Genomic DNA, 55660 nt, shown 5'->3' on the forward strand with positions numbered 1-55660 from the left:
TAAGGGAGTTATGCTTTAATATAAAAGGTTAAGTATGAGAAGAAGTTAAAGTACAGTGTATAGTGTGTCACAGATTTATCCCAAAACAGGCAGCGGCTCTCATCAGACCTTTTATCAATACAGGTGAGAGACTGACCAGCGATGTGACGCACACACATTCTAACTTCAAGATTAACACAAAGCAGCAAAAGTTATAAAAAATCATTTGTGTGAAGGCCTTATATCTGGCTCAAACTGCTCCTGCCCCCACCCTCCTGCTTCATTGTTTAGACTTTCAGTTCTAATGCCATCTTCACAGACACACACACACAGACAAGCTAACATTTAAAATCCCAACACTTCCTGTCGACCAATGAGAGAGGAGACGCTGAAGTGACAGATCATCTACTGAAGGACGGAATATACGACATCATCCTCACCAGGGGGGGGGGGGGCTGTTGGCAGAGCCTGTGGCCCTGTTGGTATAATCCCCCCCGATCGCAGGTGAGTCAACCTGAGCTGTCGTCAGCCTGGAAAAAGAAAACAGACAAAGTGTATTTGTGTGACTTTACTTTACTATTGTGTTATTACACTTAAAAACCACCTCCTCTGAAGCTTTGACTCTAAATGATCAGAATTGACTAAATGAACATCAGCTGTTTGACAGAAGACTTCTTAGTAAAATGTTCACTGACGCAGGCTTAGAAACTTCTATTGACTTCCATTCTATTTACGGCCAGTGGAGTCGCCCTCTGCTGGTCAATCGAGAGAACACAGGATTTGTACTTAGTCACTGTCCGTCCTTATTCACAGTCTACGTTTCCTTCACGCTGTTTCTGGATCACCTTCATGTTTAAGTGACCTGGTAGAGATTTTAATGTCTTAATGCTTTTCCTTACATTGTGCTGAGAAGTAGCAGCAGTGACAAAGTTGTCGTCATCACCGGCTGTGACTGGTTGTGTTGTGCTGTACTTGACGTTAGAGTAATCTGGAGAGATTTCCACAGCAGCAGGAGGTCGGCCCTCGTGTCCGATATCGTCGTACTCGGGGTCGGACTGCAGGAGACCAGGAGCAATTTGAGTTTCATTAATTGACAAAACTAAACCATTTAAATATCAACATATTATAATCTGCTCATCTTTGGAGGAATCTGAATCTGTTTCTTTAAGATCTCTCTTCTTTTTAACTTTTAATAACTCTCTTTTCTGTTCAAATCTTTTCTGGATGTTGGTGGACAAAGTTTTGTCACCTCAGGGACGTTTGTGTTACTAACGACTGAAACTCACCTCAGGGACAGAAACAGGATCCGTCTCCACCGGAGGTTCTGAAAACACAAGAGTAAATCAAACTGGGTCCTGAGTTCACATCTGGAGCTTCAGCAGCAGAAGGTGACAACAAAGGTTCTTTGAGTCCAATCACAACCTTCTGTTCTATTATATCTATCTATCTATGTATCTTCTAGTATTTGTTACACTATTTTTCCTAGTATTTGTCCTAGTATTTGTCTTAGTATTTCCTTGTGTCTGACCTGAACGTGTTTTGGACTTAACAAGTGTCTTCCTCGGTGTTTTGATTCTTAGTTAGTTTTCCTTCTTCTCCTTATTTCTGCACGTAAACGTTGGAACTTGTGTTTCGTGTTTGCTGCTGAATCAGATTCTGGGTTTTGATCTCAATGTTTTTCATATTCACTGAAAACTGAAGATCCAGTTGTTGTGTGTGTTATCAGCATGTGTGTACTTGTGTGTGTGTATTTCCTGTTGCCTCACCTCTGGGTCTGTTAGTCCTGTTTCTGCAGAACATCAGTGCGGACCCTGATAACAGGATCACCATGACGACCAGCGTCAGTCTCACAGTCAGAATCAAGTTCTTGGTCGAGAAGGACGTATCAGCTCCTGAGCATTAATACAGGACACATATTAAAATCTGTGTTTCAGCTTCAACAGGCACTGAGAGGACGCAGGTACATGTGTTTACCTGTGGTCTCAGGTGTCTGGTCCTCAGACTGGTCGGTGGTTTCAGGTGAAGCTGATGAACGTGTGAAACTGGAGCTGGAACTGGGAGATGTTGTTGTGGAGTCTGAGGGAAAAATACACAGATTCACAGAAATCCTGACGACAGACGACAGATGATCCTCAGAGAAACTACAAGTCACTTATTCACAAACTGGAAAACCTTTGTATTTAGATCTGGACATAATCTGTGAATTATTATCTGAAAAATCTAAAAACATAAAAACGTCCTATTTCACAATTTTAAAGAAAGATAAAGCAAATATCTTTGAACTGTCTAAGAATTTAATAAATTAAATGTGAATGTTAACGATGTGTTAGAGTATTAGAGCTTTAACTTTAGGAAGCTTTGACTTTAGGAAGCTTTGATGTTCGCTCTAGTGGAAACTTACCATCTGTGACAATGACTTTGAAGTCTCTGTGTGATTCTTCACCCACAGAACATCTGTAGCGTCCTGAGTCGGAGCTGATGAGCTGTGTGATGGTCACATGCAGATATCCTCCTTCTCCTTCATGTTGCCTTAAATACAAGATGCTGTATCTGCCGCTTCGTTCTTCGCCACCACTTGTTTTGACGAGAACGTTCTTTGTCTCTCCACATTCTTCTCTGCAGAAGTATTGACTTCCTTTGGGGTTAGTGAAGAAACATCGAACATTGACGTCTCCTCCACTTCTCTTATAGAGCTGTTTTACTTCAGAGCTTCCGTCCAGCCGAGCTGTTGAGAAGACAAACATCTGTAGTTAAAGGATCAACATGTAGGACTGACAGCAAGTGTTTCAAACAGGTACTGCAGCCCATATTCAGTTACCAGTCGTCCCCTGTCTCTGCAGTTTGTCCAAACGGCTGCAGCACGAGACAAGAAGCAAGAAAAGAGACTCACCTCGGGGCCTCCAGGTCATTTCAACGTCCCTGCTTCAGAAAGAAGGACGACACAGTTTTATGTATTTCAGTTGAAACTCACCATCAGTGACGAGGATCTTAAACTCCTGATACGAAGAAGAATCATTGCCGAGGCCAAACTGGTACGTTCCAGAGTCAGACTTGCTGACCTGTATGATGGTCACTGTCAGATCTCCTTCAGCTTCACCTGTTTTCTCATATTTGATGCTGTATCGGCCGCTGCTCGCTTCATTTCCTTCTGTTTCAATGAGAACATCTCCTGCTTCACATGGTCCCCGACAGAACTTCCTGCTTCCAGATGAACGGAAGGAATATTTGATGGTGATGTTTCCTCCTTCATTAGCTGTGTAGTAGTCGATCCCTTCGCTGACATCATCTGAACAGTCACACAAGAACAGTCAGAAGATTATTATCATTAGTGTGATAATAACTGAACATCTACACAGAGTCTGAGGTTAAACACAGAGACTGAATGTTCCTGTTTTCATTCACATCTTTCTTTTCTCCATCCTCTTTTATTCTCACTGCAGTTTCTCTGTGTTAGTAAAGATTTCATTTAAACTGTAAAAGTGAAAGTTCATTTAATTGAAACTGATTATTTGTGGGACGTCAGAGCTCAACACACTGACCGACTGAAGAAGATGTAAATATGGTGGATATCTGTAGAACGCTTACTGAACACAGTCATTGGGACAAAATGGAATTATGTATTTATGTATTAATATTAATGCATTTAATTGTATTTTATTAATCATTATGATCATAATTATTATTTTAGATTTTAGATTATTTTAGAAGAAGTAGAAGAAGAAGAAGAGTTATCTGTAATTTAGTATCATTCGTTAGCATGATGAATTTAACATGAGGACTTTAGCGTGATGACTTTAGCATGATGACTTCAGCATGATGATATTAGCATGAGGACTTAAGTGGGACTTTAGCATGAGGATTTTTTCATGACCTGTGGCATTTATCTCAGCAAATCAGTGTCTCTGATTTAGTTGGAACAGAAGACGTCTCATCTGTCTGCTGCACGCTGGCTTCGTTATCATGCTGTTCTGTTGGAAATGTCTAACATCACTGTGAAAAGTCCTGAGTTGTTGTGGATCAGCGTCTCTAGCAACTCCAGTGTGTTTCTCTGTGGTAACAGCTCCTGATGCATTGATCACACAACCTCTCCCTGCTTCTGTCTGCACAGGCAGCAGAGCTCTCTGCTCTCAGTGAAGCTGAAGGGAGAACAGTGAATATCTACACTGACAGTAGATCATTCCTAACATCACCAGGCAAACCAACTCCTTACATCAAGCTGTAGTGTCCCAGATGCTTGATGCTCCCTCCTCTCCAAACAGGCCTCAGTATGTAAATGTGATGCTTTACATTACATTTCATTTAGCTGACGCTTTTATCCAACGCGACTGACAATAAGTGCATTCAACCCCGAGGGTACAAACCCAGAACAACAAGAATCAAGAAAGTATGTTGTTGTGTGTTTAGCAGTGAGGGAGCAACGAGCTGATTGGCCGAGGCAGAGCGGAGTGAACGGACTGGGGTGTAACGTGTGACCAGGTCCTGGATGTAGACTGGACCGGATCCGTTCACAGCACGGTACCAGGTACTAATGTTTTGAAACGGATGGGGGCAGCCACTGGGAACCAGTGAAGGGAGCGGAGTGAACTCAGGTTAAAAACCAGTGGAGCTGCTGTTCCTATGATGCTCACACTTCTATTAATGACCTGGTGTCACAGGGGAGGCCGGAGCGGGTGCAGCAGTGAAACCAGCGGCTCACCAACCACTTCCTGCCTCACACATTCTCTTACAGGTAGCACCCAACCCCCCCCCCCCACCCCACCCCCTCACAGCTCACTTACAGGAACTCCAACTCAGACCCACAGCGGTTGAGCGTGTACTGTGGAGGAAATGTGGCTGCACATACACAGATGGTTGTTAGAGACGCACTCCCTACCCCGGCCACCGGACCACTCCGTGACCTGAAGCCCGGTCACTGGGTGGTAGTGAAAGACCTTAGGAGGAGGAGACGACAGAGACGCTGGACAGGACCGCACCAGATCCTGCTAACAACACACAGCAGTAGAGGGCGCTGACAGGACGACGTGGATTCATACCAGTCACTGCAAGAGAGTTCCAGAACCAGAGACTCCACCCGCTGTACACACAGTGAATACAGCCAGGCCTGTGTGGCCTCAGGACAGTGGTTCCCAAACTTTTTACAGTCCCGTAACCCCGTACCATTATCAAATAATCTCCCCGCTTACCCCCTGAACCACTTCGCGTCCCCCTGGGGGTCCGCATACCCCAGTTTTGGAACCGATGCCTTAGGGGAACTGTACTTTTCCTCCTGTCCATAACTGTAATAGTTGTTTTCCTAATCATCTGGATATTGGGCCGGCTCCTCAGTCAGGTCCTTGTGACTCCTTACTTCCTGCTACAACCTTCTAGGATCCATTCAACATGAGGGGGACACAGGATTGTAAATCTACATCTTTTAATTTAATTATCTGAGACAAAAGCAGATTATAGTGGAGGGAGACATTTTGAGATCTGAAATAATGATCGGGCTGAATCTCATCAATCAGACAGAGAAGAGATTTTCCTCTGAGTGAGTTTGATAAATGATGAAGATACTCACACAGGAAGAAGCAGCAGATCAAAGTGTAGCAGACCTTCATGTCGAGGCTCTGATGGTTGAAGCTAATTCTGCTCTTTCTTCACTGATAAATAAGGAATTTGTCACTTCTCTAATAGACAGAGTCCCTCCCCCCCGACACAGTATCAGCTCCATCACCATTCATTCACTTCCTGTTAACCTTCACCTCTTTTGACTTCAATCTGTTTTAATTTTCTTTCGTCTTTCTTTTTTTTTGAGACCATTGAACATACATGACATCGTTTCCTGTCTTATTTCTGTTTCTACTTCCTGTTAATGTTTAGTCACCTGTTTCCAAACATCCTGCATTCGACCACTTCAACAGCTGCCTGTCAATTTTTGTATCTTCTAGCTTGTGTCCTACTATTTTTCATCGTATTTTTTCTAGTATTTGTCCTAGTATCAGTTCTAGTATTCTAGCACGTAAACGTTGGAACTTGTGTTTCGTTTTTGCTGCTGAGTCAGACTCTGGGTTTTGATCTCGATGATTTTCATATTCACTGAAAACTGAAGATCCAGTTGTTATGTGTGTGATCGACATGTGTGTACTTTTCAGTGGTGGAAAGTAACAAAGTAGAAATACTTTGTTACTGTACTTAAGTAGATTTTTCACATATCTGTACTTTACTTGAGTATTTATTTTCCTGACGACTTTTAACTTTTACTTGTTACATTTGAGCACAAATATCTGTACTTTCTACTTCTTACATTCTCAAAACTGGCTCATTACATGCAGGAGCTAGGTTCAGCTCAGTCTTTAGTATTCTGTCTGAAATTTGGCAGCAAAACAAGACTGTGTCCAGTGATTTTTTTCTTCTCTGTACTAGCCCTGTGCAAGCTGTTAACAAAAGAGAAAGTATCTTATTTTGTGTGCCTAGTTTCCCTTTGCTGAGTTATCATAAGGGGCATTGTGTATCACTCTTGCTACTGCTTAGAGGTCCATGTTTAATGATATTTACAGAATGTTTTAGTGGTTATACTGTGGTTTATTAATGTTCTTGGGCAGACACAAGAGGCACTTGTTTATAGTTGATTCTTTGTTGTCTCTAGAATTCAGATGCACTGGTCCATTACTATTTGAACCTCAGCATCTAGAGTTCAAAATTGGTAAAATTATACATTATATACATTATATGCATATTGTTGTTATAATTTTTCAGTCAGTTGAGATAAATCTTTTGGAGAAGCATTTTGGGTTGTTTTGTGTCTGTATAGGCCTACTATAAAAAGCACTTAGCATTTTAAATTTTGGTACTTGTCCTTTTACTTTTGATACTTAAGTACATTTCAACACCAGATACTTTTGATACTTAAATTACTTTTAATATGAGCTACATTAAAACTTTTACTCAAGTCATTTTCTGAAGGGTGACTTTTACTTTTACCGAAGTCACGTTCAGGTAAGATATCTGTACTTTTACTCAAGTATGGCTTTCAAGTACTTTGTACACCACTGGTACTTGTGTGTGTGTGTGTGTAATTCCTGTTGCCTCACCTCTGGGTCTGTTAGTCCTGTTTCTGCAGAACCTCAGTGCGGCCCCTGATAACAGGACGACCATGACGACCAGCAGTCAGAATCAAGTTCTTGGTCGAGAAGGACGTATCAGCTCCTGAGCATTAATACAGGACACATATTAAATCTGTGTTTCAGCTTCAACCGGCACTGAGAGGACGCAGGTACATGTGTTTACCTGTGGTCTCAGGTGTCTGGTCCTCAGACTGGTTGGTGGTTTCAGGTGAAGCTGATGATGTGTGAAACTGGAGCTGGAACTGGGAGATGTTGTTGTGGAGTCTGAGGGAAAAATACACAGATTCACAGAAATCCTGACGACAGTCGACAGAAGATCCTCAGAGAAACTGCAAGTCACTTCTTCACAAACTGGAAAAAGTGGTCATATCCGTGAATTATTATCTGAAAAATCAATAATGAAGATCGTCCTATTTCACAATGTTAAAGAAAGATAAAGTAAATATCTTGGATCTGCCCCAAAATTCAATTCAATTAAATGTAAATGTAAATCTTCCCTGATAGTCCAGGCACCGTGTTCTGTCTCTTATGGCAAAGAAGAAAAATAAAACACTGGGTTCTTATGTAAAGTGTATCAAAACAGAAAGCAAAAGATAAACATTGTTCTAATAAGTGTTCATTTGAATTAAAATATATAATGAATATAGAAATTTACTCTATTATCCACAACACTTAGCAATGACTCTAAACAGTTGCAGGCCGTCTTTAGTTAATGGAGGAAAACACAAAGTGTTGTGCAGATGAAGCTGGTGCATGTCGCCTCATGTTGATAATTATAAATTAATAAATTATGCAAGTTATATGAGCTATGTAAAATCTTTTTACTTTGTTGCAATCATTTTACTTTATTGCTATATTATAGGCAACATCTTTGTGTAGCGCTGAGCGCTAAAACATGTGAACTATATTTGAAATAGGATTTCTGCCCCCTGCTGGCACTCAAAATGCAGCCCATGGTATATCTTAATAGTCTATATAGTCCTAATGCTTATAATAATCAGCTACGATCTATTTTTGTGACGGTGACATGATGTCATACAAAATTGGCCCACCAGAAATATCATGCTAAAATCGCCACTGCCTTCAAGTACCCCCAGGGGTACGCGTACCCCATTTGAGAACCACTGTGTTAGAGTGTTGGAGCTCTGACTTTAGGAAGCTTTAACTTTAGGAAGCTTTAACTTTAGGAAGCTTTTACTTTAGGAAGCTTTTACTTTAGGAAGCTTTAACTTTAGGAAGCTTTGACGTTCGCTCCAGTGGAAACTTACCATCTGTGACAATGACTTCGAAGTCTCTGTGTGATTCTTCACCCACAGAACATCTGTAGCTTCCTGAGTTGGAGCTGATGAGCTGTGTGATGGTAACATGCAGATATCCTCCTTCTCCTTCAGCTCTTCGTAAATACAAGATGCTGTATCTGCCGCTTCGTTCTTCGTAACCACTTGTTTTGACGAGAACGTTCTTTGTCTCTCCACATTCTTCTCTGCAGAAGTATTTACTTCCTCCAGGGTTAGTGAAGAAACATTCAACAGTGACGTCTCCTCCACTTCTCTTATAGAGTTGTTTTACTTCAGAGCTTCCTATCAGCAGAGCTGTTGAGAAGACAAACATCTGTAGTTAAAGGATCAACACGTAGGACTGACAGCAAGTGTTTCAAACAGGTACTGCAGCCCATATTCAGTTATCAGTCATCCCGTCTCTGCAGTTTGTCCAAACGGCTGCAGCACGAGACAAGAAGCAAGAAAAGAGACTCACCTCGGGGCCTCCAGGTCATTTCAACGTCCCTGCTTCAGAAAGAAGGACGACACAGTTTTATGTATTTCAGTTGAAACTCACCATCAGTGACGAGGATCTTAAACTCCTGATACAAAGAATAATCACTGCCGAGGCCAAACTGGTACGTTCCAGAGTCAGACTTGATCAGATGTGTGAAGGTCACTGACAGTTCTCTCTTTAGGATAGCTGGTTCGAATTCGATGCTGTATCGGCCGCTACTCGCTTCATTTCCTTCTGTTTCAATGAGAACATCTCCTGCTTCACATCGTCCCCGACAGAACTTCCTGCTTCCGTAAACCCAAAAGAAGGAATATTGGACGGTGATGTTTCCTCCTTCATTAGCTGAGTACATGTCCATCCCTGTGCTGACGTCATCTGAACAGTTACACACGAACAGTCAGTAGATTATTATCATTAGTGTGATAATAACTGAACATCTACACAGAGTCTGAGGTTAAACACAGAGACTGAATGTTCCTGTTTTCATTCACATCTTTCTTTTCTCCTTCCTCTTTTATTCTCACTGCAGTTTCTCTGTGTTAGTAAAGATTTCATTTAACGTGTAAAAGTGAAAGTTAATTTAATTGAAACTGATTATTTGTGGGACGTCAGAGTTCAACACAGTGACCGACTGAAGAAGATGTAAATATGGTGGATATCTGTAGAACGCTTACTGAACACAGTCATTGGGACAAAATGGAATTATGTATTTCTGTATTGGAGCCAGTGGACAATGACTGTGGACTATAGTGGATCCGATCTTGATGGTGGATCAGGATCTTGCTGGCTGCTGACCAGAGACTATAATTGCAGCAGGACTGCTTGACATATAGTATTTCTCCTCAGATACTTGACCTTCAAGTGTCTGTCTTCAGTTATCCTTCAAAATATTTACCCTCATCATTGCTGCTAAAACCTTTATCCGGATGATGTTCTCCTCATGTGCTTCTCATGTTCTCCTCTGTTCTCCTCTGTTCCCCTCTGTTCTCCTCCTGTTCTCCTCCTGTTCTCCTCTGTTGCACTTGTTTCCGTCCTGGGAAACGAATCCTCACATGTGTCTCTCTGAGGTTTCTACGTATTTTTACCTGTTAAAAGGGTTTTTTAGTAGTTTTTCCTGACTTTTTCTGAGAGTTAAGCACAGAGGATGTCTCACTGAATATCTACACTGACAGTAGATCATCCCTTACATCATCAGGCAAACCAACTCCTTACATCATGCTGTAGTGTCCCAGATGCTTGATGCTCCCTCCTCCCCAAACAGGCCTCAGTTTGTAAATGTGATGCTCTCACTTCTAATAATGACCCTGTGTCACAAGGGGAGAGCGGAGCGGGTACAGCAGTGAAAGCAGCTGCTCACCAACCACTTCCTGCCTCACACATTCTCTTACAGGTTACACCCAACTGAATACAGCCAGGCCTGTGTGGCCTTAGGGGAACTGTACTTTTCCTCCTGTCAATAACTGTAATAGTTGTTTTCCTAATCATCTGGATATTGGGCCGGCTCCTCAGTCAGGTCCTTGTGACTCCTTACTTCCTGCTACAACCTTCTAGGATCCATTCAACATGAGGCGGACACAGGATTGTGAATCTACATCTTTTTAATTTAATTATCTGAGACAAAAGCAGATTAAAGTGGAGGGAGACATTTTGAGATCTGAAATAAGGATCGGGCTGAATCTCATCGATCAGACAGAGAAGAGATTTTCCTCTGAGAGAGTTTGATAAATGATGAAGATACTCACACAGGAAGAAGCAGCAGATCAAAGTGTAGCAGACCTTCATGTCGAGGCTCTGATGGTTGAAGCTAATTCTGCTCTTTCTTCACTGATAAATAAGGAACTTGTCACTTCTCTAATTAACAGAGTCCCTCCCCCCCGACGCCACACACAGCATCAGCTCCATCACGATTCATCTACTTCCTGTTTACCTTCACCTCCATTAAACAGTTCTTGTTTACACCCAGTGAATTTAATTTACACTCGGCCAATGAGTTATCAGATATATTGTTGAACCTTGAAACATGTTCCCACGTCTCCACATGTGAGAGTTCAGGAGTTTTAAAGGATCCTGATGAGCTGTTGGACTAAGACACATGTTTTAAAGGTAAAGTCTCAGTAGGATTTCTTTCTATGAGGAGGATCTCACTGATTGGAGGATCCCACAGAGTTTCTAGGACATTGTACATTTTGAGTTGGTGAAGTTTAGAATCTGATTGTGCTGTATAGATGCATTTTGGAGTTATAGGGTCAGGTGTCGTCTTTTCAGTTTAAGATCTGTTGGAGGCAGTGAAATGAAAAGTTTGTCAGATTCTCTGTGTTTAACCTGGATCACAACTTTATTCTGTTCGAAGCAGCTTTCTGCTCCTCTTCAGTGAGTCTGCAGGAGCTCAGCACGTCACTGACACCAACTGGTGCAAACACAGGAAACTCAAACCACTGGATCGGCTGCTGGTTTCTCAGGGTCAGAAAACAAACTGAGCACAGTAACAAGCTCCTGGTCTGGATTCACACAACCGCATGCCTTGTGTGAACAGAAGAAACTAAAGTTTTCATCTGTTACACACTGCCACCTACTGGGACAGTTACCACATTTCAATAACCTGGCACTTACGTACTACATATCGTTTCAAAAACGATTTGTGTATACACGATTTGTGTACACGATTTGTGTATTTGTTACATGTTATATTTTATACATATTTAAGTAATATCTCTCTATAAATACATGTTTTGATTTTATTTCATGTACCCATGCAGACGGTTCTGGTGATTTTCTATTTCTAGTTTCAGAGAGAAACAATAATCCACACTCACAATCACACCTTCATTCCATCAAGCTACATGTGTTGGACTGTGGGAGGAGACTAGAGAACACACACACACACACACACACACACACACAAACACACGCACACACACGACAGTGTTTGATGAAAGTCCTTGATTGTATTTCCACTGACCTGCAGTACCAGACATGACCAGACTAACAGGAAATGCATATTTATTAGTTTACCTTTTTGTATTTTAAATTTGTATAATTGAATAAAGCAGAGAAACACGATTTAACCAAAAATTTTATGTTAATCCTGATGCTCCCAAAAATAACCATCAGGACAATAAACTTAAACATGAATTATTTGTGTTCAACCTGTTTGTGATAATAAAACATGACTTTTGTCTTCAGATTATCCTCGGCAGCTTCTGTCAACGTGTTTGTTTATCCCAAATATGAGAAGAGCCGGTTTAATTCAACAGGTATTTATTAAGAAGCAATGAAAAGTTAACAGCATAGCTATGGGCGCTCATGCACAGCCTCGGCTAAATCAGTAGCACGGGGAAGTCAATAGTGGCGCCGAAAAGACGATGATTGTAATATTCGTAACAGAAGTTATAATATGATTGGTCAAAATAATGAAGGGGTGTCACCGTAAATCAATGTGGTTCTCCCTTGTTGGTGCACAGGCGTAGAGCCACGCCTCCTGGCACTGGAACCAGGAAGTGACAAGGAGCCGCTCCCACACTGCATGAAAAGAAGCATTTGTGTCAATCTGTGTCGCAGAGAAGTGTTGGCACATCCTTCGGTTAACGACTTTCACACGTATCTGCAGGCAGCAAAGGAAACGCTCAGGGTTCCTGCAGTATCCAAGCCTGTGAGCTGTTGAGATTTGACCCCCCCTGCTCCAACTCCTAGAGGACGCTTTCACATGCAAATGACAATGCTCTGAGCTTCACAAATGCAAATCAGTTTCTCTGAGAGCAGATAACACCAATATGTAAGAGGCACCAACAAACTATCTGGCTGAGTAAACCAGGCTTAAAATAAATATTAAACCTGAAATTTTAAATTGTTCTTAAGTAAGTAAGTGTGCTATAATGAATTATATTGTATAACACGAACAAAGGTCAATGCAGTCAAAAGAAATGAAACAATGCACTTTATTTCAAATTTTTATTGTCATCCAATCCTAAATCTCAACCACTGTACAGAGTGGCATGATTACAGTCACTTTTTCAATTGTGCTGGTTAAATGCACAGAGGAAGTGTAAACCACACCTCTTCCAGCAAATAAATGATGCTGGGTATGATCATCTGTGTCCTGTAAGCTCCAAACTTCTACTGGCTTTCCATAAAAATATCTGTCCTCCCAAAATACTGGCATCAAATTCACATGTCAATGGCAAACTAAGCTGTTCCATGAATTATAAATGGTACCTTTTCACCACTACTTTCAAAATTGCTTTGAAACATTCATTGATTTAATGATTTATTTTTTCAGTGTAATATTTAATCCCCCATGGACTGCACAGTGACAAAACACAGCAGCCGGCTGTTTGGATACAACATACATCTCCACTCAGTTTGATTATTATTTTAAATATAAAGGAGACACAATATAGAGCTTAAATTCCTTCATAATTTGAACTTCAATTGTCTAATTGTTGTTATTAAACTTTCTCAGTATTCCATTAAAACAGTCAACACTTTTATCCAAAGCGACTTACGATAAGTGCATTCAACTATAAGGTTACGAACACAGAACAGCGTGAATCATGTGTGTAAATGTACTAAACACCAGAAAAAATAAACCTGGCCTCAGTCAAATACTCATCCCATATGAAGTAACCGCTGCTCACGTCACCCGCTCGCGTCATCAGCTGATGGACTCGTCCAATCAGAGCCTCGTAAACGCCGTGCAGCAGCGTCGAGTGTCCCGCAGACAGGAAGCGGGTCGTGTTTAGCTTGTCCCGTACGAGTGACTCTGTCTTCGGGGTAAATAACTTGCTGAAGTCGACACGACGCTGTTCCCTGGAGGAGAAGATGAGTGCGTGTGGAGGCAGAGCCGCGGGCCCGGTGTGGACGAGTCGAGGCGGAGAAGACGGAAGCACAGTCCCTGAGTTACGGTGAGCTAGAGACGCCATGCTAACCACTAAGCTAACTGGTACATCTGAAAGCATGTCCGCCACTCTTTGGGATAGCGAGAAAGTTGCTAAAATACGAATACAGCATCGAGTGCTGGAGCAGATCTAGTGCATGTGTAAATATGTATGAATTACTTAGATGTAACAGTTTGTTCTCGTTAAGTTTTTTCACCAACGTGACTTTTTTCTGTATGTTTTCACAGCCTCAGCCCCCCCCCCCCTCCACACACACACACACACACACACAAACAAAGAGGCGTTAGGCTGAGACGCTGAAAGTCCGGATTTAAAGTGCAGAAAATTAAGCCATTGAATGTAAGTAACTGTTTTTGAATTGTTTTGGTGTTTTTTTGCTGTGGATCTTCCAACGGTGATGCAGCGCGGCTATTTCCGTTTATTAATAATAAAGTCATGTTACATGTGTTGTTTTCCAGCTGCCTGTCCATGACGTACAAAGACACACTATGAGCCAGTATGATCCGACCAGACCTTACATCAGCATTGAGGAGTTGTCGGAGAAGTAAGAGGGTAAGGTTATATTCATTAAATAATTTTCCAGTTACATGTAAAGGTGTATGTTGTAATTGAACTGTGCTAATTTTACTGAATGTGTCTACAGCTGATTGAAGCGGGACAGATGACATGGATCCATCCTTCCACAGCCAGGAGCGCACCGACCTGTGTCCCACACTTCATATAAGACTGGAAGCTACACTGATCTCACAGCTACACACCACAGACGTCTACACACTGGAGAAGAGTCCCACAAAGAAGTCATGACCCAGAGGCTGCAGAGAAACATTTCAAGCCTCATCTGAGTTTTTGTACAATATTTTTGCTGTATGTAAATAAAGCTTTCACTCCACATATACCTTGTTCACATTTGTTCCCTGTACAATATGTTCACCTATAACATCAAGCATCACATGAATGTTTAGTTTTAATTAACTGCAGTGCTTTTGGTAAAGGCTTACTTATAAATAATAATAAATATTAATATATACATTTTTATTATAAATATTGTGTGGGAGGGGCTTACCCCACGTGCGGAATGCTGTGACCCCACGTGTGCACTGCAATGACCCATAAGGTGACCAATAGCAACACTTCTACCAACCAATCACGAGTGACATTAGTTTCAAGGGTCTGTGGTTTCCTCCAATGGTGAGTAGAGAGAGGTTCTAGCCAGCGGCTGGACTCCGATTCATATGCTAATTAGATCACACGTCGCGATCGGTCCGCGAGGCTCAGCGAGCCCCCCCGCGGCTCTCTCCTTTGTTCTCCAAATCCCCCTTAAGGTCCGCAAACGCCGATAGACCCACCTTGTCTTCACTGGCGAACGCCGAGGTAACATCATGGAAACAGTTGGTTACAGCAGGGGATTAGGCCTGTCCGTAGAGGTTCACTGTGACAATAATACTGCTTTTCGTCTAGTGCCAGTCACGCTCCTCCTCTGATAGTTGCTGGACAAATCTCTTTTGTGTTTCATAAACAATCCTTGACTCGGCTGACGCCTTGTGGGTCAGTGTTGTTGTTCATTGGAGTAAAGAATATTGTGTTCCTGCTCTATCGGCTGTATGTTCTGTTTGTGTAAACATTCGGATCCTCCAATCAAAACAACTTTCTATCTTCCCTCCAGAACCTGGAGCAGCTGCTTGAACTCTGTGTGATGTTGAATGAATCTAAGGGAGTTATGCTTTAATATAAAAGTTAAGTATGAGAAGAAGTTAAAGTACAGTGTATAGTGTGTCACAGATTTATCCCACAACAGGCAGCGGCTCTCATCAGACCTTTTATCAAGACAGGTGTGAGACTGACCAGGGATGTGACGCACACACATTCTAACTTCAAGATTAACACAAAGCAGCAATGGTTATTATAAATCATTTGTGTGAAGGCCATATATCTGGCTCAAACTGCTCCTGCCCCCACCCTCCTGCTTCATTGTTTAGACTTTCAGTTCTAATGCCATCTTCACACACACACACACAGACAAGCTAAAGTTTAAAATCCCAACACTTCCTGTCGACCAATGAGAGAGGAGACGCTGAAGTGACAGATCATCTACTGAAGGACGGAATAGACGACATCATCCTCATCGGGGGGGGGGGGGGGGGGGGGGCTGTTGGCAGAGCCTGTGGCCCTGTTGGTATAATCCCCCCCGATCACAAGAGAGTCAACCTGAGCTGTCGTCAGCCTGGAAAAAGAAAACAGACAAAGTATATTTGTGTGACTTTACTTTACTATTGTGTTATTACACTTAAAAACCACCTCCTCTGAAGCTTTGACTCTAAATGATCAGAATTGACTAAATGAACAACAGCTGTTTGACAGAAGACTTCTTAGTAAAATGTTCACTGACGCAGGCTTAGAAACTTCTATTGACTTCCATTCTATTTACGGCCAGTGGAGTCGCCCTCTGCTGGTCAATCGAGAGAACACAGGATTTGTACGAAGTCTCTGTCCGTCCTTATTCACAGTCTACGTTTCCTTCACGCTGTTTCTGGATCACCTTCATGTTTAAATGACCTGGTAGAGATTTTAATGTCGTAACACTTTTCCTTACATTGTGCTGAGAAGTAGCAGCAGTGACAAAGTTGTCGTCATCACCGGCTGTGACTGGTTGTGTTGTGCTGTACTTGACGTTAGAGTAATCTGGAGAGATTTCCACAGCAGCAGGAGGTCGGCCCTCGTGTCCGATATCATTGTTCTCGGGGTCGGGCTGCAGGAGACCAAGAGTGATTTAAATAAAATCAACAAAACTAAACCATTTAAATATCAACATGTTATAATCTGCTCCTCTTTGAGGGAATCTGAATCTGTTTCTTTAAGATCTCTCTTCTTTTTAACTTTTAATAACTCTCTCTTCTGTTCAAATCTTTTCTGGATGTTGGTGGACAAAGTTTTGTCACCTCAGGGACGTTTGTGTTACTAACGACTGAAACTCACCTCAGGGACAGAAGCAGGATCCGTCTCCACCGGAGGTTCTGAAAACACAAGAGTAAATCAAACTGGGTCCTGAGTTCACATCTGGAGCTTCAGCAGCAGAAGGTGACAACACAGGTTCTTTGAGTCCAATCACAACCTTCTGTTCTATTATATCTATCTATCTATCTATCTATCTATCTATCTATCTATCTATCTATGTATCTTCTAGTATTTGTTATACTATTTGTCCTAGTATTTGTCCTAGTATTTGTTCTAGTATTTCCTTGTGTCTGACCTGAACGTGTTTTGGACTTAACAAGTGTTTTCCTCTGTGTTTGATTCTGAGTAAGTTTTCCTTCTTCTCCTTATTTCTGCACGTAAACGTTGGAACTTGTGTTTCGTGTTTGCTGCTGAATCAGATTCTGGGTTTTTCATATTCACTGAAAACTGAAGATCCAGTTGTTGTGTGTGTGATCAACATGTGTGTACTTGTGTGTGTGTCTATTTCCTGTTGCCTCACCTCTGGGTCTGTTAGTCCTGTTTCTGCAGAACATCAGTGCGGCCCCTGATAACAGGATCACGATGACGACCAGCGTCAGTCCCACAGTCAGAATCAAGTTCTTGGTCGAGAAGGACGTATCAGCTCCTGAGCATTAATACAGGACACATATTAAATCTGTGTTTCAGCTTCAACAGGCGCTGAGAAGACGCAGGTACATGTGTTTACCTGTGGTCTCAGGTGTCTGGTCCTCAGACTGGTCGGTGGTATCAGGTGAAGCTGATGAACGTGTGAAACTGGAGCTGGAACTGGGAGATGTTGTTGTGGAGTCTGAGGGAAAAATACACAGATTCACAGAAATCCTGACGACAGATGATCCTCAGAGAAACTACAAGTCACTTATTCACAAACTGGAAAACCTTTCTATAAGATTTAGATCTGGATCAAATCCATGAATTATTACCTGAAAAATCAAAAAACATAAAAACGTCCTATTTCACAGTGTTAAAGAAAGATAAAGAAAATATCTTGGATCTGTCTAAGAATTTCATTAAATTAAATGTAAATGTTAATCTTCCCTGAGCCAACATCCTTCCACCAGGTTTACTGGAAATCTGTCATCGTTCTAACAGACGGACGAAAACCAACAGAACAATGTGTTAGAGTGTTAGAGCTTTAACTTTAGGAAGCTTTAACTTTAGAGCTTTAACTTTAGGAAGCTTTAACTTTAGAGCTTTAACTTTAGGAAGCTTTAACTTTAGGAAGCTTTAACTTTAGAGCTTTAACTTTAGGAAGCTTTAACTTTAGAGCTTTAACTTTAGGAAGCTTTGACTTTAGAGCTTTAACTTTAGGAAGCTTTAACTTTAGGAAGCTTTAACTTTAGGAAGCTTTAACTTTAGAGCTTTAACTTTAGGAAGCTTTGACTTTAGAGCTTTAACTTTAGGAAGCTTTAACTTTAGAGCTTTAACTTTAGGAAGCTTTAACTTTAGGAAGCTTTAACTTTAGGAAGCTTTAACTTTAGAGCTTTAACTTTAGGAAGCTTTAACTTTAGAGCTTTAACTTTAGGAAGCTTTGACTTTAGAGCTTTAACTTTAGGAAGCTTTAACTTTAGGAAGCTTTAACTTTAGAAAGCTTTAACTTTAGAGCTTTAACTTTAGGAAGCTTTGACTTTAGAGCTTTAACTTTAGGAAGCTTTAACTTTAGAGCTTTAACTTTAGGAAGCTTTAACTTTAGGAAGCTTTAACTTTAGGAAGCTTTAACTTTAGAGCTTTAACTTTAGGAAGCTTTAACTTTATGAAGCTTTGACTTTAGGAAGCTTTGACTTTAGGAAGCTTTGACTTTAGGAAGCTTTAACTTTAGGAAGGTTTAACTTTAGGAAGCTTTGACGTTAGGAAGCTTTAACTTTAGGAAGCTTTAACTTTAGGAAGCTTTAACTTTAGGAAGCTTTAACTTTAGGAAGCTTTAACTTTAGGAAGCTTTAACTTTAGGAAGCCTTAACTTTAGGAAGCTTTAACTTTAGGAAGCTTTGACGTTCGCTCCAGTGGAAACTTACCATCTGCGACAATGACTTTGAAGTCTCTGTGTGATTCTTCACCCATAGAACATCTGTAGCTTCCTGAGTCGGAGCTGATGAGCTGTGTGATGGTCACAAACAGAGATCCTCCATCTCCTTTATTTTGTGGTAAATACTTGATGCTGTATCTGCCGCTTCGTGCTTCGCCACCACTTGTTTTGAAGAGAACGTTCTTTGTCTCTCCACATTCTTCTCTGCAGAAGTATTTACTTCCTTTGGGGTTAGGGAAGAAACATTCAACAGTGACGTCTCCTCCACTTCTCTTATAGAGCTGGTTTCCTTCAGATCTTCCGTCCAGCCGAGCTGTTGAGAAGACAAACACCTGTAGTTAAAGAATCAACACGTAGGAAGCTTTAACTTTAGGAAGCTTTGACTTTAGGAAGCTTGAACTTTAGGAAGCTTTAACTTTAGGAAGCTTTGACTTTAGGAAGCTTTAACTTTAGGAAGCTTTGACGTTCGCTCCAGTGGAAACTTACCATCTGCGACAATGACTTTGAAGTCTCTGTGTGATTCTTCACCCATAGAACATCTGTAGCTTCCTGAGTCGGAGCTGATGAGCTGTGTGATGGTCACAAACAGAGATCCTCCTTCTCCTTTATTTTGTGGTAAATACTTGATGCTGTATCTGCCGCTTCGTGCTTCGCCACCACTTGTTTTGAAGAGAACGTTCTTTGTCTCTCCACATTCTTCTCTGCAGAAGTATTTACTTCCTTTGGGGTTAGGGAAGAAACATTCAACAGTGACGTCTCCTCCACTTCTCGTATAGAGCTGGTTTCCTTCAGATCTTCCGTCCAGCTGAGCTGTTGAGAAGACAAACAACTGTAGTTAAGAATCCACACGTAGGAAGCTTAAACTTTAGGAAGCTTGAACTTTAGGAAGCTTTAACTTTAGGAAGCTTTGACTTTAGGAAGCTTAAACTTTAGGAAGCTTGAACTTTAGGAAGCTTTAACTTTAGGAAGCTTTAACTTTAGGAAGCTTTAACTTTAGAGCTTTAACTTTAGGAAGCTTTAACTTTAGAGCTTTAACTTTAGGAAGCTTTGACTTTAGAGCTTTAACTTTAGGAAGCTTTAACTTTAGGAAGCTTTAACTTTAGGAAGCTTTAACTTTAGAGCTTTAACTTTAGGAAGCTTTGACTTTAGAGCTTTAACTTTAGGAAGCTTTAACTTTAGAGCTTTAACTTTAGGAAGCTTTAACTTTAGGAAGCTTTAACTTTAGGAAGCTTTAACTTTAGAGCTTTAACTTTAGGAAGCTTTAACTTTAGAGCTTTAACTTTAGGAAGCTTTGACTTTAGAGCTTTAACTTTAGGAAGCTTTAACTTTAGGAAGCTTTAACTTTAGGAAGCTTTAACTTTAGAGCTTTAACTTTAGGAAGCTTTGACTTTAGAGCTTTAACTTTAGGAAGCTTTAACTTTAGAGCTTTAACTTTAGGAAGCTTTAACTTTAGGAAGCTTTAACTTTAGGAAGCTTTAACTTTAGAGCTTTAACTTTAGGAAGCTTTAACTTTATGAAGCTTTGACTTTAGGAAGCTTTGACTTTAGGAAGCTTTGACTTTAGGAAGCTTTAACTTTAGGAAGGTTTAACTTTAGGAAGCTTTGACGTTAGGAAGCTTTAACTTTAGGAAGCTTTAACTTTAGGAAGCTTTAACTTTAGGAAGCTTTAACTTTAGGAAGCTTTAACTTTAGGAAGCTTTAACTTTAGGAAGCCTTAACTTTAGGAAGCTTTAACTTTAGGAAGCTTTGACGTTCGCTCCAGTGGAAACTTACCATCTGCGACAATGACTTTGAAGTCTCTGTGTGATTCTTCACCCATAGAACATCTGTAGCTTCCTGAGTCGGAGCTGATGAGCTGTGTGATGGTCACAAACAGAGATCCTCCATCTCCTTTATTTTGTGGTAAATACTTGATGCTGTATCTGCCGCTTCGTGCTTCGCCACCACTTGTTTTGAAGAGAACGTTCTTTGTCTCTCCACATTCTTCTCTGCAGAAGTATTTACTTCCTTTGGGGTTAGGGAAGAAACATTCAACAGTGACGTCTCCTCCACTTCTCTTATAGAGCTGGTTTCCTTCAGATCTTCCGTCCAGCCGAGCTGTTGAGAAGACAAACACCTGTAGTTAAAGAATCAACACGTAGGAAGCTTTAACTTTAGGAAGCTTTGACTTTAGGAAGCTTGAACTTTAGGAAGCTTTAACTTTAGGAAGCTTTGACTTTAGGAAGCTTTAACTTTAGGAAGCTTTGACGTTCGCTCCAGTGGAAACTTACCATCTGCGACAATGACTTTGAAGTCTCTGTGTGATTCTTCACCCATAGAACATCTGTAGCTTCCTGAGTCGGAGCTGATGAGCTGTGTGATGGTCACAAACAGAGATCCTCCTTCTCCTTTATTTTGTGGTAAATACTTGATGCTGTATCTGCCGCTTCGTGCTTCGCCACCACTTGTTTTGAAGAGAACGTTCTTTGTCTCTCCACATTCTTCTCTGCAGAAGTATTTACTTCCTTTGGGGTTAGGGAAGAAACATTCAACAGTGACGTCTCCTCCACTTCTCGTATAGAGCTGGTTTCCTTCAGATCTTCCGTCCAGCTGAGCTGTTGAGAAGACAAACAACTGTAGTTAAGAATCCACACGTAGGAAGCTTAAACTTTAGGAAGCTTGAACTTTAGGAAGCTTTAACTTTAGGAAGCTTTGACTTTAGGAAGCTTAAACTTTAGGAAGCTTGAACTTTAGGAAGCTTTAACTTTAGGAAGCTTTGACTTTAGGAAGCTTTAACTTTAGGAAGCTTTAACTTTAGGAAGCTTTAACTTTAGGAAGCTTGAACTTTAGGAAGCTTTAACTTTAGGAAGCTTTGACTTTAGGAAGCTTTAACTTTAGGAAGCTTTAACTTTAGGAAGCTTTAACTTTAGGAAGCTTGAACTTTAGGAAGCTTTGACTTTAGGAAGCTTGAACTTTAAGAAGCTTTGACTTTAGGAAGCTTGAGCTTTAGGAAGCTTTAACTTTAGGAAGCTTTATCTTTAGGAACCTTTAACTTTAGGAAGCTTTGACGTCTGCTCCAGTGGAAACTTACCATCTGTGACAATGACTTTGAAGTCTATGTGTGATTCTTCACCCATAGAACATCTGTAGCTTCCTGAGTCGGAGCTGATGAGCTGTGTGATGGTCACATGCAGATATCCTCCTTCTCCTTCATGTTGCCTTAAATACAAGATGCTGTATCTGCCGCTTCGTTCTTCGCCACCACTTGTTTTGACGAGAACGTTCTTTGTCTCTCCACATTCTTCTCTGCAGAAGTATTGACTTCCTTTGGGGTTAGTGAAGAAACATTGAACATTGACGTCTCCTCCACTTCTCTTATACAGCTGTTTTACTTCAGAGCTTCCGTCCAGCCGAGCTGTTGAGAAGACAAACATCTGTAGTTAAAGGATCAACACGTAGGACTGACAGCAAGTGTTTCAAACAGGTACTGCAGCCCATATTCAGTTATCAGTCGTCTCCCGTCTCTGCAGTTTGTCCAAACGGCTGCAGCACGAGACAAGAAGCAAGAAAAGAGACTCACCTCGGGGCCTCCAGGTCATTTCAACGTCTCTGCTTCAGAAAGAAGGACGACACAGTTTTATGTATTTCAGTTGAAACTCACCATCAATGACGATGATCCCAAACTCCCGATACGAAGAAGAATCACTGCCGAGGCCAAACTGGTACGTTCCAGAGTCAGACTTGCTGACCTGTGTGAAGGTCACTGTCAGATCTCCTTCAGCGTCACCTGTTTTCTCATATTTGATGCTGTATCGGCCGCTCTCCGCTTCATGTCCTTCTGTTTCAATGAGAACATCTCCTGCTTCACATGGTCCCCGACATAACTTCCTGCTTCCAGATGAACGGAAGGGATATTTGACGGTGATGTTTCCTCCTTCATTAGCTGAGTAGTAGGTGATCCCTTCGCTGACGTCATCTGAACAGTCACACAAGAACAGTCACACAAGAACAGTCAGTAGATTATTATCATTAGTGTGATAATAACTGAACATCTACACAGAGTCTGAGGTAAAACACAGAGACTGAATGATCCTGTTTTCATTCACATCTTTCTTTTTACTCCATCCTCTTTTATTCTTACTGCAGTTTCTCTGTGTTAGTAAAGATTTCATTTAAACTGTAAAAGTGAAAGTTAATTCCATTGAAACTGATTATTTATGGGACGTCAGAGTTCAACACACTGACCGACTGAAGAATATGTAAATATGGTGGATATCTGTAGAACGCTTACTGAACACAGTCATTGGGACAAAATGGAATTATGTATTAATATTGATGCATGTAATTATTTTTACAATTAATATTTAATTATTTTATTTTCTTAATCATTATGATCAAACTTATTATTTAATTTATTGTCATCTTTCTAATTGTTACTATTTTAGATCTAAGTTGTGTTTCCAGCATTAGTCCTGTCTCATTATCGTTATAAGAAGAAGAAGAAGAAGAAGAAGAAGAAGAAGAAGAAGAAGAGGAAGGAAGCGTTATCACTGACTAAGCAGTGTTTTAAAATGTGGTTCTATTTGTGTTGTGTTAACACACAAACTGAACGCTTTGTGGTTTGAATCAGTGTTTTACTGCCATAGAACACTTGATGTTAGCATGATGACTCTTCACTGGCCGTCACACGGGCGAGGTCGACCAGCTTATAGTACTCAAGTGTGTTTCTCTGTGGTAACAGCTCACAGTTTTGGAACCGATGCCTCAGGGGAACTGTACTTTTCCTCCTGTCCATAACTGTAATAGTTGTTTTCCTAATCATCTGGATATTGGGCCGGCTCCTCAGTCAGGTCCTTGTGACTCCTTACTTCCTGCTACAACCTTCTAGGACCCATTCAACATGAGGGGGACACAGGATTGTAAATCTACATCTTTTTAATTTAATTATCTGAGACAAAAGCAGATTATAGTGGAAGGAGACATTTTGAGATCTGAAATAAGGATCGGGCTGAATCTCATCGATCAGACAGAGAAGAGATTTTCCTCTGAGTGAGTTTGATAAATGATGAAGATACTCACACAGGAAGAAGCAGCAGATCAAAGTGTAGCAGACCTTCATGTCGAGGCTCTGATGGTTGAAGCTAATTCTGCTCTTTCTTCACTGATAAATATGGAACTTGACACTTCTCTAATTAACAGAGTCCCTCCCCCCCGACACCACACACAGCATCATCTTCATCACCATTCATCCACTTTCTGTTTACCTTCACCTCCATGACACACATCTTGATTACACCCAGTGAATTTTATTTACACTCTTACAGAAATGTGTCCAGGATGTGCCTTCATATTTCAATATAAAAACAGTTGTGATGGCCAATGAGTTATCAGATATATTGTTGAACCTTGAAACATGTTCCCACGTCTCCACATGTGAGAGTTCAGGAGTTTTAAAGGATCCTGATGAGCTGTTGGACTCAGACACATGTTTTAAAGGTAAAGTCTCAGTAGGATTTCTTTCTATAAGGAGGATCTCACTGATTGGAGGATCCCACAGAGTTTTTAGGACATTGTACATTTTGAGTTGGTGAGGTTTAGAATCTGATTGTGCTGTAGATACATTTTGGAGTTATAGGGTCAGGTGTCGTCCTTTCAGTTTAAGATCTGTTGGAGGCAGTGAAATGAAAAGTTTGTCAGATTCTCTGTGTTCAACCTGGATCACAACTTTATTCTGTTCGGAGCAGCATCTGGGTCCTAGAAGGTTGTAGCAGGAAGCAAGGAGTCAACGGATCCGGTCCTGTCTACATCCAGGACCTGGTCAAACGTTATACCCCAGCCCGTTCACTCCGCTCTGCTTCGGCCAATCAGCTCGTTGCTCCTTCACTGCTAAACACTCATCACACTCACGACTGTTTGCTGTCCTGGCTCCTAAATGGTGGAATGAGCTCCACATCGACATCCGGACATCAGAAAGTTTACACATCTACCGCCTCAAACTAAAAACATTCCTCTTCCGACTATACCTTGAATAAGAAAAAGAAATTTAAAAAAAAATTACTAACAATTTTTGAAACTAACAATTTAGTAGCACTTAAATGCCACTTATAGCATTTTGTAGTTTTGCTTTATTTTTGAAGAAATTGTACTTTCTTGATTCTTGTTGTTCTTGGTTTGTACCCTCGGGGTTGAATGCACTTATTGTAAGTCGCTTTGGATAAAAGCGTCAGCTAAATGAAATGTAATGTAATGTAATGAAATCTGAGTGTGATGTCAGAGGAACTGTGAGAATATGGTTTATTACAGTTCAACTTCCACAAGTTCAGATAAAGAGGACAAGTTAGTTACTCATTGAATAAACTATCAAACTAATTAATTTAACTTTAATTAGGATCAAAACCTAATTGGGCCAATGAGCTGCTCAAGAGTCAGGAACTCTGAAACCCTGCAGCAGGTGTGAGGCGCTGCAGCAGAGAACCAGCAGAGGGCAGAAGATCTCTGCTTCACTGGTGATGAGCTGGAGATGTTGCTCCTCTTCAGTGAGTCTGCAGGAGCTCAGCACGTCACTGACACCAACTGGTGCAAACACAGGAAACTCAAACCACTGGATCTGCTGCTGGTTTCTCAGGGTCAGAAAACAAACTGAGCACAGGAACAAGCTCCTGGTCTGGATTCACACAACCTCATGCTTTGTGTGAACAGAAGAAACTAAAGTATTTATCTGTTACACACTGCCACCTACTGGGACAGTTACCACATTTCAATAACCTGGCACTACGTACTACATATCGTTTCAAAAACGATTTGTGTATATGTTATATTTTATACATATTTAAGTAATATCTCTCTATAAAAACATGTTTTGATTTTATTTCATGTACCCATGCAGACGGTTCTGGTGATTTTCTATTTCTAGTTTCAGAGAGAAACAATAATCCATACTCACAACTTCAGTCCATCAAGCTACATGTGTTGGACTGTGGGAGGAGAGTAGAGAACACACAAACACACACACACACACACACACACACACACACACACACACACACACACACACACACACACACACACACACACACACACACACACACACACACACACACACAAACACGCTTCCTGTTTGTAAAATGACAGTGTTTGATGAAAGTCCTAGATTGTGTTTCCACTGACCTGCAGTACCAGACATGACCAGACTAACAGCTGCATATTTATTAATTTACCTTTTTGTATTTTTGTATTTTAAATTTGTATAATTGAATAAAGCAGAGAAACACAATTTCTCGTAACCAATATATTTTATGTTAATCCTGATGCTCCCAAAAATAACCAACACGACAATAAACTTAAACATGAATTATTTGTCTTCAACCTGTTTTAATTTTCTGTGAGCATAAAACATTGTCATCTTAAATAATATAAAGCTAAAATAAGACTGAGAAAAAACTTTTGTCTTCATGTGCTTCAGATTATCCTCAGCTGCTTCTGTCAACGTGTTCGTTTATCCCAAATATGAGAAGAGCCGGTTTAATTCAACAGGTATTTATTAAGAAGCAATGAAACGTTAACAGCATAGCTATGGGCGCTCATGCACAGCCTCGGCTAAGTCAGTAGCACGGGGAAGTCAATAGTTGCGCCAAGAAGACGATGATTGCAATATTTATAACAGTAGGTATAATTTGATTGATCAAAATAATGAAGGGGTGTCACCGTAAATCAATGTGGTTCTCCCTTGTTGGTGCACAGGCGTAGATCCACGCCTCCTGGCACTGGAACCAGGAAGTGACAAGGAGCTGCTCCCAGTCACGCCCCTCCTCTAAAAGTTCTGGGCAAATCTCTTTTGTGTTTCATAAACAAGCCTTGACTCGGCTGACGCCTTGTGGGTCAATGTTGTTGTTCATTGGAGTAAAGAATATTGTGTTCCTGCTCTATCGGCTGTATGTTCTGTTTGTGTAAACATTTGCATCCTCCAAACATAACAACGCCTTTCTATCTTCTCTCCAGAACCTGGAGCAGCTGCTTGAACTCTGTGTGATGTTGAATGAAGCTAAGGAAGTTATGCTTTAATATAAAAAGGTGTGAGACTGACCAGCGATGTGACGCACACACATTCTAACTTCAAGATAAACACAAAGCAGCAATGGTTATTATAAATCATTTGTGTGAAGGCCTTATATCTGGCTCAAACTGCTCCTGCCCCCACCCTCCTGCCTCATTGTTTAGAGTACAGTTCTAATGCCATCTTCACACACACACACACAGACAAGCTTAAATTTAAAATCCCAACACTTCCTGTCGACCAATGAGAGAGGAGACGCTGAAGTGACAGATCATCTACTGAAGGACGGAATAGATGACATCATCCTCGCCGGGGGGGGGGGCTGTTGGCAGAGCCTGTGGCCCTGTTGGTATAATCCCCCCCGATCGCAGGAGAGTCAACCTGAGCTGTTATGCCTGGAAAAAGAAAACAGACAAAGTGTATTTGTGTGACTTTACTTTACTATTGTGTTATTACACTTAAAAACCACCTCCTCTGAAGCTTTGACTCTAAATGATCAGAATTGACTAAATGAACATCAGCTGTTTGACAGAAGACTTCTTAGTAAAATGTTCACTAACGTAGGCTCAGAAACTTCTATTGACTTCCATTCTATTTACGACCAGTGGAGTCGCCCTCTGCTGGTCAATCGAGAGAACACAGGTTTTGTACGTAGTCTCTGTCCGTCGTTATTCACAGTCTACGTTTCCTTCACGCTTTTTCTGGATCACCTTCATGTTTAAATGACCTGGTAGAGATTTTAATGTCGTAATGCTTTTCCTTACATTGTGCTGAGAAGTAGCAGCAGTGACAAAGTTGTCGTCATCACCGGCTGTGACTGGTTGTGTTGTGCTGTACTTGACATAAGAATAATCTGTAGAGATTTCCACAGCAGCAAGACGTCGGCCCTCGTGTCCGATATCGTCGTACTCGGGGTCGGACTGCATGAGACCAAGAGTGATTTGAGTTTCATTAATCTACAAAACTAAACCATTTAAATATCAACATATTATAATCTGCTCCTCTTTGGAGGAATTAAATCTATTTCTTTAAGATCTCTCTTCATTTTAACTTTTAATGACTTTCTCTTCTGTTCAAATCTTTTCTGGATGTTGGTCGACAAAGTTTCGTCACCTCAGGGACGTTTGTGTTACTAACGACTGAAACTCACCTCAGGGACAGAAGCAGGATCCGTCTCCACCGGAGGTTCTGAAAACACAAGAGTAAATCAAACTGGGTCCTGAGTTCACATCTGGAGCTTCAGCAGCAGAAGGTGACAACTATTGACAATACACCACTGTTCACACACATACACATACTTTAACGTGTAGTCAGATACTAATAATGTCCTTTCAGCGTAAACACACATACATTCTTCTTCTGCTTCTCAACTTCAGATACACACACACATATCTCCAGCTAGTTGCAAGATTGAACATTCTCATGCTCCGTATCAAACAGGGAGTCTGACACACAGCAGATTAGACGTAGGGGAGGCTTTCTCTCACAGTGTTTTCATGAATCACTTCATTATATTAAATTCTGAGATGTCCTCTCTCCTGTGAAATTATCAGTCTTAGAATGCTTTGAGGCCGGGGCACTATGACCTCTGGTTTCACTTCACTTCACACATGTAATGAGCACACACTCAGGCAACATGCTTATGAACTCTGGTGGCCACAACAGTGGCGTGCACGTACAACGTCATCAACACGCAACGCCAGGAGGAGGACCCAACGAGCCAGAAAGGCAGGACTGCATTGTGCTCAGACCAATCCCAATCCAAGAAGAACCTCTGTCATGCCCAGTATCAATATATAAGCTTTGTGCGCACTCTGTCTAAGCGCCATTTTTCCTGTGCAGTTTACTGTGTAGGATCAGTGGACCATGCATGATCATTTGCTAGACACAGCAGTTTCCTGACCTGTGACCTCTGAATAAACCTGCTTAATTTTAACTTGAGAATGACGCCTCCTGCCTTTGATTTCCACCCGCAACACAACACAGGTTCTTTGAGTCCAATCAAAACCTTTTGTTCTATTATATCTATTTATCTATGTATCTTCTAGTATTTGTTAAACTATTTGTCATAGTATGAGTTATAGTATTTGTTGTAGTATCTGTCCTAGTAAGTTTTCCTTCTTCTCCTTATTTCTGCACGTAAACGTTGGAACTTGTGTTTCGTGTTTGCTGCTGAATCAGATTCTGGGTTTTGATCTCGATGATTTTCATATTCACTGAAAACTGAAGGTCCAGTTGTTGTGTGTGTTATCAGCATGTGTGTACTTGTGTCTGTGTGTATTTCCTGTTGCCTCACCTCTGGGTCTGTTCGTCCTGTTTCTGCAGAACATCAGTGCGGCCCCTGATAACAGGATCACCATGACGACCAGCGTCAGTCTCACAGTCAGAATCAAGTTCTCGGTCGAGAAGGACATATCAGCTCCTGTGCATTAATACAGGACACATATTAAAATCTGTGTTTCAGCTTCAACAGGCACTGAGAGGACGCAGGTACATGTGTTTACCTGTGGTCTCAGGTGTCTGGTCCTCAGACTGGTCGGTGGTTTCAGGTGAAGCTGATGAACGTGTGAAACTGGAGCTGGAACTGGGAGATGTTGTTGTGGAGTCTGAGGGAAAAATACACAGATTCACAGAAATCCTGACGACAGACGACAGATGATCCTCAGAGAAACTACAAGTCACTTCTTCAAAAACTGGAAAACCTTTCTTTCAGATTTAGATCTGGACCAAATCCATTAATTATGATCTGAAAAATCAATAATGAAAAACGTCCTATTTCTCAATGTTAAAGAAATATAAAGTTAATATCTTGGATCTTTCCTCAAATCTATAAAATTGAATTTAAATGTAAATCTTCCCTGAGCCAACATCCTTCCACCAGGTTTACTGGAAATCTGTCATCGTTCTAACAGAAGGACAAAAACCAACAGAACGATGTGTTCGAGTGTTAGAGCTTTAACTTTAGGAAGCTTTGACTTTAGGAAGCTTTAACTTTAGGAATCTTTAACTTTAGGAAGCTTTTCTTTAGGAAGCTTTCACTTTAGGAAGCTTTAACTTTAGGAAGCTTTAACTTTAGATCTTTAATTTTAGGAAGCTTTAACTTTAGGAAGCTTTAACTTTAGGAAGCTTTAACTTTAGGAAGTTTTACCATACGGAAGCTTTACCATACGGGGCTTTAACTTTAGGAAGCTTTCACTTTAGGAAGCTTTAACTTTAGGAAGCTTTAACTTTAGGAAGCTTTAACTTTAGGAAGCTTTAACTTTAGGAAGCTTTCACTTTAGGAAGGTTTCACTTTAGGAAGCTTTAACTTTAGATCTTTAATTTTAGGAAGCTTTAACTTTAGGAAGCTTTAACTTTAGGAAGCTTTAACTTTAGGAAGTTTTACCATACGGAAGCTTTACCATACGGAAGCTTTAACTTTAGGAAGCTTTCACTTTAGGAAGCTTTAACTTTAGGAAGCTTTAACTTTAGATCTTTAATTTTAGGAAGCTTTAACTTTAGGAAGCTTCAACTTTAGGAAGCTTTACCATACGGAAGCTTTACCATACGGAAGCTTTAACTTTAGGAAGCTTTAACTTTAGGAAGCTTCAACTTTAGGAAGCTTTACCATACGGAAGCTTTACCATACGGAAGCTTTAACTTTAGGAAGCTTTAACGTTCGGAAGGTTTAACTTAAAGAAGCTTTGACGTTAGAAAGCTTTAACTTTAGGAAGCTTTATCTTTAGGAAGCTTTAACTTTAGGAAGTTTTAACTTTAGGAAGCTTTAACTTTACGAAGCTTTAACTTTAGGAAGCTTTGACGTTCGCTCCAGTGGAAACTTACCATCTGTGACAATGACCTTGAAGTCTCTGTGTGATTCTTCACCCATAGAACATCTGTAGCTTCCTGAGTCGGAGCTGATGAGCTGTGTGATGGTCACAAACAAAGATCCTCCTTCTCCTTTATTTTGTGATAAATACTTGATGCTGTATCTGCCGCTTCGTGCTTCGCCACCACTTGTTTTGAAGAGAACGTTCTTTGTCTCTCCACATTCTTCTCTGCAGAGGTATTTACTTCCTTTGGGGTTGGGGAAGAAACATTCAACAGTGACGTCTCCTCCACTTCTCTTATAGAGCTGGTTTCCTTCAGATCTTCCGTCCAGCCGAGCTGTTGAGAAGACAAACAACTGTAGTTAAGAATCAACACGTAGGAAGCTTTAACTTTAGGAAGCTTTGACTTTAGGAAGCTTGAACTTTAGGAAGCTTTAATTTTAGGAAGCTTTAACTTTAGGAAGCTTTAACATTAGGAAGCTTTAACTTTAGGAAGCTTTAACTTTAGGAAGCTTTAACTTTAGGAAGCTTTAACATTAGGAAGCTTTAACATTAGGAAGCTTTAACATTAGGAAGCTTTGACTTTAGGAAACTTTGACTTTAGGAAGCTTGAACTTTAGGAAGCTTTAACTTTAGGAAGCTTTGACTTTAGGAAGCTTTAACATTAGGAAGCTTTAACTTTAGGAAGCTTTAACTTTAGGAAGCTTTGACTTTAGGAAGCTTTAACTTTAGGAAGCTTTAACTTTAGGAAGCTTTAACTTTAGGAAGCTTTAACAACTTCTCGTCGCCATGATAAGTCCCAGCCCTGTCCCGTTGTTATCTTGACAGAAGTGTTTTATTTCATATGTTAAATGGTGTTAGGGTTAGGGTTGCATTTATTTGATTTGTATTGAAGTTCTTTTTTACTAGTTAAACACGTCTTTTGCCCCCTGATTAAACAAACCTGTGCTGCTGCAAATTATAATATTTCAGTATTTCCTGTAGGCAAACTTCTCACTATCCCCGCTTTCCCTCACGCTACATTCAGGAAGTTTTAACATTAGGAAGCTTTGACGTTTGCTCCAGTGGAAACTCACCATCTGTGACAATGATTTTGAAGTCTCTGTGTGATTCTTCACCCACAGAACATCTGTAGCGTCCTGAGTCAGAGCTGATGAGCTGTGTGATGGTCACGATCAGACTTCCTCTTCCTCTAGTTCCTTTTATATACTCAATACTGTATCTGCCGCTTCGTGCTTCGCCACCACTTGTTTTGAAGAGAATGTTCTTTGTCTCTCCACATTCTTCTCTGCAGAAGTATGCACTCTCTCCAGAGTTAGGGAAGACACATCGAACAGTGACGTCTCCTCCACTTCTCTTATAGAGCTGTTTTACTCCAGAGCTTCCGTCCAGCCGAGCTGTTGAGAAGACAAACATCTGTAGTTAAAGGATCAACACGTAGGACTGACAGCAAGTGTTTCAAACAGGTACTGCAGCCCATATTCAGTTATCAGTCGTCTCCCGTCTCTGCAGTTTGTCCAAACGGCTGCAGCACGAGACAAGAAGCAAGAAAAGAGACTCACCTCGGGGCCTCCAGGTCATTTCAACGTCCCTGCTTCAGAAAGAAGGACGACACAGTTTTATGTATTTCAGTTGAAACTCACCATCAGTGACGCTGATCCCAAACTCCCGATACAAAGAAGAATTACTGCCGATGCCAAACTGGTACGTTCCAGAGTCAGACTTGCTGAGCTGTGTGAAGGTCACTGTCAGATCTCCTTCAGCTTCACCTGTTTTCTCATATTTGATGCTGTATCGGCCGTTCCTCGCTTCATTTCCATCTGTTTCAATGAGAACATCTCCTGCTTCACATCGTCCCCGACATAACTTCCTGCTTCCAGATGAACGGAAGGAATATTTGACTCTGATGATTCCTCCTTCAATATCTATGTAGGTGATGATCCCTTCGCTGACATCATCTGAACAGTCACACAAGAACAGTCAGTAGATTATTATCATTAGTGTGGTAATAACTGAACATCTACACAGAGTCTGAGGTTAAACACAGAGACTGAATGTTCCTGTTTTCATTCACATCTTTCTTTTCTCATTCCTCTTTTATTCTCACTGCATTTCCTCTGTGTTAGTAAAGATTTCATTTAAACTGTAAAAGTTAAAATTAATTTTATTGAAACTGCATGACACCAGTGCTACTCCCAGAACATGGAGGCAAACAGAGACCTGTGGCTTTATCTCATCAAACCTTGATCCTGATGCTGCCGGCCTCCTGCTTGTCTCAGAGCTGCAGCAGCTGCACAGAAGGCTAAGAAGGCGTCCAGGGGTTTAGTGGGACACCCCCCCCCCCCCCCCCCCACTCACTCTTCTGGTCCCACATGCTGTGTCTATGATTTAGTTGGAACAGAAGACGTCTCATCAGTCTGCTGCACGCTGGCTTCGTTATCATGCTGTTCTGTTGGAAATGTCTAACATCACTGAGAACAGATGTAATGTTCTGAACCCAGCTCCTCTTCTTCCAGCAGAAGGAGACGGTGAACAACACAAATGTGTAGCAACAAGAACTGAAGTTTGTTTGTCCAGACTTACAGGAAACACCACTGCAGAAGACGCCTTAGGGGAACTGTACTTTTTCTCCTGTCCATAACTGTCATAGTTGTTTTCCTAATCGTCTGGATATGGGGCCGGCTCCTCAGTCAGGTCCTTGTGACTCCTTACTTCCTGCTACAACCTTCTAGGACCCATTCAACATGAGGGGGACACAGGATTGTAAATCTACATCTGTTTAATTTAATTATCTGAGACGTATGCAGATTATAGTGGAGGGAGACATTTTGAGATCTGAAATAAGGATCGGGCTGAATCTCATCGATCAGACAGAGAAGAGATTTTCCTCTGAGTGAGTTTGATAAATGATGAAGATACTCACACAGGAAGAAGCAGCAGATCAAAGTGTAGCAGACGTTCATGTCGAGGCTCTGATGGTTGAAGCTAATTCTGCTCTTTCTTCACTGATAAATATGGAACTTGACACTTCTCTAATTAACAGAGTCCCTCCCCCCCGACGCCACAGACAGTATCAGCTCCATCACGATTCATCCACTTCCTGTTCAGCTTCACCTCCATGACACACATCTTGATTACACCCAGTGAATTTTATTTACACAGAAATGTGTCCAAGATGTGCCTTAATATTTCAATATGAAAACAGCTGTGATGGCCAATGAGTTATCAGATATATTGTTGAACCTTGAAACATGTTCCTACGTCTCCACATGTCAGAGTTCAGGAGTTTTAAAGGATCCTGATGAGCTGTTGGACTCAGACACATGTTTTAAAGGTAAAGTCTCAGTAGGGTTTCTTTCTATGAGGAGGATCTCACTGATTGGAGGATCCCACAGAGTTTCTAGAACATTTTACATTTTGAGTTGGTGAGGTTTAGAATCTGATTGTGCTGTAGATGCATTTTGGAGTTATAGGGTCAGGTGTCGTCTTTTCAGTTTAAGATCTGTTGGAGGCAGTGAAATTAAAAGTTTGTTCGATTCTCTGTGTTTAACCTGGATCACAACTTTATTCTGTTCGAAGCAGCTTTCTGCTCCTCTTCAGTGAGTCTGCAGGAGCTCAGCACGTCACTGACACCAACTGCTGCAAACACAGGAAACTCAAACCACTGGATCGGCTGCTGGTTTCTCAGGGTCAGAAAACAAACTGAGCAAAGGAACAAGCTCCTGGTCTGGATTCACACAACCTCATGCTTTGTGTGAACAGCAGGTTCCAGGTCTCCACAGAGATTCGGCTGCTCGTTGGTCCAGATGAACCCTGGACATTAGGATCTTCTTCCTGTAACTCTGCGACCACAGACTTTTTGTGGTCTGTGGTTTTATCCCTCTATGACGTGCACATCCTGCAGGTGGTGCAACGGCTCAACAGCTTGTTGAGTGAGACTCACACTAAAAGAGATTTAAATTGATTTCACTTGGATGCCTGCAGCAACGAACCCCTCCTCTTTTCAAGCTGTTTGTTTGTGTGGTAATTTAACTCAAAGAGATGTCATCATGTCTGCCTGCACCTTGTTTTCTCTGGTTCCTCCATCGGTGCAGCAGCAGAGTCGTCTCCGCCTGTCAGTGTGATTGATTGGTCCTGTCACCATGGAGACAGAGTGTTTACGAGCTGCTCTGATGTTATTCCAGCTTCCACCCACTGTTCCCTCATCCACGTTTATCCATCTGGAGTTTATTCATTCTTTCTTCCAGCTCGGTCTGACCATCCTCTTCTTCTCTGCCTTGCTGTTTTTTAATCATCCCTCATTGCTTCTTATTTTTCAGTTTGACTTTTTTAATCTTCATTCTCTCCTCTTTCATCTGTATATGATCATACATCCCTTACAACCTGCTGTTTTAAATGTGCTGTGCCATGAAGAAGAATATAAATCTCTCTACCTCCATCCTGCTCTTCCTCCTCCTCCTCTTCTTCCTTCAGATCTCTAACCCCCCTCGGCTCACTGCTTTCTTTCCCTCACTCCCTGTGTTCAACCTTCAGCTCAACTTCTCTCCCTCTGATTCGCTCAGTGTTGGAGGGACTGGATCCGAGAGACGAGAACGTTTTATTGGCCCTTGTTGTCACCTTCTGACGCCTTTAGTGCAATGAATCCTGGGATAAGTTAGGCCTGAGAATAATTCCCTTGTTCATTCTCTGTAATGGAAGAACACATTTGAAGGAGCCTTGGTAATGGGACGGCCTAGTTGTGCCACTCTGCAGTAGCTTGAAAATCATTGTCCTAACCTGAAGTCAAGAAGTATTTCCTGTTACGTGAGCTCATCTCTCTTCTGATCAACAGCATGATTTGAATCTCCTCAATGTTCTTTCTGCAGTGCTGATCTTCTGCATTACTGACACCTGGTGGACTGGAGTTCATTAAGCAGGATATTTTACATCATCTCCCCTGTTTTTTTGATCACGTCTAGTCTGAGTGAATCATCATGGTTCAGTTACTCAGGGTCAAAGAAAACAAATAACAGTCAAATGTAGGAAACAATATTAATATTTTGAGCTTTTCTATCCGATGTTCGGCCTGAAGAGGAAAACAAAAGAACAGGGAACATTTTACTCGTTATTTCATTATATTTCATTTAATTAACTCTAATTTTTTTGCACTTTCACGCCTTTCACTACTAAAAATTGTCTGCAAGGCTTCGTACACTACACGACTTGAGATCAAGAGTTGTGTCCAATAATCCACAAAGTTCAGTACTTAATTCATGCATTATAATATCTCCTGTTACACAGGCAGAGCACATCATCCACCATCCTGCTGCGATCATCAACCTCATGACCTCACAATTTAATGGACATAATATCAGCAATGTAACATGTAGTAATAAGGTAAAAAATAAACAGTCACGTAACAATCATATCGGTCCCCTGGAGTCTTTGCAAGGCATTGTGGGAAAATTATGCACCTGTAAATTGAAAGGCATGAGAGGAACATGAAGGAGGATGTTTCCACCAATGCACATTGTGGTGTTGAAACTGGAGCTCCGCCTCCTGCTGCATCAATAATACTTTACTACTATTTTAATATGTGTCATCACATACGTTTCTGTACAAAGTCTGAAGAGGAGAAAATTAAATGAAACGTTATATGAAAACAAAGTGTGACACATACACTCTGTATTACATCACAGGTCATGTGACTCCTCACTTTGGGTTCTGAAACTGAGCTCAGGCTACAGGATTTCATTTTCCCTGTATTCACTTTGAGAGCTGGACTTTGTGATCTGACGTTCAGATCTTATAAAGCTTTAAAGCCCCTGCTTGTGCTTCGAGCTCTGCTTGTGCTCAGGCTGTGCGCTTGCACTCGGATAGCACAGATTCTGTGATCCAGCTTCTTCTCCTTGTGCTCACGCTGCTTCTGTGCTCGCTTGGATTCTTTGTGCAACAACTCAAAAAAAACAATATAATGCCCAATGAAGTGTTTACATACAAAATTGAGCCACCCTGGTTGTGGGTGCGTTAGCTTTACTTCCTTTTACCTGGAGGGCGACGGTGCCTGAACCGGTTGAAGAAAGGAGAAGCTCCTGAGGGAGGTCATGTGTCAGGGCGTGTCTGTGATGGACCCCACTCCCCTTTTCAACAAGTCTTAACAAACCTCTGTCTGATCATTTTCCTCCTTAAAAACATCTTTACTTACTTTGAAGAGACAACCTGTCGTCTTCAGATGAAACATCAGGATCCATTTATTTTATATATTCTCTCTTTCTACCTCCACAATTAATTTTCAAACTTGAAATTGTATAAAGTTACTATTTTCTGATGTTTTAGTTCTTTTGCAGCACTTCCTGTATCCTCTCATTTCTTTACTCCTTCGTATCTTTTTTTCGCTTCACAGTTTGAAGCCATAAAAGTTTCCTCTTTTCCTCCAGAATTCTCACAAAATTGTTACTTCCAGCTCAAAATAATCTGAAGCTTCGATTCTTTAGGTCCAAGTTTGTATTTTCACGTTCATCCCTCCGTCCGTCTCCGTTCTCGTCTCGGTTCTCGTCTCACACCGTGGTCACAGAAAGCAGAGGGTTGTATATTTTCTTTCCGTCTGGCGACCTGGAGCCGTGAGCCAGCAGCTCCTGGATGGTGATCCAGTTGTCGAGGATTCTCCGGTTCCTCTTCTTGGTGATCTTCTTCTGGCTCAGTGACAGGATGTTGTTGCTGGGGGAGTCCTGTCGGGAGGAGCAGTTCTCTAATGTCGGGTCCCTGGAAAGGAAATAATAAAAAATAGGATATATATTGTCTTTCAGGACTTTCCTTTCCAAGTGAAAAAGAACAAAGAGTAGTAAAAAGAAAATATACTATTGAATTGACAATTAAATTCACATAAATGCAATATATACAATAACATCTCTTTAAAAATCAATCTCGTATCTGGGAGACTTCTTCTCCTACACAAAATTTAACAACCATGATTTACTTTTCAGGGCTTTAAGGTGAATGTGATCAAGATGATGAATGTGTGTCAGTGTGGAACCTGGAACAAACAATTCCTCTTTGTTTCAGACTATTTGAGAAACGTCTCTGCATAATCATTAGGGATGAGCGAGTACAGCATTATCTGTATCTGTATCCGTATCCGTACTCGGGGTGGGCGGGGCCTAACCCGGAAGTGGGTGTAAAAAAAACAAAAAACTCCAACGACCGGCTGAGAGAGGGAGAGAGAGATAGAGAGAGAGAGAGAGAGAGAGAGAGAGAGAGAGAGAGAGAGAGAGAGAGAGAGAGAGAGAGAGAGAGAGAGAGAGATTGGCCAGACGCTAGAGAGTAGTCAGACACTCACCGGTGAAGTAAAAAAAAAAAACTGTATAAATCATCTTCATGAGTAGGAGGAGTTAAGAGGATATTTATGTTGTCACTGATCTCATCTTAATCTCATGATGTGCTGCTGAACACAGACGTGTGACAAACCCCAAAGAAAACGGATTTAAAAGAAAATTAAATTCTTATACATGTAGAAATAACCTCTCGAGATCCTCATGACAGTAACTGTTCCATCTAAACTATCTCATCCTGTACATTGTTAGTTTATAGACATAGATCGCTGTTAATAATCCGAACTTCATGGAGAAATTGTCCAGGATTGAGTCGTGACCCTGAGTCATCGTACCTGTCTCCTTTGAGATAGTCCAGGCGGCTCTGCATCATGAGCTCTCGTCTCCGTCTGTACTCTCTGGCTCGGAGCAGCTGCTGCTTCCTCTCCTCTTTGCTCCAGTATCGGCCCTGTTCCAGGAGCAGGGACATCAGGTGAGAAGACAGAAGAGCTTGTTTAATACAAATAAACAAGTCAGTTAAACACTGAGCAACTTGCTAAGTTTTTATTCTTGACCAGACTATAGAATTTGTATAAAAACGTATCTCTGTCTAGAAGATCCAAGAACTTAAGCTGCAGGTCTAAGAACTAATGTCCCAGGGTTGAGTCTTTGGCAAACTGGTGAACCAACCCCCAGAAGCCTGTGAGAAGTTCCTGAAAGCTCTCATCCTCTCTTCAGGCAGATTGAGCCTTAGAGCCTCAAAGTACTTTAACCTGTGTTCTTTCCAGCAGCTTGTGTTGGGGGGGGGGGTCGACCCTCTGCTGGTTCTATGTTCCCTGTTTGGACTCTACCTGTTTCATCTCGCTGGCGGCGTCGTCGTCGGTGGTCATGCCGCTGCGCTCCTCTCTGATCTTCATGGCTCTGGCCTTCAGCAGACGGTCCCTGACCGGCCGCTTGGCCACGTAGCGCGTCCCGTCGCTGCGGATCTTCACCTGCACACAGACGCTGTGAAGTCACACTGAAGGAAGGCACACCTCCAGATGTTTCTTTACCTGGATCAAGCTTGAACTGATTTAACCTCAGCGACCACAGTGACCCGGAATCTTTGAGTTGATACCTACATTTTTGAACCACTTCAGTAAAACACATCCTCTGTGGTTCAGTGTTCACAGCTTCATGCTTTGCTCTCTGTCGACCTCAGTGTAAGAAAACACATAAAACCTTCTCTTACTTTCATTTTACCGTGTTTACGACTGTTTAAATTAGCGCTAACTGAAATAAGTTTCAGACGCTGTTGTCAGGATGATCGGGGGTGCAAATGGCTACTGCACAAGTGTTGTTTAATCCCATACGTCCCAGCTCGTGATCTCAGATCTGCAGATCAACTGTTGGTTCCCAGAGTAAAGACGGCTCCACGACTCCAATCAGACAAGCTTCCTTGTTTACATCTCGTTTAGAAACTCACTTTTATAATATGGCTTTGACTAGACTTCTTTTGTCTTTGTATTTTATTATTTATTCTATGTTTGTGACTGTTTGGAAACTTGTTTTTGAAAAACTCTATTTAAATAAAGTTGTATTATTGTTATTATTGTGATTATTGGGGCATGGGAATGTGTGTGTCCTTCAAAATAAAAGTTGAACCTTTCCCCGACATACCAGCGGAGTCTTTAAAAGACCCTTCACGCTGACTCCTCCCACTCTTTACCTTCCACTCCATGCGCTGCCGTGAAGCCGTTGGTGATGACTGCGTCAGCCCAAGTGGTAAGACCAGTCCTAACCGTGAGGCTCCAGCGTGGCGGTCCTCCAGACCACAGGGGGCGCTGTTCACGCTCCTCGGACTGGCCGGGCCGCTGCTCCCTGTGCCCGCCCCCCTCTCCTCCCCCTCGGGCCTGGTTCGGTCTCTGACCCGGTCCAGGGGGTCCACCAGGCCCTCGGAGGGCAGGGTCATGCAGCTCTGGTAGCGCTCCGGTGGTTGGTTGTGGCTGTGGTGTCTCCGGGTGAAATAGGGACTGGACTCTGCACTTCCACCTCCAGGCCTGTTGGCGGCGCCATCTGCAAGGGAAACGAATATTGCAAGTTAAAAAAATGTAAATTTTACATGAATGTCACCTTTTTGATTTTCTTCTTCGTGACTTGTTGTCATGATGCTGTATTTATCGGTGAACTAGCGCCACCAGCTGTTGGTGTTATGTACCTGCTATGGAGCTCCGCCCTCGGTCAGCCACACCCCTTCTTGAAGACGACGCCCCCTCCCTGGTCAGAGATCTGATGATGGAAACAGAAAATTATCGAGCGATTTTTAAACTTAACACAAATCAACACAACAACTTATTTTAACTTGATGACGTGTAAATAGCAGCGGGAAAAAAAGCGTGAAGACCTGAACTTGGAGGGTGTGGAGGGGGTGGAGCTTGAGCCATTTGCCCCGCTGCCATTGGCTGTTTCGTACTTCCTGTAAGTGCTTGGAGAGAAGGAGCAGCTGAGGTTAGAGTGGCGTCTCTCTCTGTCCCGCCTGTGGCGCCGCGGGGTCAGAGGGGAGTTCAGAGGGGGGAGGAGCCCCAGGGGGAGGAGAGGAGGCGGAGACATCAGTCGTCGCCCCGCTTCGTCTTCCTCTTCCTGCAGAGGCGGGATCTGCTCCGTGCTGACCAATGGCGTGCTCCGGCAGCTCTCCCCTCCCGTGTTGTAGGCGCTGGTGCTGTCTCTGTCGTCCAATCGCTCGCGCTCCGGCAGCTCGTTGATGGACGACAACTCGTGATGATGAGGGTCGGCGCTGTCATCGTTATCCACGTTATCCACGTCTACCATAAAAAGATGGCATCGTAACATTAAAACCTGAACAGTGATAATTAAGAATGAATCTCACGTTCCTCCTAAATTAAGCGGATTAATGTCACATTCCCTCTTCCCTTGTTGTCATGGTTACCTGCTTCTGAGGCGCCCGGCCGCACCGTCTCCTCCTCCATCATCCAGGCTTTCAGGCAGCGCTCCCTCAGCTGCTGCATCTTCTGTGCCCGCAGAATATTGCGGCATTTAAACTCCAGGTGGCGCAGCTCCTCGTCGATGAGCGCCATCTCGTGCTCGCTCGGGGTCTCGTTGCAGGTCACATCCACCGCCAGGCAGGAAGTGGCTTCCTCCTCTTCCTGTTCCGCCTCCTGTGTTTCCTCTCGACCTTCTGCGTGCACGTCGGTGTCGTCCCGACCTTTTTTCGCCGTCTCTCTGTGGTGTTTTTTATGGCGTCTCTCGTATTGACATTTCACCTCCAGCAGCTCCTGGTATCGCTGGCACTCCTCCTCCGTCAGGCCCGGCATCATCATCATCACGGTCAGAGGCGGCTGGTGGTGGTGGTGGTGGTGCTGCAGGTCAGAGGTCAGAGGTCAGAGGTCAGTTAGAAGCCAAACAGGCCACACAAGTGTTTCATTGATCCCGTCACAGTATTGGCCTCCACGATACAAACCAACTCTGAAGCTGAAATCATCGGTTGATTGACAGAAAATGACTTGGAGCATTAAACTATTCAAACTATTAACATAATAAATAATTAATATTGTTTAAATAAATCTAAAAACACTATGAGAGAGCATCCACCATGTTAAGTAAACATTGTAATGGATTCTGTGTCATGTCCGACCTCTTCATTAAATGTGGATCTTTCTCTGTAATTTATGAACAGATTGTCCCGACTGATACTTTGATAAGTTAATATTTGACCTTGTTTTAAGTTAATATTTGACCTTGTGATAAGTTAATATTTGACCTTGTGATAAGTTAATATTTGACCTTGTGATAAGTTAATATTTGACCTTGTGATAAGTTAATATTTGACCTTGTGATAAGTTAATATTTGACCTTGTGATGAGTTAATATTTGACCTTGTGATGAGTTAATATTTGACCTTGTGGTGGAGGTGGTGGGGGCTGCACGCTGCTGCTCCTCCTCCTGCCGGCCACTCGAGGCCGGGGAGCGAGTCCGAGCTGAGCTGCAGGTCCCGCAGGTGAAGGAAAGGGGGGGTGGTGTCCCCTCGTCCAGGGCTGGGCGTCGGCCTGGGACTCGGACCGAGGCCGGGACTGAGTCTGGGACTGGGCCTGCGAGGAGGAGACATGTGACCTGTTAGCGTCCAGGTTACTGGACGTCGGGCTTCGGTGCCGACCCGGGTCCTACCTGGGGCTGGGTCTGAACTTCCTGATGCTTCCCGGCGTGTTGGTGGTGTTGGTGTTGCAGGCGCTGGTCTGCTCCCCCAGCAGCTCCTGCTCCGACAGCTCCTCGTAGCGGGTGCTGTCGTCCGTCCGGCCCACGCCGCTGTCCAGCTCCTGGCTGCAGGTCAGCAGCGGAGCCAGGTCCAGCAGAGGAGGGAGGGGGACGGGGGGGTCTCTGTCCTCTTTCTCTCCTCTCTCTCCGTCCTCTTCATCCTCGTCCTCCTCTCCATCACCCCCTGCACCGTCTCCACGTCCTGCTTCCCCAGCTCCTCCAGGGCAGGGCGGGCCTCCTCCTCCTCCTCCTCCTCCTCCTCCTCCTCCTCCTCCTCCTCCTCCTCCTCCTCCTCCTCCTCCTCCCCCCCTGCGGAGGCGGTAGTAGCCTGAGAGATGAGGCGAGTTGAGGGAGCAGGAGGAAGCTTGAGGGTTTGGGTGGAGAACTCCTCCCTCCAGCGTCAGCTCCATGTCCTCCTCGGGGTCCACGGGGTTCTCGTTCTGAGACCAGGGACATTTCAGAGTTCAGACAGTTGTTACATTTACTACGACAGGTTTCTGATTCACATGAAATCCACGAATCTCAAGTTCTAGAGCTGCTGAAAAACTGGTGACTCTGTTTTAGTTTGAAGATGAGTTGTGTGTGAACGTTTGTTCTTGCGTGTATGTGTGTGTGTGTGTCTGTGTGTGTGTGTGTGTGTGTGTCTCACGGGTTTAGAACAGCTGGTTGTTGAGCTTGTGCCTTAAATCACCTTCATGCATATTTGTTAAATGTTCTGTTTAAAACCATTTGTCATGTTTTCTTATTCTTCACACGGAGCTTGGTAATATTTATATTTTAGTCTGAGTATTGTGATATAACATCCACAGCTTCCACATTATCAATTTACATTCTGTGTAAATATAAATAGTATCACAGATTCTATATGTTGCTTTGCAGCCAGAGTTAAAGGGTAATAAATAAAACCTGTGTGTTGTTACAGTAGAGTTGTGTTAGGGTTGTGTGTGTGTGTGTGTGTGTGTGTGTGTGTGTTTGTGTGTGTGTGACCTTGACAGAAACAACAGGAACACACAAGATGAATATCTCCTCATCTATTTCCTCCTCTTCATCCATCACTGCTTCACCCCTCATCTTCCCATACGTCTCTCTCTCTCTTCAGTGAAACACATAAATATAATGTCCCCTCACAGATTAAAGTTATGTTATAATATTAGGATTATTACTATATTTATTTATAGGTTGTTATCACTGGGATCAGTGTTTTTCATGATAATCTGTGCAGCAGTGAATCTTATTGCTCGTCACCAGCTGTGATGTTCACACGTTCATTAATCTACAGCTTTAATCACATGTGTACTCATATTATATTTCTTTATGCTTTCATCAGGTAGTATGAACCTCAAATAATACAAATATTGTGAAACTGAATATGTTGTGATATTGTACATGTTGTTCTGTATTTAATGAATTTAAAGATCAATCGTCTTCATATTTCTGCTCTCTCTCTTTTTCTCCTGTTTCACATCAACACATCTAATTTATTATTTGCTTCATTGATTAAACATCCATCTCTTCCTGCTCTCTCAGATGTGACGACTTCAAGTGTCAGGACTCTCTAAATGCTCTCACACACACACACACACACACACACACACACACACACACACACACATACACACACACACACACACACACACACACACACACAGTCGATGAATATGTATGACGTGTGTTTTAACCGACAGTTATGAATATACCGTCCTGCAGTTCCTCCTCCGTCAGCACATGTGGACACACACTCTGGGACCTGCTGACACACTGCACACATTTATCATGGCTGTGTGTGTTTGTGTGTGTGTGTGTGTGTGTGTGTGTGTGTGTGTGTGTGTGTGTGTGTGTTAGTGTGTGTGTGTGCAGGCATGTGTTTGACAGTTATGACATTCAGGGAAAAGCCCATCGTGAGCATGAAGCTGCTCCGTGGTTTCTTGATTGTAAATGATCCCGCTATTTTACATGTGCTCTAGAAACTGTGAATTTTTTGATAAGATGATTTTTATCATTTAAATTTGAATAGTTATTATCATATCGATAGTGGTCAGCTGTTCGTTCTCTCCACGCCCGGTGGCCTGTGATCGACCTCGTGCAGCTGCTCTAGGAAGTCGGTTATTAAACTGGGCTGCGGAGACGAGTGATGAAACCGAAGAGACACGAGGAACCTGAAGTTATGGATGAGGCAGATGATTCAGATGATTCACATGATTCAGATGATTCACATGATTCAGATGATTCAGATGATTCACATGATTCACATGATTCAGATGATTCACATGATTCAGATGATTCAGATGATTCACATGATTCACATGATTCAGATGATTCACATGATTCAGATGATTCACATGATTCAGATGATTCAGATGATTCACATGATTCACATGATTCACATGATTCAGATGATTCACATGATTCAGATGATTCACATGATTCAGATGATTCAGATGATTCACATGATTCACATGATTCACATGATTCAGATGATTCACATGATTCAGATGATTCAGATGATTCACATGATTCACATGATTCAGATGATTCACATGATTCACATGATTCAGATGATTCACATGATTCAGATGATTCACATGATTCAGATGATTCACATGATTCAGATGATTCAGATGATTCAGATGATTCAGATGATTCACATGATTCAGATGATTCAGATGATTCAGATGATTCAGATGATTCACATGATTCAGATGATTCACATGATTCAGATGATTCAGATGATTCAGATGATTCACATGATTCAGATGATTCACATGATTCAGATGATTCACATGATTCAGATGATTCACATGATTCAGATGATTCACATGATTCAGATGATTCACATGATTCAGATGATTCACATGATTCACATGATTCACATGATTCAGATGATTCACATGATTCAGATGATTCACATGATTCAGATGATTCAGATGATTCAGATGATTCAGATGATTCAGATGATTCAGATGATTCACATGATTCAGATGATTCACATGATTCAGATGATTCAGATGATTCAGATGATTCACATGATTCAGATGATTCACATGATTCAGATGATTCACATGATTCAGATGATTCACATGATTCAGATGATTCACATGATTCAGATGATTCACATGATTCAGATGATTCACATGATTCAGATGATTCACATGATTCAGATGATTCAGATGATTCAGATGATTCAGATGATTCACATGATTCAGATGATTCAGATGATTCAGATGATTCAGATGATTCACATGATTCAGATGATTCACATGATTCAGATGATTCAGATGATTCAGATGATTCACATGATTCAGATGATTCACATGATTCAGATGATTCACATGATTCAGATGATTCACATGATTCAGATGATTCACATGATTCAGATGATTCACATGATTCAGATGATTCACATGATTCACATGATTCACATGATTCAGATGATTCACATGATTCAGATGATTCACATGATTCACATGATTCAGATGATTCACATGATTCAGATGATTCAGATGATTCAGATGATTCAGATGATTCACATGATTCAGATGATTCACATGATTCAGATGATTCAGATGATTCAGATGATTCACATGATTCAGATGATTCACATGATTCAGATGATTCACATGATTCAGATGATTCACATGATTCAGATGATTCACATGATTCAGATGATTCACATGATTCAGATGATTCACATGATTCAGATGATTCAGATGATTCAGATGATTCAGATGATTCACATGATTCAGATGATTCAGATGATTCAGATGATTCAGATGATTCACATGATTCAGATGATTCACATGATTCAGATGATTCAGATGATTCAGATGATTCACATGATTCAGATGATTCACATGATTCAGATGATTCACATGATTCAGATGATTCACATGATTCAGATGATTCACATGATTCAGATGATTCACATGATTCAGATGATTCACATGATTCACATGATTCACATGATTCAGATGATTCACATGATTCAGATGATTCACATGATTCACATGATTCAGATGATTCACATGATTCAGATGATTCACATGATTCACATGATTCAGATGATTCAGATGATTCAGATGATTCAGATGAAGGTCACAGAACAAACCTTTGAGTTAGAGTGAAAACGTCTCTGATACGAGCGAACCTGTTACCGTGGTTACCTGCACTTTTTACATCACTGATGTAGAACAGTGAGTTGTATGGTTTGTTGTGTCTCATTGCATCATGTTGTGTTGTGGCCCATTGTGTTATGTCGTGTTGAGCAGTGTCCTGACTCATTGTGTCCTGTTGTGTACTGTTGCGTCTCTTTGTCCTGTGTTGTGCAGTGTGTGTCTCATTGTGTTGTGTAGTGCCAGGTGTGTTGTGCCTTGTTGTGTTGTGTGGTGCCAGGTTGTGTCTTGTTGTTCTGTGTGGTGCCAGGTTGTGTTGAGTCTTGTTGTGTTGTGTGATTGCCAGGTTGTGTTGTGTCTTGTTGTGTTATGTGGCGCCAGGTTGTGTGATGTCTTGTTGTGCTGTGTCTTGTTGTATTGTGTGGTGCCAGGTTGTGTTGTGTCTCATTCTGTTGTGTGGTGCCAGGTTGTGTTGTGTCTTGTTGTGTTGTGTCTCATTGTGTTGTGTCACCTCCACATCGGGCCTGGCCAGCAGCAGGGAGAAGTTGATGCTGTCCTCTCGGGTCAGAATGGCCACCGCTTCCTCTCTGTTCTGAATCTCGACTCCGTTGATCTAGAGGAGACGATAACGAGATTGTGTGTTTTTATTCCTCAGTTATACACAAAAACACACACAGCACATAACCAGAAGAGAATCCCCAACTTTATACAGGAAACAACAAAGGTGGAAACATGGGAGAGTTTGTGTGAAGGATCCGAGTCTGAGGACAAAGTGCAACAGACTCAAGACGTGTAAACACAGAGGACCGGTTTGTATGACACATGTATGACGCTTGTCACACGGCTGTTGGGTTTGTGTTTGCATGTTTTGTGTGTTCCCCAAACTCACAGAGAGACACCACCTCTGTCCAAAGGTCTTTTATCAATCTGGTGACTGGTGTCATGGGAACAGGAGCAGACGCCATAGATCGAGCTGCTGTCAGGTTACCATGGCGATGCCCATCGCTGCTGGGCTATTCTTATCACATCTCCAACTTCACCTTTTCTATCAGCAGCTTCTATCAGAGTGTGTGTGTCTGTCTGTCTGTGTGTGTGTTTGTGTTTTAACTAATAATAATGTGCTGCATCTTCTTTAATAATTGTAATTTAATTTGTTACTGTATATATTGTCTTATTGTATATATTGTTGTTTTGTTTTTATGTACAGTGCCAACCACACCATGGCAATTTCCAATATATGCAAATATACGCTGCAATAAAAATAATTCTGATTCTGATCTACAAATTGCTTTTTATGAAAGTAAGTTGTGTCAGAAAAATCTGTTTTAAATTGAATTCACACAATGTTTTGGTAAAGTGTTTTTTACGATTTGTCCCCAAAGAGCGAAAGCAGACGTCCACTGGTTTACTTCCTGGATTTAAAAACCAATACAACACAAACTGAATCATAACTTCTTTGTGTCGATCACTAACTTCACTGAGTGAACAGCAGCTGCACCAGAAACCACCGAGGAAACAAAAACCTCTCAGAACTTTATCTTCTCCTGTGTCATCATCTGTCACATGTGGACTAATCACAAAAAGATCTTTGATAAACTTGGAAAGTGTAATAAACGTCTGAAACACACTGAACCAGTTGAGTCCAGTTTTATCAGATTTAACTTCTTTAAACTTTGTAAAAACAAATCCAGTGTCCGGCAGGAAACACGACTTCCTGGAGTCACGTCTGTATTTCATGAAAACCTGATTATTTTGGAAGTGACAGTTTCATGAGTCAGCTGAGTGGTGACACTGCCCCCCCCCCCCCCCCCATCCCCACCCACTCCATCTCTCAGTCTATTTATAGGTCAGCAGTAACCGGGCAGCAGACGGCTCTCTCTGATTGGACGAAGCCAGAGTTTCAGGTATAAATTTCCATAGTTTGATTTGAATCTATTTTAAACCCTGAAGGCGTCAGAGGAAGAGTTTGTGTTTTCAGGAGCTTTGAACTGACCTGAAGGTCGACAGGCATCATGAAAACAGAGAGGATTCTTTTCATCACTCGTCTGAATGAAGCTAAAGGAAAAATCATCGAGCGATTGACAAGAGTTTAAACCTCAGTGAAAGTTGATCCACGTTTTCTTTATGGATGAAACCAGAAGGTCAAAGTAAAAATATCCAGATGTTGAAATTAAAGACAAACATCCAGTGGCAGTAACTGTACTTTTATTTAAAGTTCAGGGTTAAGTTTATTTTTCTTTATCTGAGTTGCAGTCACTGGTGACTTTTTAACATGTTATATTAAAATGATCTATTTCAAATTCCTTTTTCGATCAGAATACAGAGATCGTTTGAAAGAAGGTTTTCAAACTGAAACACAGAAGTATGGAAGCAGCCTTAGTGTCTAAGCCTGACTTTTATAATAATGAATCACTTACAGAAGCTGTTTTCCTGCAGGTGTTTTATTTTGACACTGCTGATAATAACGTCTCTCACTCGACTGCAGGACTTTGTTTCTAACGTTGTTTCATTGGTTCTCTTACGTCTCTGAAGTGTTTGTGTACCTGTAATATTCGGTCGCCCTCTCGGATTCGTCCATTTTTAGCTGCGATGCTGTTTGGATTAACCTGAACAGAGATAGAGAGAGAGAGAGAGAGAGAGAGAGAGAGAGAGAGAGAGAGAGAGAGAGAGAGAGAGAGAGGAGACTCATCAGACAAGTGAACACATCGAGTCAGTTTGAGGTCAACTGAGAAGGAAGAGGAGAAGGAAGAGGAGAAGGAAGAGGAGAATGAAGAGGAGAAGGAAGAGGAGAATGAAGAGGAGAAGGAAGAGGAGAAGGAAGAGGAGAAGGAAGAGGAGAAGGAAGAGGAGAATGAAGAGGAGAAGGAAGAGGAGAAGGAAGAGGAGAATGAAGAGGAGAATGAAGAGGAGAAGGAAGAGGAGAAAGAAGAGGAGAATGAAGAGGAGAAGGAAGAGGAGAATGAAGAGGAGAATGAAGAGGAGAAGGAAGAGGAGAAAGAAGAGGAGAATGAAGAGGAGAAGGAAGAGGAGAAGGAAGAGGAGAATGAAGAGGAGAAGGAAGAGGAGAAGGAAGAGGAGAATGAAGAGGAGAAGGAAGAGGAGAATGAAGAGGAGAATGAAGAGGAGAATGAAGAGGAGAAGGAAGAGGAGAAGGAAGAGGAGAAGGAAGAGGAGAATGAAGAGGAGAAGGAAGAGGAGAATGAAGAGGAGAAGGAAGAGGAGAATGAAGAGGAGAATGAAGAGGAGAATGAAGAGGAGAAGGAAGAGGAGAAGGAAGAGGAGAATGAAAAGGAGAAGGAAGAGGAGAATGAAGAGGAGAAGGAAGAGGAGAAGGAAGAGGAGAAGGAAGAGGAGAATGAAAAGGAGAATGAAGAGGAGAAGGAAGAGGAGAAGGAAGAGGAGAATGAAGACGACAAGGAAGAGGAGAAGGAAGAGGAGAAGGAAGAGGAGAATGAAAAGGAGAATGAAGAGGAGAATGAAGAGGAGAATGAAGAGGAGAAGGAAGAGGAGAAGGAAGAGGAGAATGAAAAGGAGAAGGAAGAGGAGAATGAAGAGGAGAAGGAAGAGGAGAAGGAAGAGGAGAAGGAAGAGGAGAATGAAAAGGAGAATGAAGAGGAGAAGGAAGAGGAGAAGGAAGAGGAGAATGAAGACGACAAGGAAGAGGAGAAGGAAGAGGAGAAGGAAGAGGAGAATGAAAAGGAGAATGAAGAGGAGAAGGAAGAGGAGAAGGAAGAGGAGAATGAAGACGACAAGGAAGAGGAGAAGGAAGAGGAGAAGGAAGAGGAGAATGAAAAGGAGAATGAAGAGGAGAATGAAGAGGAGAATGAAGAGGAGAATGAAGAGGAGGTCTCCTGTCTTCACCTCTCCCACGTAGATCCCCAGGTCCTCCTCGTCCTCCGTCCTGTAGCACACGGTCAGACCCAGCTTCTCCTGCTGACTGGACTTGTACAGCTCCACCTCCTGCAGGAGGAAGAGGAGGGAGAGCTGGTGGTTAGTGATGAGGAGCGCAGGTCTTTCTCGGCTCCTGTCACCTGAGAGGTTCCTCAAGCCTCAGTTCTCGGGCCCATCTCATTTCTCCTCTACGACAGAATCAGAATCTGTTTCTTCTCATGTGGTAAATCCTGTTGTGTTGAGATGACATTATCCATTTTGGAAACTGTGCATGTGCTGTAAAATAATAGCGTAAATGATGCTTTATGTATAAATTTGATTTGAATTAGAATTACAGAACAAGCTGGAGAACCCAGGAGCTGCCGGTCAAATGCAGCGAAAACAAATCCTGGATCCAGTCGCTGAGTTATAGTAGAAAGGACAACGAGGTGATTTATCTTGTTATAATGATGGTGTGATTGAGAAAAAGACAGAGGGAGGGAAAGAGCGAGCAGAGGAAAGACGGAGCATGAAGCAGAAAAGGTGGAGGAGGAGGAGGAGGAGGAGGAGGAGGAGGAGGAGGAGGAGGAGGAGGAGGAGGAGGAGGAGGAGGAGGAGGAGGAGGAGGAGGAGGAGGAAGAGGAGCAGGAAGTCTCTGTGGTAAGCGTTTCCACTCTACTGACTTCTATAATGATCTCAGGAAGCAGCAGTGAACAGAGGAGCGGAGACAAAACGCTTCATTCAGCTGAAACTCGTCCACTAGCCGACGAACATTTTCATCCCTTTGTCCTCCTTTCTTTTTCTTTCCTCCTTCTGGATTAGTCTATATTTGATTATTCACCTTCTCATGCTGTTACTCCCTTCTTCTCTGCTTCTCATTTCTTCATTTCTCATCCCTCCTCTTTTCAAAGCTTCTACCAGCGGAAAGGGTCCTGAGGGGCCGGCATCGAACCCCCGAGAGACACTGATACCACATCTTCTAATGCTTCTCTTATTGTACAGATTCTAAACTGAACACACACAAATACAGTTTAAGTGTGAACCTCCACCACCATCACACACACAGACACACACGCACACACACACACACACACACACACACACACACACACACGCACTTAATTATATTATTATTTAATCATTATTCCATGTTCCTTGGTTGATTTGCTGTTTCACAGGGTCACAAAGTGGTGACTCCTCACCTCGTACTCCAGGTCGTCCTGTCGGTCCACCTCGTGATTGGACACGTCAAAGTAGTCGTTGGGGTCATTGTACTCGAACACACAGCTGGAGGGGGGGGGGGGGGGGGGACAAAACAAATCAATCACAGTAGATTCTTCATATCTAGAGATTTTTCATTTCTCAGTCATTGGAAGACAAAGGCGGAGACGCACAACTCATTGATCCCGTACGGCCCCCCGAGGTGAGGGAGGGGAGGGGAGGGGGGAGGAGGGGGAGGGGAGGAGGAGCCTCCTCGGCCGTGGTGGTGGTGGTGGTGGTGGTGACCTCTGCTCCGCCCTATCGTCATGATGCTCTGGAAGCTGATGTCCGTCTGCGTGGCGTTGTCGATGCAGTCGGGGATGGCTACCATGGCAACGGAGGAGATGGAGGTGCTGCCGGAGAAGTTACCGCCGCACACGACTGTACCTGGGGGGGGGGGGGGGGCACAGAAGTTATGTGTTCACCTCTGGTTGTTTGTCTGTGAAGAAGATTCACTGAACTCATTTCACTGATCAGATCTCCAGAAACCTGCTGGAATGATGCAGATCAGAGAACGGATCCAGGGAACCTGAGGGATTCTGACATTTCTCTTGATTTCTCAGAGAATAATTCATGATTTTCAATGAAACAAATCATAAACATATTTAGATAATCTTTGACAGTGTGTTATCAAAAATCCAAATCTGAATATTGGTCATTTAAATGTGGAGATTGTATTGCGCTGTACTGACAGATTTTCTAGATTCCTATAAAATCTGAGGATTCCAACAGATTTAAAACCGGTTTGAAATCCAAACAGCAGTGAACACAACGTTCTGACTTGTTCTTCTGTGTTTGTTTGACTGAATAAAGGTTAGAATGTCAATTAGAAAAGAAAAAGAATAATAGAAACGATAAACTGCTGCAGTCACATCAGGAGAGATGGTAAAAGTCAAGTGATCCCACAACATGATTTGATATTTAGAAGAAGCCTCGGGATATGAAAGGAAACTGAGCTCAGCTGGAAACTAGAGAAAGAGAAAGCAGATGAAAAGATGGGAGGAGGAGGAGGAGGAGGAGGGAGCGTGGGAAAGACGAGGAAGAAGCAGCTCAGGTGGGAAGTGATGAAGAGAGATGATGTTAAAGGATGAGAGGAAACGGAGGAATGAGACAGCAACACTTCACAGAGAACCAGCGCTGGTCAGAGTAGAGGAAAGAAAAGACTGAAAAAACGAGATGTGATCACATGACTCGGTCAGATGTGATCACATGACTCGGTCAGATGTGATCACATGACTCGGTCAGATGGGATTTACCTTTCCTCCTGTGACCCTTACGCACCGAGCCGGGCGGCTGCAAAGGATCCTGGGAGTTTTGCGGCCTGTCCAGTGGCGGCTGAGAGCTTCTCCGACCTCTGACCTGAGGGTGGGAGGAGATTTGTAATTTATGGATTTGTGAGTAAGATAAGAATTATAACAAACGATTCTAAATCAAATCCAAATTAAACGTATTAGGCAGAACCGGCTTCGTAGTGATGAGTCAGCTTTTCTTCAGAACGAGAAATGTTCAAATTGTGCTGAATCAGGAGTTTGAAGAAAGGTGGGGGGTCTTTAAATAATGGGCTGCAGGAGAGACCTCCACTAATGTCCACAGGAGACGAGTCAGAAGAGTTCAGGACGTCTGAAGCGTCTTTATTATCTGAAGCAATTGAAGCCGAGAAATATAATAACTGAAGGTCGGAGGCGGAGCTGAGTCTGAGTCGTCCCACTGAACTGAAACACTACCTGGATATTACCCATGATCCTCTGCTTCCTGAACCTGAAGAGCTGCAGCTGTAGCAGATCCACCAAACTCTATGGAGATTTCTTCAGGTTTTCTAAGTTTCATGCTGAATATTGGAGATAAACTCTGGTTTTTAAAAACTTCAGAGTCTTTTGAACGGATCTCAGTTCAGCTTCACTCTTCTCTCTTTGTGGGAACTTCATTTTTAGGAGAAACGGTTGTTTAAAAAAAATGATATCATCAACATTTCTCAGCGCTTGATTAATCATGTGATCGGCGTAAGTTAAAGTCGTTCATTTTGGAAATCTACACCACAGACTGGTTGCTATGGAAACTAAGACAGTCCACTCTCACTGTGTGTAACAGAAATATCTCATGACAGAATCATGTGGATGGAAGGAGCAGAGGCTAAGGAGACAGAGTTTGATGCAACTGTGATTATTTTCTCACTGTTTGTAATTGAGCGGCCGGACGATGTTTCTTTCCTCTGTGATAAATACAAAGTGTGAGTCTTCTGCTCCGAGCTGCTCTGCACACGGGTCTAACCTCCTCTGATGAACCAGAGGATAGAGGCTGCACAGGCCCCAGTGTCTGAGGAGATATTCTCCATCCATCCTCAGCTGAAGGGAGCAGAACCTTATTACAGAGGACTGAGAGGAGGCAGATGGAGGAGAGAGTCCTACCTTCATGTCTCCATGTCGGTCCATCGGCCGCAGGGAGCTGCTCCAGCCTTTCTGCTGCGGACACACAAACCAACATGAGTTACAACACATTCATCCTGGAACCTGATTGTGTCTGTAGATATTGGTGATGTTTGTGTTTTGGTGTTTTTGAGGAGTTACACAACGAGCTGCTCACGAATCCTGTGGACAATATATCCCAGAATGCACCAAACAAACGCTGAAGCTTTTCTTCTTTTCAAAAAACGTGTTTCAACAATCATCACAAATATCTACAGCTGAAACCAAGAGAAGAGACGGAACACGGAGGAGAGGGAGAGTGTGCAGCTCACACAAAACACACACCTTCATTCAAAAGAAATAACAACACACACACACAAACACTAAACTATGATTCATAATCCACATTAATATTTTATAGGTTCCACTGATGGTTCTGTCAGAGCTGAGTTTCATCCACAACATTTAGTTCAACAACAACAACAACAACACATCTGAGACCTTGTGTGAACATGTGTTGTTTAGGATCCTGAGGTTTTGTGTGTGAGGGGATGTTTGGGTTTTATTTCCTCTATTGAAGAGTTTGGTTTTTCTGGTTGCTCTCACTCTAACAGCCCTGCGCTCTCACTCTAACAGCCCTGCGCTCTCACTCTCAGCCCTGCGCTCTCACTCTAACAAGAGTTAGAACACATTCATCCTGGAAACTGATTGTGTCTGTAGGTATTGGTGATGTTTGTGTTTTGGTGTTTTTGAGGAGCAAGCAGAAGCCGGACTTTTCCCTCAGGAGGTGGAGGAGACCAAACCTGAGGTAAAAGTAACACAAACGCTGTGCTGTCGTCTCACAACTCATTTCAAGTCTTTCTCTCACGACAAAAACCAAAGCACATTCCCATTTGAAGCTTCATGTGACCGAGTGGCGAGCTCAGAGCACGTCAGCTGACAGGAAGCCAGCGCCTTGCTCAAAGGCACAAAGTGTCTGTGGAGCAGGAGCTGAATGAAACGTCTGTGGCCTCTGGTCCAATCAGCTGCTCCGACTGGTTCAGAAGAGACGAGCTGCTAGCGACGCTCATTAGCATAAATATAATAACTAAGAGAGAGAGAACAACGTCACTCTGGGGCGAGAGGAACAGAAACACCTGCTCGGAAATGAACAGGCAGGTAATTATTAATGAGAATGTGCTTCTTCTTCTGTGTGTGTGTGTGTGTGTGTGTGTGTGTGTGTGTGTGTGTGTGTGTGTGTGTGTGTGTGTGTGTGTGTGTGTGTGTGGTGTGTGTGTGTGTGTAGTAATATAAATACTGAGAGTTGTTTTTATTATTAGGTTTTATTGTTCACATGTCAAGTTAATGTCTGAGGAAACATGCAGGAGGCTTCTGGACGCTCATCATCACCTGCTACTTCCAGGTACGACACACACACACACACACACACACACACACACACACACACACACACACACACACACACACACACACACACACACACACACTCACACACACACACTCACACACACACAACGGCTCATGAATACTTGCATGGATGAACACAAACGCACACCTTTTCCCCCCTTTGTCTCAGAGCTGATTGTTATGACATGTTCTCTGCAGGTAGTGATTGTGTGTGAGTGTGTGTGTGTGTGTGTGTGTGTGTGTGTGTGTGTGTGTGTGTGTGTGTGTGTGTGTGTGTGTGTGTGTGTGTGTGTGTGTGTGTCAGTAAACATAAGACTTGAGCCAGTCAATACTCAGTCAATAACCACAGCTGATCAGGCCTGTTGTGACCTGGTCAGTGATTGTGTGTTTCATCTGCTATTAAATAGGCCTGTTTGTGTGTGTGTGTGTGTGTGTTTGCTGTGTGTGTGTGTTTGTGTGTGTCTGTGTGTG

General features: G+C 42.3%; 2 protein-coding genes and 1 long non-coding RNA gene across 3 annotated transcripts; 1 reads left to right on the top strand and 2 right to left on the bottom strand.

Moving 5' to 3' along the window:
* Positions 1–13960: 13960 nt before the first annotated feature.
* Positions 13961–14554, top strand: LOC132997078 (uncharacterized). The gene is made up of 3 exons (XR_009677168.1): positions 13961–14092; positions 14212–14305; positions 14397–14554. It is a non-coding gene; the product is annotated as an uncharacterized LOC132997078 (long non-coding RNA).
* Positions 14555–15953: 1399 nt separating this feature from the next.
* Positions 15954–23866, bottom strand: LOC132997082 (uncharacterized). Its single transcript, XM_061067414.1, has 8 exons — positions 23825–23866; positions 22407–22721; positions 21837–22160; positions 17433–17534; positions 17226–17351; positions 16727–16764; positions 16344–16499; positions 15954–15974 (listed from the first exon to the last, which is right to left on the bottom strand). Exons 1-8 carry the CDS (start codon positions 23862–23864, stop codon positions 15954–15956), a joined length of 1122 nt encoding a protein of 373 aa, XP_060923397.1. The 5' UTR covers positions 23865–23866.
* Positions 23867–37143: 13277 nt separating this feature from the next.
* LOC132997083 (PDZ domain-containing protein 4-like) lies at positions 37144–53839 on the bottom strand (the record flags this gene model as incomplete). Its single annotated transcript, XM_061067415.1, has 17 exons — positions 37144–37348; positions 38250–38362; positions 38745–38885; positions 39602–39948; positions 40091–40161; positions 40277–40694; positions 40820–41249; positions 41789–41978; positions 42055–42391; positions 42455–42581; positions 46762–46863; positions 48794–48856; positions 50112–50210; positions 51323–51407; positions 51515–51767; positions 52637–52739; positions 53786–53839. Coding segments are annotated over 17 exons (3138 nt in total), but the record flags the coding sequence as incomplete, so codon positions are not given.
* Between the last annotated feature and the right edge of the window lie 1821 nt (positions 53840–55660).

This window comes from Limanda limanda, unplaced genomic scaffold (assembly GCF_963576545.1).
Source record: "Limanda limanda unplaced genomic scaffold, fLimLim1.1 SCAFFOLD_157, whole genome shotgun sequence".
Classification (NCBI taxonomy): Eukaryota; Metazoa; Chordata; class Actinopteri; order Pleuronectiformes; family Pleuronectidae; genus Limanda; species Limanda limanda.

Excerpts from the sequence above, each read along its gene's own strand:
- LOC132997082 (XM_061067414.1), bottom strand. The coding sequence starts at position 23,864 with ATGAAGGTCTGCTACACTTTGATCTGCTGCTTCTTCCTGT. Across the intron at positions 17,352-17,432 it reads CCAGACACCTGAGACCACAG|GAGCTGATACGTCCTTCTCG; the intron begins GTAAACACATGT and ends ATTAATGCTCAG. Across the intron at positions 15,975-16,343 it reads CTGCTACTTCTCAGCACAAT|GCTGACGACAGCTCAGGTTG; the intron begins GTAAGGAAAAGT and ends TTCTTTTTCCAG.